This window comes from Lucilia sericata, unplaced genomic scaffold, assembly GCF_015586225.1.
Source record: "Lucilia sericata isolate MDLA Ls3-8-SP2 unplaced genomic scaffold, ASM1558622v1 Contig000923F_arrow, whole genome shotgun sequence".
Lineage (NCBI taxonomy): Eukaryota > Metazoa > Arthropoda > Insecta > Diptera > Calliphoridae > Lucilia > Lucilia sericata.
In genome coordinates, this window is record NW_023994910.1 from 125,001 (window position 1) to 196,294 (window position 71,294).

Consider the following 71,294-nt stretch of genomic DNA (forward strand, 5'->3'; position numbering starts at 1 on the left):
ATAATTTTAACCAAAATGAAATGAAAAAGTTTGTATAAAAACCATTCAAATTGTGGTCCTTCGAGCCTTAAGATGATTTTACTTATTATATATCTCTTAATTATTTCCTAATATTAAAATATATTTTCTTTTATCAAAATTTTCAGCAAAGAAATATTAAAAACAAATTTATTCAAAAATGGTCCTTCGAAAATTTACAAAATTTTTAGATATTTTTGAATTTAAAACTCTATATTAAAATTTATTTTCTTAGTTTTTAAAAACATTTTCTTTAGAAAAAATTTCATTTTCCTTTTGATAACACTAACTAGCCTCTTGTTTTAAGAAAATTTCCTCTTAAATGATTTATTTACAAAGGAAAATATTTCACTCCATATTTAACACCATTTAAAGTGGGACAATTTATTGACAGTTTGCCTTTTGTTTAAAAAACATTCTAAAGAAATCCATACAAAGACGCACACACGCATTTCAGATGAGTTTAATTATTTATTATTGTGTCCTGCAGCCTTTTGTTAAATTCCTTGACCATAGAAATTAGCCGGACTACCTAATTTATTTCTCCACATTTCATGTTTACTGGCCTCGTTTAAGTTGCTTTCATGTGTGTGTGTCTTCTATCATCTTTCACTTTCAATTTCTCTATTTAAATTTTCTAGTTTGTCTTTTAATATCCTGTCACCTATATTAAAAATGTCCTGTTTTTTTCTTTCTTTTATTTTGCAGCTACTAGTGTTTGTAGTTTTTGTCTACAAAATCTAGTTATTTACTATTTGGTGAAAAGGATACTAATTTTTGTTTGATTAAGTCGTCTTTCCTTTTAGAGTCTTTTTCCATTATAAATTTTACTTTCATTTAAGTGAAATGGATTTTTTTTATATTTTTTCAACTATGTGTTGAAAAAATCATGTCATGTAAATGTCCTTAGGATATTTGTTGTTGTTTTTGGTGTGTGAAACTATGGCTATTTGAATATATATATATTTCAAAATGTAATAGATTTTCTGTTTAGTTACTCATATAACATTAATTTCCTTTGGGACAAATGGTGTGTAAATTGCAAACAAGAAAAATGGGGGGTAAATTTGTTTTTTAATAAAAAAAAAAATACTAAGACGATATCTCTGCATGATCTGATAGTTAACACCTTAGACTATCAAAAATGGGAGTCCTAACAAAATCGGTTAATATATTTTGTTGTAATACTTTATCAAGTTTTAGTATATTTTCTATTTTTCCCAAAAAAAAGTTAAATTTTCTTTAGCTTCAAAAATCCTAAAAAAGTCAATATCTCACAATTTTTCAACATGATCTGATAGTTAACACCATAAGCTATCAAAAGACGCCAATTCTAAAAAAATCGGTCAATATATATTTTTGTAATACTTTATCAAGTTTTAGTATTTTTTCGTTTTTTCAACAAAAAAAGTGAAATTTTCTTTAGCTTAAAAAATCTTAAAAAAGCCGATATCTCACAATTTTTCAACATGATATGATAGTTAACACCATAGGCTTTCAGAAAATGGGGATTCTAACAAAATCGGTCAATCTGTAGTTTTGTTATACTTTTTCAGGTTTTAGTATTTTTTTCAGCTTTTGTAAACAATTTTTCCCAATAAAAGTGAAATTTTCTTTAGCTTCTAAATTCGATCAGGAGACGATATCTCACAAATTTTCAACATGATCTGATAGTTAACACCATAAATTATCAAAAAACGCCAATTCTAACAAAATCGGTCAATATATATTTTAGTAATACTCTTTCAAGTTTTAGTATTTTATCTGTTTTTTCAACAAAAAAGTGAAATTTTCTTTAGCTTAAAAAATCTTAAAAAAGCCGATATCTCACAATTTTTCAACATGATCTGATAGTTAACACCATAGGCTTTCAGAAATTGGGGAATCTAACAAAATCGGTCAATATGTAGTTTTGTTATACTCTTTCAAGTTTTAGTATTTTTTTCTGTTTTTCTCAACAATTTTTCCCAATAAAAGTGAAATTTTCTTTAGCTTCTAAATTCGATCAGGAGACGATATCTCACAAATTTTCAACATGATCTAATAGTTAACATCATAGACTATCAAATTATGGCGATTCTAACAAAATCGGTCAATATGTGTTTTTGTAATACTCTTTCAAGTTTTAGTATTTTTACTGGTTTTCTCAACAATTTTTCCCAATAAAAGTGAAATTTTCTTTAGCTTCTAAATTCGATCATTAGACGATATCTTGCAATTTTTCAACATGATCTGATAGTTAACACCATAGACTATCAAATTATGGCGATTCTAACAAAATCGATCAATATGTAGTTTTGTTATACTCATTCAAGTTTTAGTATTTTTTCTATTTTTCTCAACAATTTTTCCCAAAAAAGTTAAATTTTCTTTTGCTTCTAAAATCTATAAGGAGACGATATCTCGCAATTTTTCAACATGATCTGATAGTTAACACCATAAGCTATCAAAAAATGCCGATTCTAACAAAATCGGTCAATATATATTTTTGTAATACTCTTTCAAGTTTTAGCATTTTTCAGCATTTCTTAACAAATTATCCAAAAAAAGTCAAATTTTCTTTTGCTTCAAACATCGAAAATTAGCCCATATTTCAAAATGTTTCTTCTTACATCCCCCTCCCCATATATTTTGTATATTTTAAAAGTAATTAATCATAATTTTTACATAAGATCCTGCTACAAAAGGATCATTTCTCTCTTCATCACAAACCGCAATTCTTTTCAAGGCTATTTAACTATAAAAACAACAACATTTTGTAACAAAACCGCAAAATTTTTTATATGATTTATTAATTTCTTTAAGAAATCTCAAAAATCCCATTTGTCATTTTCCAGAAAAGAAAAGATATTTAATGATCTTTCTAGAGGAAAAATTTTGTAAAGTCTTTTAAAACCTTTATATTACTACCATTACAAGTCTAAATTGATCTTAAACAATTTAATGTAACTTCGCTATCTCTTTAATAAAGTCTTTTGTTTAAGTTTTTTTTTTTTTTTTTGTAAAATGATTGATCGTATCAAAGAAGATCTAAAAATCTTTACTTTTACTGTAATGGTCATCAAGTGTAAGTAATTTGTTTAAATCATTCATTACATTTTTCTTTTGATATCAACTTTTGTCTGAGCCGCAAGAAGTTTGAAGATCATCTCATCTCGCTCTTATTGAAATTGATCGTAATTTGATGACATTTATTTTATTTTACAATAAAAGATTTTTTTTGTATCTTTTTATTGTTATTTTTAAATGTTTTACAATTGTAAGAATGTATGAATGAATGAATGGTAAGTTTTTTTTTTATAGTTTTCTTATCTTGTAACTCCTTTGTAACTTGATCAGTAACTTTTTTCTACTGAAGTGTGTGTTTTTTGTCTGCTGCTGTTATTGAATTCTTTTTTTATAACTTTTTTTATATATAAAATAAAAACTGTAATTGTTTGACTAATTGCCTGGGGTTTATTTTTATGATCGTTTGAAGTGTTTCGTTTCTTTTTTTTGTTGAAATAGATCAATTACAATGAGAATACAGTTAAATTTTCATTAAAGATGACAGATGACAGGAATTTTCAGGGAAAAATAATGGAAAATTAGTACAGATTGATGTGAATTTCATAGATATAGATTTCATATCTATCTATCTATCTATCTATCTATCTATCTATCTATCTATCTATCTATCTATCTATCTATCTATCTTCTATCTATCTATCTATCTATCTATCTATCTATCTATCTATCTATCTATCTATCTATCTATCTATCTATCTATCTATCTATCTATCTATCTATCTATCTATCTATCTATCTATCTATCTATCTATCTATCTATCTATCTATCTATCTATCTATCTATCTATCTATCTATCTATCTATCTATCTATCTATCTATCTATCTATCTATCTATCTATCTATCTATCTATCTATCTATCTATCTATCTATCTATCTATCTATCTATCTATCTATCTATCTATCTATCTATCTATCTATCTATCTATCCGTGTATCTATCTATCTATCTATCTATCTATCTATCTATCTATCTATCTATCTATCTATCTATCTATCTATCTATCTATCTATCTATCTATCTATCTATCTATCTATCTATCTATCTATCTATCTATCTATCTATCTATCTATCTATCTATCTATCTATCTATCTATCTATCTATCTGTCTGTCTGTCTGTCTGGCTGTCTGCCTCTCTGTCCATTTATCTATCTGTCTGCCTACATGTCTGTCTGTCTACATGTCTGTCTGTCTGTCTACATGCCTGTCTATCTGCCTTTATCAAGAAATCTGAATTTCTGTAGTCAAATAATCAAGTGTCTCTACAACATCTTAAAAATCTCCGTCTTATCACACATCATCCTTAAAAACACAAGCCATATCCTGTCCAACCTCTTAAAAAAACATAAAAAATTTCATTCACAACTTCCTAACATCTCAAAAAACTTCCCTGAACAAATTTTAATTACTCAAGCATGACTGACATTCCATCAAACAATGACATAAATTTGTTACATATCTATCTATCTATCTATCTATCTATCTATCTATCTATCTATCTATCTATCTATCTATCTATCTATCTATCTATCTATCTATCTATCTATCTATCTATCCGTGTATCTATCTATCTATCTATCTATCTATCTATCTATCTATCTATCTATCTATCTATCTATCTATCTATCTATCTATCTATCTATCTATCTATCTATCTATCTATCTATCTATCTATCTATCTATCTATCTATCTATCTATCTGTCTGTCTGTCTGTCTGGCTGTCTGCCTCTCTGTCTGCCTCTGTCTGCCTACATGTCTGTCTGTCTACATGTCTGTCTGTCTGTCTGTCTGTCTGTCTGTCTGTCTGTCTACATGCCTGTCTATCTGCCTTTATTAAGAAATCTGAATTTCTGTAGTCAAATAATCAAGTGTCTCTACAACATCTTAAAAATCTCCGTCTTATCACACATCATCCTTAAAAACACAAGCCATATCCTGTCCAACCTCTTAAAAAAACATAAAAAATTTCATTCACAACTTCCTAACATCTCAAAAAACTTCCCTGAACAAATTTTAATTACTCAAGCATGACTGACATTCCATCAAACAATGACATAAATTTGTTACATAACTAATCGTAATAAACAATAAATAACAAAAAAAAATTCTCTAAATTTCGAAAAACAAAATCTCATGTAATCCCATAAAACCTCAACAATAACTCACAAATGAAAATATTACTGAGTCATTCATAAATTCCAAAAAAAAAAGATTTTAATGTACTTGAGAGTATAAAAACATGATCTACATGATCATTTGTATCCTTATGAGATTAAAAATGCAAATCAAGCTAAAAGAAAGGACACTTCACATCAAAATCAAAAAAAGGAAAACATGTCAGTTTTAATATACAATTTTTGATGTCATGTTTTTCTTTCAAGATGCTGTGTTTGGTTCTGATATTTTGGTGGTAAATTTAACAGCTGTTGAGAAAAATATTCAAAGGATTTTGTAAGAAATAAAAAAATTGTAATGAAAAGACATGATTTTACAAATTTTTTTTTGTGTTTGTATTTTTAAAGCTAATAGAATGTGTTTTAAGTCAAATTTTGTTGTTCTTTTTGGGGGATTTTTTAAAGATCAAAATTTTAATTAGGTAAATTTTTGTAACAGTTTAGAAGAAAATAGATTTTTTTAAAGAAAAATTAACATAAATAATTGAGTTTATTAAAATGATGAAGAAATTTTCTTTTGGGTATTATATAACAGTTTGGTTTTTGGGCAAAATATAAATTAAAATATATTATCAAGTTTAAGCGACTATATAAAAACTATATATTAACCGATTTTGTTGGAATTTATTTTTTTGAATAGCTTATAGTGTTGTCTACTAGATAACAGAAAAATATTTAACATTTTCTTGTTTTAAAAAAATTTTTTGCAATAAAGAAAATTTCTTCAAATTTTGGATTTTTCTTTTAATTTTGCAAATATTACTAAAGTTTGAGGGACTATATAGAAAATATATACTGACCGATTTTGTTGGAATTTATCTTTTTGAATAGCTTATGGTGTTGTCTTCTCGATAACAAAAAAATATTTTGCGTTTTCTTGTTTAAACTAAATTTTTTGCAATTTAGAAAATTTCTTAAAATTTTGAAATTTTATTTTTATTTTGCAAATATTACTAAAATTTGAGAGACTATATAGAAAACACATATTAACCGATTTTGTTTGAATTGATTTTTTCTAATAGCTTATAGTGTTATCTATTCGATAACAAAAAAATATTTTCGATTTTCTTGTTTTTACTAAATTTTTGGCATTAAAGAAAATTTCTTAAAATTTTGGAAATATTATCAAAGTTTGAGGTACTACATAGAAAATATATATTAATAGAATAGGTCAAATAGAAACTATATATCAACCGATTTTGTTAAAATTTACTTTTTTTTTAAAGCTTATAGTATTGTCTACTTGATTACTAAAAATTATTTGGCGGTTTCTTTTTTAAAATAATTTTTTTACAATTTAGAAAATTTCTTAAAATTTTGGAATTTTCATTTAATTTTGCAAATATTACTAAAGTTTGAGGGACTATATAGAAAATATATATTGACCGATTTTATTGGAATTTATTTTTTTGAATAACTTATAGTGTTGTCTAATGGTTACTAAAAAATATATATTATTTTTATAAAATTTTTGTAATTAAAGAAAATTTCTTAAAATTTTGGAATTTTCTCTCAATTTTGGAAATATTACTAAAGTTTGAGGGACTATATAGAAAATGTATATTAACCGATTTTGTTAGAATTCATTTTCTTTATTAGCCTATAGTGTCGTCTACTCGATAGCAGAACAATATTTTGCGTTTTCTTATTTTAACAAAATTTTTTGCAATTTAGAAAATTTCTTAAAATTTTGGAATTTTCTTTTAATTTTGCAAATATTACTAAAGTTTGAGGGACTATATAAGAAATATATATTAACCGATTTTGTTGGAATTTATTTTTTTGAATAGCTTATAGTGTTGTCTACTGGATAACAGAAAAATATTTAGCGTTTTCTTGTTTTAACAAAATTTTTTTGCAATAAAGAAAATCTATTCAAATTTTGGATTTTTCTTTTAATTTTGCAAATATTATCTAACTTTGAGGGACTATGTAGAAAATATATATTGACCGATTTTGTAGGAATTTATATTTTTGAATAGCTTATAGTGTTGTCTACTCGATAACAAAAGAATATTTTGCGTTTTCTTATTTAACCAAATTTTTGGCATTAAAGAAAATTTCTTAAAATTTTAGAATTTTCTTTTAATTTTTCCAATATTACTAAAGTTTGAGTGACTATATAGAATATATATATTAACCGATTTTCTTGGATTTGATTTTTATTAATAGCTTATAATGTTGTCTACTCGATAACATTAAAACATTTCGCGTTTTCTTGTTTAAAGTGATTTTTTTGCAATTAAGAAAATTTCTTAAAATTTTGGAATTTACTTTTTATTTTGCCAACATCAGCAAAGTTTGATGGGTCAAATAGAAACTATATATCAACCGATTTTGTTAAAATTTACTTTTTTTAAAAGCTTATAGTATTGTCTACTTGATTACAAAAAATTATTTTGTGTTTTCTTTTATAAAATAATTTTTTTGCAATTTAGAAAATTTCTTAAAATTGTGGAATTTTCATTTTATTTTGCAAATTTTATGAAAGTTTGAGGAACTATATAGAAAATATATATTAACCGATTTTGTTGGAATTTATTTTTTTGAATAGCTTATAGTGTTGTCTAATGGATAACAAAAAAATATTTTACATTTTCTTGTTTTTACTAAATTTTTGGCATTAAAGAAAATTTCTTAAAATTTTAGAATTTTCTTTTAATTTTGCAAATATTATCTAAGTTTGAAGGACTATATAGAAACTATATATTAACCGATTTTGTTCTATTTTCTCTAATAGCTTAAAGTGTTATCTACGCGATAAGAGAAAAATATTTTGCTTTTTCTTGTTTTAACTAAATTTTTTGCAATTTAAAAAATTTCTTAAAATTTTGAAATTTTCTTTTAGTCTTGCCAATATTATCGAAGTTTGAGGGGCCATATAGAAACTATATATCAACCGATTTTGTTAAAATTTTATTTTTTTTAAAGTTTATAGTGTTATCTCCTCGATAACAAAAAAATATTTTGCATTTTCTTGTTTTAACGAAATTTTTTGCATTAAAGAAAATTTCACAAATTTCCACAATTTCGAGTTTTGTTCTTCAAATATTACTAAAGTTTGAAGGACCATTACAAAACTATATATTAACCGATTTAGTTGATGTGACATATCTTTAAAAGTTCATGGTGTATTCTAGCCTATTGTGTAACAATATTTAGCTATTTCTGCTTTAAACGTTTTAATATGCTAAAATAAAAACTTTATTAAATATTTTAAGATAACTTTTTGTGTATGTTTCAGGTAACATGTGTTTAAAATTTCCCCAAAACTTAAGTTGTCTTTAACATGGTCCTCAAAAGTTATTAAACTGCTTAAACATTTAACTAGAGTTCATTGTATTCTTTTTCTCCATTACATGAACAAATACCACTCAATATATTTTTTCTTACATTCTTTCCTTGAAGAAAAAATCGTTATCAAACACAGGTGTTACAACCTTTTTCTTCCAAAAGTTTATTAAACCTTTTCCCCAAGAAATCTCTTAATACATTTTCTGTTGTCTTTCTTGTCATAAAATTTACTTCCTTTATTTCCTTTAAACATTTCAAAACTTCCCTTCAGCAAAAAATTTCCTTAAAAAAGATAAAACCAAAAACTCCTCAAAAACATGTAAAAGAGGGAGGGGTGACACCGTGTGAAATCTATACCAATCTATAAAAGTAAACCATATAACAAAAACAACAACAATAATAATAATTTTATGCTTGTTGTTATTTAAAACTATATAGCAAAGGACTACTCCTGTTGCGGGCTCTCTACCAACTTAACACACTGACATGATTTTCAACTTAGATAGGATTGTAAAAAAAACATACACCTACATTCTTCTTCCTTAAAAATTCCTTTAGTAACAGAACAAAAACCCTCTATATTCCTGCATATTAATATATTTACAAGTATTTTAGATAAAATCGTGTTATTTGTATTTGAATATTGATACTAATAGCAGATTGACAGGGGCTGTTTTCTGTTTTTTTGTGAAGAAAAAGGGGGAGGACTATTGTTAAAAGTGGTTTTTGGTTGTTTTGTTATAAAGACAGGTTGACAACCCTCAAAAAGGTAGCATGGAATTTACTATTATTGCTTTAAATAGCTTTGAAATGAATAAGAATATATAGCAATGGGGAAAAAGATATTTGTTGACAATATTATTGACATAATTATGATGAAAAGGATATTGAAAAAAATATTAAAAAAATTAGTTTAAAGAAGAAATCGGTGAATGATTTTCTAATAACCAGACGATATCTTTCCTACTACCTTTCTTTATTTCTTTCCATACATCCATCTATCTATCTATCTATCTATCTATCTATCTATCTATCTATCTATCTATCTATCTATCTATCTATCTATCTATCTATCTATCTATCTATCTATCTATCTATCTATCTATCTATCTATCTATCTATCTATCTATCTATCTATCTATCTATCTATCTATCTATCTATCTATCTATCTATCTATCTATCTATCTATCTATCTATCTATCTATCTATCTATCTATCTATCTATCTATCTATCTATCTATCTATCTATCTATCTATCTATCTATCTATCTATCTATCTATCTATCTATCTATCTATCTATCTATCTATCTATCTATCTATCTATCTATCTATCTATCTATCTATCTATCTATCTATCTATCTATCTATCTATCTATCTATCTATCTATCTATCTATTTTTTTCCTTTTTGTCCTAGGGCCTTCCGTTTAGCCAGAAAATGGACTTTTATGTTTTCACTCTAAAATCGAATTTTAGTGGGAACTATAAATGATCACAGATTTTAATCCTTTTTGTCCTAGGGCCTTCCATTTAGCCAGAAAATGGACTTTGTTGTTTTCACTAAAAAATCGATTTTTGGTGGGAATTATAAATAATCACAGATTTTAATCCTTTTTGTCCTACTGCCTTCCGTTTAGCCAGAAAATGGACTTTTATGTTTTCACTCAAAAATCGATTTTTGGTGGGAAGTAAGAGTGATCACAGATTTTAATCCTTTTTGTCCTAGGGCCTTCCGTTTAGCCAGAAAATGGACTTTTTTGTTTTCACTAAAAAATTGAATTTTAGTGGGAAATATAAGTGATCCCAGATTTTAATCCTTTTTGTCCTAGGGCCTTCCGTTTAGCCAGAAAATGGACTTTTATGTTTTCACTCAAAAATCGATTTTTGGTGGGAAATAAAAGTGATCACAGATTTTAATTCTTTTTGTACTAGGGCCTTCCGTCTAGCCAGAAAATGGGCTTTTAAATTTTTACTAAAAAATCGAATTTTAGTGGAAATATAAGTGATCACAGATTGTAATTCTTTTTGTCCTAGGGCCTTCCCTTTAGCCAGAAAATGGACTTTTAAGTTTTCACTAAAAAATAGATTTTTGGTGGGAAATAAAAGTGATCACAGATTTTAATCCTTTTTGTCCTAGGGCCTTCCGTTTAGCCAGAAAATATATCTATCTATCTATCTATCTATCTATCTATCTATCTATCTATCTATCTATCTATCTATCTATCTATCTATCTATCTATCTATCTATCTATCTATCTATCTATCTATCTATCTATCTATCTATCTATCTATCTATCTATCTATCTATCTATCTATCTATCTATCTATCTATCTATCTATCTATCTATCTATCTATCTATCTATCTATCTATCTATCTATCTATCTATCTATCTATCTATCTATCTATCTATCTATCTACTTATCTATCTATCTATCTATCTATCTATCTATCTATCTATCTATCTATCTATCTATCTATCTATCTATCTATCTATCTATCTATCTATCTATCTATCTATCTATCTATCTATCTATCTATCTATCTATCTATCTATCTATCTATCTATCTATCTATCTATCTATCTATCTATCTATCTATCTATCTATCTATCTATCTATCTATCTATCTATCTATCTATCTATCTATCTATCTATCTATCTATCTATCTATCTATCTATCTATCTATCTATCTATCTATCTATCTATCTATCTATCTATCTATCTATCTATCTATCTATCTATCTATCTATCTATCTATCTATCTATCTATCTATCTATCTATCTATCTATAAAATTACCGATTTATTAATGATCTATTTTAGTTAAGTTGGCAGTCTACTTCTACTTTAACTGTAGTTTAATTGATCAAGAAAATTTCACTACTTTCCCAAACCGTTACAAAATTTTTGATTACATTAAAAATTTTTCTTATCTAATCAAAAACAATAACATTTTAACGCCTCTATGCCACAACCAAACATCGATCGATCCGTTTAGCTTCCAGATCTTTGTGACGCGACTCTTATTTGTTTAACCAACAAACAAATCATAAAATCACAAGAAAATTTAAATAAATAATTGTCTTCAATGATTGTTTGAGCGCGATCACTGAAACTGAAACCAAAATACAAATAAACAAACAAATTTAAATTGTCTAGAGGGGGTATAACAAAATGTGACACAGGAAACTACACAAATGCAGCTAATTAAATAGGAACAACAACAATAACAACAAATCATTTCCTAACTCATTACCCAGTGTCTATACAACAGATAGGCCTTCAGGGGTCAATGGTAAAGGATTTAGTTGAAGAGACAAGATAAGAAAAGGGGTTGTTGCTTGTTTTCTTTTTAACAGACAATTGTCTTAAGATAAAATTTGTAAAATTGTAACAATTTTATTTGATTAAAGGGAAATTTGGAAAAAAACAGAAATTGAGTAACAGGGATTAGAAAAAAAAACAAAGGTGAAAACATTTTGTGAATTTCATGTTTTTATAAAATGTTTGTTGTGTGTTAAGTAAGACAAATGAAAACATATTGTTGATAAAAACAAACTGTTAGTTAAGTATTTTATAAATATAGACTTAAAATTTCTAGAAATTGTTGAACTAGAACTTAACTAGAACTGAACTCGAACTGAACTAGAGCTGAACTAGAACTGAACTAGAACTGAACTAGAACTGAACTAGAACTGAACTAGAACTGAACTAGAACTGAACTAGAACTGAACTAGAACAGAACTAGAACTGAACTAGAACTGAAATAGAACTGAACTAGAACTGAACTAGAACTGAACTAGAACTGAACTAGAACTAGAACTGAACTAGAACTGAACTAGAACTGAACTAGAACTGAACTAGAACTGAACTAGAACTGAACTAGAGCTGAACTAGAACTGAACTAGAACTGAACTAGAACTGAACTAGAACTGAACTAGAACTGAACTAAAACTGAACTAGGACTGAACTAGAACAGAACTAGAACTGAACTAGAACTGAACTAGAACTGAACTAGAACTGAACTAGAACTGAACTAGAACTGAACTAGAACTGAACTAGAACTGAACTAGAACTGAACTAGAATTGAACTAGAACTGAACTAGAACTGAACTGAACTAGAACTGAACTAGAACTGAACTAGAACTGAACTAGAACTAAAATAGAACTGAACTAGAACCGAACTGGAATTGAACTAGAACTGAACTAGAACTGAACTAGAACTGAACTAGAACTGAACTAGAACTGAACTAGAACTGAACTAGAACTGAACTAGAACTGAACTAACTGAACTAGAACTGAACTAGACTGAACTAGAACTGAACTAGAACTGAACTAGAACTGAACTAGAACTGAACTAGAACTGAAATAGAACTGAACTAGAACTGAACTAGAACTGAACTAGAACTGAACTAGAACTGAACTAGAACTGAACTAGAACTGAACTAGAACCAGACCTGGGATAAATGCATTAAATGTGTTAATGCATTAACAATTTTTTCTACATTAAAAAAAATTAATGTTAATGCAAGTTTATTGCATTAACATTAACATGGGTACATTTAATGCATTAAATTTGCATTAACATTAAATATTTTTAAATTTAATGCATTAATTTTACATTAACATTAAATATTTGTGAAATTAATGCATTAATTTTGCATTAACATTAAATATTTTTGAATTTAATGCATTAATTTTTCATTAACATTAAATAATAAATAATAAAATTAATGCATTAATTTTCCATTAACATTAATGTATAAAATAATTTATAAAAATAAGAATACAGCGCTAAAGACCTGTATTAATGCACTAAATTCAGATATATTTAATGTTAATGCAAAATTAATGCATTAATTTCAAAAATATTTAATGTTAATGTAAAATTAATGCATTAAATTCAAAAATATTTAATGTTAATGGAAATTTAATGCATTAAATTTTACAAATTTAATGTTAATGCAATATTTTTTACATTAAATTAATTTTTTTTAAATTTAATGTTAATGCAAAATTAATGGAAATCGCCCAGGTCTGACTAGAACTGAACTAGAACTGAACTAGAACTGAACTAGAACTGAACTAGAACTGAACTAGAACTGAACTAGAATTGAACTAGAATTGAACTAGAACTGAACTAGAACTGAACTAGAATTGAACTAGAACTGAACTAGAACTAAACCTTATTTAAAACTAAAGTTTCTCGTTATGGTTTCTTTTTCAACAATAGAGAATCACTGTCTTATATTTTATAAAGGAAAAGATTTTGACAAAATCCATTTTTAAAAGATGTTTAAATTATTAACGGTTTTCTATATATTTCTGAACAAATTGAAAAAATGATTGATGTAAAAGTAAAAAATTCTTACGAATTTGCATAACTTTCAAATTGAAATGTTAAAAAAATATTAATTAAAATTAAAACATGACAATGCAAAATTTAAAAAAAAATAAAAAATTCCCAGGTTTGCAAAAAAACAAGACAATAACTGCTGAAATCCTTAACCATAGAAAAAAAGTATCAAATATGCAAAAACCACCAAATCGAATTTTCTATGCAAATTCCATTTCAAGTTACAATTTTTAACCAAAAAGAATGATCTTTGCTTTCAAAATAAAAAACGTAGTAATCAATCAATACTAAAGAGAGGGAAACCCAGGAAAATTGATTTTGTTAAAAAAAAAAACAAAAATCAATAAATAATCATCAATGATGTGAGAAACATGCTGGCTGTTTGTTGGTGGTTAAAAAGCTGTCGAACCTCAAAACACACACACAAGGAACCACAACACACACACACAAGCCAAGGCGATGTTCTTGCTTATTATGATTGACAGCTGTCAAAGGTTAATCAGTCATTATTAAGGATTTCAAAAACACTGCAACACAACACATTTAAATATGACTTGGCGAAAGGATTGTGAAGAAAAAGTTGAAAGGGTTACATACAACTTTGACTTTTACAAGGGTGTATGTAAAAATGTTTAATTTCTCTAAAGAGTAAACGAAATATAATTGAACATAGATTTGTAATTTGCATTTTTGGAAAGACAGTTGAAGATTTAAGGATAATAGAGATAAATTAAAGGATTTGTCTTTAGACATTTTTGCTGCAGATGCTAAGAGTTTTATAATTTCTAAATAATTTGAAAAATACAAACATTTCTATCCACATATAATTGCTTTTGTAACCCGCATTTTTTTAGAATATTTGAAAAAAATACTTGCTGTTTACAAAACGTACACAATATTTAGAGAACTATTATTTGTTTCGTACCTAAACCACCTTTTTCCTGTCGCGGTTAACCGTTTAAATCTATAACATATATCTATAAATAAAAATGCTAAAATAAGGTTATGTACGATGTACTTATTTTGGTCGACAAGGACCTACACCAATCAGAAAAACAATTTAAAAACTAGAACGGAACTAGGACAGAATTGGAAAGAACTAGAATAGAATTCGAACTGAACTAGAACATAACTAAAACCGAACTAGAACACAACTAGAATATAACTAGAACAGAACTAGAACAGAACAAGAACAGAACAAGAACAGAACTAGAACAGAACTAGAACAGAACTAGAACAGAACTAGAACAGAACTAGAACAGAACTAGAACAGAACTAGAACAGAACTAGAACAGAACTAGAACTGAACTAGAACAGAACTAGAACAGAACTAGAACAGAACTAGAACAGAACTAGAACAGAACTAGATCAGAACTAGAACAGAACTAGAACAGAACTAGAACAGAACTAGAACAGAACTAGAACAGAACTAGAACAGAACTAGAACAGAACTAGAACAGAACTAGAACAGAACTAACAGAACAAGAACAGAACTAGAACAGAACTAGAACAGAACTAGAACAGAACTAGAACAGAACTAGAACAGAACTAGAACAGAACTAGAACAGAACTAGAACAGAATTAGAACAGAACTAGAACAGAATTAGAACAGAACTAGAACAGAACTAGAACAGAACTAGAACAGAACTAGAACAGAACTAGAACAGAACTAGAACAGAACTAGAACAGAACTAGAACAGACTAGAACAGAACTAGAACAGAACTAGAACAGAACTAGAACAGAACTAGAACAGAACTAGAACAGAACTAGAACAGAACTAGAACAGAACTAGAACAGAACTAGAACAGAACTAGAACAGAACTAGAACAGAACTAGAACAGAACTAGAACAGAACTAGAACAGAACTAGAACAGAACTAGAACAGAACTAGAACAGAACTAGAACAAAGCTAGCACAGAACTAGAACAGAACTAGAACAGAACTAGAACATAACTAGAACAGAACTAGAACAGAACTAGAACAGAACTAGAACAGAACTAGAACAGAACTAGAACAGACTAGAACAGAACTAGAACAGAACTAGAACAGAACTAGAACAGAACTAGAACAGAACTAGAACAGAACTAGAACAGAACTAGAACAGAACTAGAACAGAACTAGAACAGAACTAGAACAGAACTAGAACAGAACTAGAACAGAACTAGAACAGAACTAGAACAGAACTAGAACAAGTAGAACAGAAGTAGAACAGAACTAGAACAGAACTAGAACAGAACTAGAACAGAACTAGAACAGAACAAGAACAGAACTAGAACAGAACTAGAACAGAACTAGAACAGAACTAGAACAGAACTAGAACAGAACTAGAACAGAACTAGAACAGAACTAGAACAGAACTAGAACAGAACTAGAACAGAACTAGAACAGAACTAGAACAGAACTAGAACAGAACTAGAACAGAACTAGAACAGAACTAGAACAGAACTAGAACAGAACTAGAACAGAACTAGAACAGAACTAGAACAGAACTAGAACAGAACTAGAACAGAACTAGAACACAACTAGAACAGAACTAGAACAGAACTAAAACAGAACTAAAACAGAACTAAAACAGAACTAGAACAGAACTAGAACAGAACTAGAACAGAACTAGAACAGAACTAGAACAGAACTAGAACAGAACTAGAACAGAACTAGAACAGAACTAGAACAGAACTAGAACAGAACTAGAACAGAACTAGAACAGAACTAGAACAGAACTAGAACAGAACTAGAACAGAACTAGAACAGAACTAGAACAGAAGTAGAACAGAACTAGAACAGAACTAGAACAGAACTAGAACAGAACTAGAAGAGAACTAGAACAGAACTAGAACAGAACTAGAACAGAACTAGATCAGAACTAGAACAGAACTAGAACAGAACTAGAACAGAACTAGAACAGAACTAGAACAGAACTAGAACAGAACTAGAACAGAACTAGAACTAAACTAGAATTAAACTAGGTCTAAACTAGAACTAAACTAGAACTAAATTAGAATTAAACTAGAACTAAACTAAAACTACACTATATCTAAACTAGAACCAAAGTAGAACTAAACTAGAATTAAACTAGAATTAACTAGAACTGAATTAGAACTAAACTAGAACTGAATTATAACTGAGCTAGAACTTAACTATAACTTAGCTATAAATGACTAAAATAGAACTAGAACTGTATGAGAACTCACCTAGTGTTTATAGCATTCGTTGCTTGACGGATCTACCATGCTCCTAAATGTAGTTAATATTTACCTCACAGGTTTTCTAACGCTCCAATGACCTTTCTACTCTCCTATCGTAAACGACAACTATTCCCCTATACTTCCGTATATATCACGAAATCGAAGTCATGTCACGACTCACAACACAACTGATGCCAAGTTGCGGCTGCACTCTTAATGTGTGGTGTGAATTTTTAATGATGACGTTGATGACGACATAATGATGATGACGATGAGGAGGATGTCATTGCAAGTGGTGCTGTTGATGGTGGTTGAAATCTCGGCATTGCCGTTTTTGTTGTTGTTGGTAGTTTATTGTGTGCTAAATATTTTATAGTTTATTGTGCTAAAAATGTTTCAACATTTTCGCTAATGATTTCAATTATGTTTTTCATTTCATTAATTTAGAGGAATTTTTTTTTTTCTATTTTATTGAAATTCATTTAACAAACGACTACTGTTGACACTAATCACTGAAGTGTTTTGCTATAAACATCATTAATCATTGGACAAATCGATAAAAGAATGAAATAGGAATAGAAATAAAACGCAAAAGAAATTTAATTGTTTTAACAGATTTCTGAAATGAATTGATTTAACGGAATGCTGAAGACTTTAGGCGCGTGTTTAATGATTTTTTGGACATTAAACATTAAAATGCTGGTATCGAGAATTTATTGATCATTAATCTTGTTTCTTTGGTTTTGCGATAACCAGGAATTGTTTTAGAAATGACGTAACAAACTCTTTTCAAAAATTTTAGCAAATTTTGCACATGTTATGATTTTATTTAAAAAAAAAAAAAATGATTTTATAAATAATTTATAAAAAATCCCATTTTTAAGTTTAAACTAAATTCCCACCAAACATCACTTATAAAAACCTATAAGAATTTTTTAAATTCTTTTTCGACATCACTTCCCAAGAACATAAATTTCTCTACAAACCGTAAATAATTAATATTTTCATAATTTTTCTCTACCTCTGAGTAATTTGTGCAAAAAGACATAAAAAGTATTTTTGCGCAAAAAGTCATAAAACTATAATTTTAATTAGTGTAAAATTTGCTTGGGGTTTTCGAAAGTAATAAAATTTCTTGCACACTATTCGAATAACATTAAGGACCTTTCCAGACTATTTACCCCTTTTAATGGACACATTTTGTTGTACTGTTCAAAATTATAAATCAAAATTTATGACATTAAATGGAGAAAATTTTTGTGGTTTCGCCAAGTGGTGAACACAAGAGATAAACAGGAAAATTAACAAACTGAGATTACAAACAATGAACAAGGATATTAATAGCGCACAAAAGGATAATAAATTAATAAACACAATAACAGGCAATAAAATGAACATTTTCACACATTAGCCTTTTACAATAAAGGTCATCATAAATCATAAATGAAAATTTCTAAAAATAGAAAAATGTAATTTTAGTTCTAGTTCTGTTCTAGTACTGTTCTAGTTCTGTTCTAGTTCTATTCTAGTTCTGTTCTAGTTCTGTTCTAGTTCTGTTCTAGTTCTGTTCTGTTCTGTTCTAGTTCTAGTTCTGTTCTAGTCTGTTCTAGTTCTGTTCTGTTCTAGTTCTGTTCTAGTTCTGTTCTAGTTCTGTTCTAGTTCTGTTCTAGTTCTGTTCTAGTTCTGTTCTAGTTCTGTTCTATTCTAGTTCTGTTCTATTCTAGTTCTGTTCTAGTTCTAGTTCTGTTCTAGTTCTGTTCTAGTTCTGTTCTAGTTCTGTTCTAGTTCTGTTCTAGTTCTGTTCTGTTCTAGTTCTGTTCTAGTTCTGTTCTAGTTCTGTTCTAGTTCTGTTCTAGTTCTGTTCTAGTTCTGTTCTAGTTCTGTTCTAGTTCTGTTCTAGTTCTGTTCTAGTTCTGTTCTAGTTCTGTTCTAGTTCTGTTCTAGTTCTGTTCTAGTTCTGTTCTAGTTCTGTTCTAGTTCTGTTCTAGTTCTGTTTTGTTCTGTTCTAGTTCTGTTCTAGTTCTGTTCTAGTTCTGTTCTAGTTCTGTTCTAGTTCTGTTCTAGTTCTGTCTAGTTCTGTTCTAGTTCTGTTCTAGTTCTGTTCTAGTTTCTGTTCTAGTTCTGTTCTAGTTCTGTTCTAGTTCTGTTCTAGTTCTGTTCTAGTTCTTCTAGTTCTGTTCTAGTTCTGTTCTAGTTCTGTTCTAGTTCTGTTCTAGTTCTGTTCTAGTTCTGTTCTAGTTCTAGTTCTGTTCTAGTTCTGTTCTAGTTCTGTTCTAGTTCTGTTCTAGTTCTGTTCTAGTTCTGTTCTAGTTCTGTTCTAGTTCTGTTCTAGTTCTGTTCTAGTTCTGTTCTAGTTCTGTTCTAGTTCTGTTCTAGTTCTGTTCTAGTTCTGTTCTAGTTCTGTTCTAGTTCTGTTCTAGATCTGTTCTAGTTCTGTTCTAGTTCTGTTCTAGTTCTGTTCTAGTTCTGTTCTAGTTCTGTTCTAGTTCTGTTCTAGTTTTGTTCTAGTTATGTTCTAGTTCTGTTCTAGTTCTGTTCTGGTTCTGTTCTAGTTCTGTTCTAGTTCTGTTCTAGTTCTGTTCTAGTTCTGTTCTGTTCTAGTTCCGTTCTAGTTCTGTTCTAGTTCTGTTCTAGTTCTGTTCTAGTTCTGTTCTAGTTCTGTTCTAGTTCTGTTCTAGTTCTGTTCTAGTTCTGTTCTAGTTCTGTTCTAGTTCTGTTCTAGTTCTGTTCTAGTTCTGTTCTAGTTCTGTTCTAGTTCTGTTCTAGTTCTGTTCTAGTTCTGTTCTAGTTCTGTTCTAGTTCTGTTCTAGTTCTGTTCTAGTTCTGTTCTAGTTCTGTTCTAGTTCTGTTCTAGTTCTGTTCTAGTTTCTGTTCTAGTTCTGTTCTAGTTCTGTTCTAGTTCTGTTCTAGTTCTGTTCTAGTTCTGTTCTAGTTCTGTTCTAGTTTCTGTTCTAGTTCTGTTCTAGTTCTGTTCTAGTTCTGTTCTAGTTCTGTTCTAGTTTCTGTTCTAGTTTCTGTTCTAGTTCTGTTCTAGTTCTGTTCTAGTTCTGTTCTAGTTCTGTTCTAGTTCTGTTCTAGTTCTGTTCTAGTTCTGTTCTAGTTCTGTTCTAGTTCTGTTCTAGTTCTGTTCTAGTTCTGTTCTAGTTCTGTTCTAGTTCTGTTCTAGTTCTGTTTCTAGTTCTGTTCTAGTTCTGTTTCTAGTTCTGTTCTAGTTCTGTTCTAGTTCTGTTCTAGTTCTGTTCTAGTTCTGTTCTAGTTCTGTTCTAGTTCTGTTCTAGTTCTGTTCTAGTTCTGTTCTAGTTCTGTTCTAGTTCTGTTCTAGTTCTGTTCTAGTTCTGTTCTAGTTCTGTTCTAGTTCTGTTCTAGATTCTGTTCTAGTTCTGTTCTAGTTCTGTTTCTAGTTCTGTTCTAGTTCTGTTCTAGTTCTGTTCTAGTTCTGTTCTAGTTCTGTTCTAGTTCTGTTCTAGTTCTGTTCTAGTTCTGTTCTAGTTCTGTTCTAGTTCTGTTCTAGTTCTGTTCTAGTTCTGTTCTAGTTCGTTTCAGTTCTGTTCTAGTTCTGTTCTAGTTCTGTTCTAGTTCTGTTCTAGTTCTGTTCTAGTTCTGTTTCTAGTTCTGTTCTAGTTCTGTTCTAGTTCTGTTCTAGTTCTGTTCTAGTTCTGTTCTAGTTCTGTTCTAGTTTCGTTCTAGTTCTGTTCTAGTTCTGTTCTAGTTCTGTTCTAGTTCTGTTCTAGTCTGTTCTAGTTCTGCTTCTAGTTCTGTTCTAGTTCTGTTCTAGTTCTGTTCTAGTTGTTCTAGTTTCTGTTCTAGTTCTGTTCTAGTTCTGGTTTGTTCTGTTCAGTTCAGTTCTGGTTCTGTTCTAGTTCCATCCTATTTTGAATTACTGCTTAAACAGCCTTTAATTTTCAGAATTTATTACATATTATGCCACGTCTTATGTGAAAATATTAATTCGTTGTTGCGCTTTTCTTTGCAACAGAAAATGAACAGCATGCGCAATTTTCTCAATTTTCTACATCACTGAATAAATGCATCTTAATTTGTTAAGAATAAAGGAACTACGTTTTACAGCATTCTAACGTTTTTTCTATCTAATATTTTCCGTAAAAGGATAAACAATAGCACACATGTGTGTTTTGCAAAAAAAGAAACAAAAAAGGTTGCGTAGTTTTGTTTTTGTTATTATTTAAGAAATTACGCATCAATTTGAATCCTTTTACATTATTTGCGCTCTATTTATTAAAGACGGTTCTCAAGGGTACACAATTTCTTAAAGAAGAAAAAAACGAAAGTTTTAATTTGTTCATTTACAGTTTCTTCTAAAACATTTTCTTCAATGAATTCATTGCAAAGATTCAACAAAAACTGTCAAATCAAATCTTATCAAAGAAAAAGTGAAAAATGAAAAGAACTAATTTGTATCAATTACAGTTTAGCGTATGTTAGGCAAAAAGGTTTTTTATTTTAATAGTAAGTTTCAATTAGAGGGAAGACTGTTTCTCTCAGATGATTATTTCTATTTGACTAGTTTTAAACAATTACAAAATTACGTTGCTCTTTTCCTTATAATTTTCGTTTTTATAATATGTTAGAAATTAAAATATTGTTTTTGTATTTAATTTTACTTTGGCATTGTAAAAGTTTTCAGCCTTTTAATAGCAGGATTTAATTGTAGATGTAATAGAAAATCAAACCCTTCTTTAAACATTAGTAGGTCATACAAACTTTTGAATTTTTTTTTTGGGAAAAACACCCAACTAATCATAGTAGTTAATTATTGATAAACATTAGGGTGGCTCAGTAGCAAGATAAGTACATACGAAGAAGACGTTTCCAGCAACTATTTATGTTCTTGTTTTGTTCTAGATCTGTTTTTAGTTCCGTTCTAGTTCTGTTTAGTTGTGTTCTAGTTGTGTTCTAGTTCTGTTCTACTTCAATTCCTAGTTAAGTTTAAGTTCAGTTCTAGTTCAGTTTTAGTTCAGTTCTAGTTCTGTTCTAGTTCTGTTCTAGTTCTGTTCTAGTTCAGTTCTAGTTCAGTTCTAGTTCTGCTCTAGTTCTGTTCTAGTTCTGTTCTAGTTCTGTTCTAGTTCTGTTCTAGTTCTGTTCTAGTTCTGTTCTAGATCTGTCTAGTTCTGTTCTAGTTCTGTTCTAGTTCTGTTCTAGTTCTGTTCTAGTTCTGTTCTAGTTCTGTTCTAGTTCTGTTCTAGTTCTGTTCTAGTTCTGTTCTAGTGTCTGTTCTAGTTCTGTTCTAGTTCTGTTCTAGTTCTGTTCTAGTTCTGTTCTAGTTCGTTCTAGTTCTGTTCTAGTTCTGTTCTGTTCTAGTTCTGTTCTAGTTCTGTTCTAGTTCTGTTCTAGTTCTGTTCTAGTTCATGTTCTAGTTCTGCTCTAGTTCTGTTCTAGTTCTGTTCTAGTTCTGTTCTAGTTCTGTTCTAGTTCTGTTCTAGTTCTGTTCTAGTTCTGTTCTAGTTCTGTTCTAGTTCTGTTCTAGTTCTGTTCTAGTTCTGTTCTAGTTCTGTTCTAGTTCTGTTCTAGTTCTGTTCTAGTTCTGTTCTAGTTCTGTTCTAGTTCTGTTCTAGTTCTGTTCTAGTTCTGTTCTAGTTCTGTTCTAGTTCTGTTCTAGTTCTGTTCTAGTTCTGTTCTAGTTCTAGTTCTAGTTCTTCAGTTCTGTTCTGATTTATTCTAGTTCTAGTTCTAGTTCTGTTCGGTTCTAGTTCTATTCTAGTTCTGTTCTAGTTCTGTTCTATTTCTGTTCTAGTTCTAGTTCTGTTCTGAGTTATTCTAGTTCTAGTTCTGTTCGGTTCGAGTTCTGTTCTAGTTCTGTTCTAGTTCTGTTCTATTTCTGTTCTATTTCTGTTCTAGTTCTGTTCTAGTTCTGTTCTAGTTCTGTTCTAGTTCTGTTCTAGTTCTGTTCTAGTTCTGTTCTAGTTCTGTTCTAGTTCTGTTCTAGTTCTGTTCTAGTTCTGTTCTAGTTCTGTTCTAGTTCTGTTCTAGTTCTGTTCTTAGTTCTGTTCTAGTTCTGTTCTAGTTCTGTTTCTAGTTCTGTTCTAGTTCTGTTCTAGTTCTGTTCTAGTTCTGTTCTAGTTCTGTTCTAGTTCTGTTCTAGTTCTGTTCTAGTTCTGTTTCTAGTTCTGTTCAAGTTCTGTTCTAGTTCTGTTCTAGTTCTGTTCTAGTTCTGTTCTAGTTCTGTTCTAGTTCTGTTCTAGTTCTGTTCTAGTTTCTGTTCTAGTTCTGTTCTAGTTCTGTTCTAGTTCTGTTCTATGTCTGTTCTAGTTCTGTTCTAGTTCTGTTTCTAGTTCTGTTCTAGTTCTGTTCTAGTTCTGTTCTAGTCTGTTCTGTTCTGTTCTAGTTCTGTTCTAGTTCTGTTCTAGTTCTGTTCTGTTCTAGTTTCTGTTCTAGTTCTGTTCTAGTTCTGTTCTAGTCCTGTTCTAGTTCTGTTCTAGTTCTGTTCTAGTTCTGTTCTAGTTCTGTTCTAGTTCTGTTCTAGTTCTGTTCTAGTTCTGTTCTAGTTCTGTTCTAGTTCTGTTCTAGTTCTGTTCTAGTTCTGTTCTAGTCTGTTCTAGTTCTGCTCTAGTTCTGTTCTAGTTCTGCTCTAGTTCTGTTCTAGTTCTGTTCTAGTTCTGTTCTAGTTCTGTTCTAGTTCTGTTTTAGTTCTGTTCTAGTTCTGTTCTACTTCTGTTCTAGCTCTGTTCTAGTTCTGTTTCATTTCTGTTCAACCCTACTGTTGTCTGCAAAGATGTTGCTTATAAAAAGTGCAAAATTTTTCTAATAAAATCTTCCATTAAAGGGGTGGGCAAAAAAATGAGGTTAAACAAAGCGGGTCATATAAACAAGATACAAAAAGAAACTTTAACTAAGAAAATTGGAAAATAATTTCCAAGAAAATATTAAAAAGTAAAAGATGTTGTTGAATAATGTAAATCTAAAACACTGATTGCTTACTTTATACTTTGTATTAAAACTTAAGAAATTATTTATGATGACTTTTATGAGTTTTTGTATTAATATTGATTATTTTTCTTTTATAAACTAATCTTGAGAACTATTTAAATTTCTTTAGAATTTATTATATTATTGGGTAAATATTGTGGTTATAGGTAATAGTTTAAATTTAAGGAAAAATATGCATAAATTTTATTGCAGCGAATAAAATGAAAACAAAACAAAACAAATAAATTTATACAAAATTAATGAACTAAAACCATTTTACAGCGTAAGAAACAAGCATGAGAATTGAATAGAAAATGTATTTGAAAATGAAAAAGTCATAAATTTTAATTTTGAAAATTGACACTAATGGCTCATAAAATTTAAATACACAAAAACATTTGAGAGCGATTGTGTGTGTGTGTAGGAAAACACAAAAAGGACTCTTTAGAAATGTCCTTGATAGCAATTGTTTACAATAAAACTAATAAAAATTAAAGCAATTTTTAACAAAACCGCATGTGAATGTTCTTTATAGTTGGAGTTTGAGAAGTTTTTCCTTAGTTTTCTTTTAAATTCAATATTTTTGAAATGAAAATGAAAATCAAACAACATACTTGTCGTTTTGACACATCATAAAAGTCAAAGGAAACAAAACCCAACACCATGGGACATATTTTTCTCAAAGTAAAAAAATTTTCAAAACAAAAAAAAATTGCAAGGTGTTTTTAACAGAAAAATAAAAATTCAATGGTCTTTCTTACAAAATACCAAAAATCACAAGAATACAATTATTAGTCATAAATTGCAAATGAAATGAGCCAAAACGAATCCTTTTGCTATTCAATTTAAAAATTATAAAAAATTTCTTTCGTTACACATTTTTAGCAAAAGACTAACTAGAAATTTAAAACAAAAACATATTTCAATATAAAGATCAGTCAATATGTTTTAGTAGATCAGTCCATTGAGTAATATATATAAAGAAACAAGACAAAAAAAATTCTTAAAAATTTGTGGCTCATAAGTTATCAGGTTCTATTGTTTGAGGTTTTCTAGCAAATTTTTGAGATTTTTTCATTGTATCTTATTTTTTTTTTTTGCTCAGGACTGAATAAGTAATAAATTTTTACAACTATTTGTGAGGTCTTTAATTATTAAAGAAATATTGTCTTAACAATTGCAATAATTTTTTTTGAATAAGAGTCCAGCCGAATCTGGAAATGTTAAGCCGAATCAAAAGCTTCTATATTTCTGTTTTAGAGCTGTTTAGACCGGTTTAGTTCTATTCTAGTTCTCTTCTAGTTATGTTCTAATTCTGTTCTAGTTCTGTTTTAGTTCTGTTTCTGTTCTAGTTCTGTTCTAGTTCTGTTCTAGTTCTGTTCTAGTTCTGTTCTAGTTCTGTTCTAGTTCTGTTCTAGTTCTGTTCTAGTTCTGTTCTAGTTCTGTTCTAGTTCTGTTCTAGTTCTGTTCTAGTTCTGTTCTAGTTCTGTTCTTTTTGTTCTAGTTCTGTTCTAGTTCTGTTCTAGTTCTGTTCTAGTTCTGTTCTAATTCTGTTCTAGTTCTGTTAGTTCTGTTCTAGTTCTGTTCAAGTTCTGTTCTAGTTCTGTTTAGTTCTGTTCTAGTTCTTTTCTAGTTCCGTTCTAGTTCTGTTCTAGTTCTGTTCAAGTTCTGTTCTAGTTCTGTTCTAGTTCTGTTCTAGTTCTGTTCTAGTTCTGTTCTAGTTCTGTTCTAGTTCTGTTCTAGTTCTGTTCTAGTTCTGTTCTAGTTCTGTTCTAGTTCTGTTCTAGTTCTGTTCTAGTTCTGTTCTAGTTTCTGTTCTAGTTCTGTTCTAGTCCTGTTCTAGTCCTGTTCTAGTTCTGCTCTAGTTCTGTTCTAGTTCTGTTCTAGTTTCTGTTCTAGTTCTGTTCTAGTTCTGTTCTAGTTCTGTGTTAGTTCTGTTCTAGTTCTGTTCTAGTTCTGTTCTAGTTCTGTTCTAGTTCTGTTCTAGTTCTGTTCTAGTTCTGTTCTAGTTCTGTTCTAGTTCTGTTCTAGTTCTGTTCTAGTTCTGTTCTAGTTCTGTTCTAGTTCTGTTCTAGTTCTGTTCTAGTTCTGTTCTAGTTCTGTTCTAGTTCTGTTCTAGTTCTGTTCTAGTTCTGTTCTAGTTCTGTTCTAGTTCTGTTCTAGTTCTGTTCTAGTTCTGTTCTAGTTCTGTTCTAGTTCTGTTCTAGTTCTGTTCTAGTTCTGTTCTAGTTCTGTTCTAGTTTGTTCTAGTTCTGTTCTAGTTTGTTCTAGTTCTGTTCTAGTTCTGTTCTAGTTCTGTTCTAGTTCTGTTCTAGTTCTGTTCTAGTTCTGTTCTAGTTCTGTTCTAGTTCTGTTCTAGTTCTGTTCTAATTCTGTTCTAGTTCAGTTCTCTTCAGTTCTAGTTCAGTTCTAGTTCAGTTCTAGTTTAGTTCTAGTTCAGTTCTAGTTCAGTTCTAGTTCTGTTCTAGTTCTGTTCTAGTTCTGTTCTAGTTCTGTTCTAGTTCTGTTCTAGTTCTGTTCAAGTTCTGTTCTAGTTCTGTTCTAGTTCTGTTCTAGTTCTTTCTAGTTCTGTTCTAGTTCTGTTCTAGTTCTGTTCTAGTTCTGTTCTAGTTCTGTTCTAGTTCTGTTCTAGTTCTGTTCTAGTTCTGTTCTAGTTCTGTTCTTGTTCTGTTCTAGTTCTGTTCTAGTTCTGTTCTAGTTCTAGTTCTGTTCTTGTTCTGTTCTAGTTCTGTTCTAGTTCTGTTCTAGTTCTGTTCTAGTTCTGTTCTAGTTCTGTTCTAGTTCTGTTCTAGTTCTGTTCTAGTTCTGTTCTAGTTCTGTTCTAGTTCTGTTCTAGTTCTGTTCTAGTTCTGTTCTAGTTCTGTTCTAGTTCTGTTCTAGTTCTGTTCTAGTTCTGTTCTAGTTCTGTTCTAGTTCTGTTCTAGTTCTGTTCTAGTTCTTTTAGTTCTGTTCTAGTTCTGTTCTAGTTCTGTTCTTGTTTCTGTTCTAGTTCTGTTCTAGTTCTGTTCTAGTTCTGTTCTAGTTCTGTTCTAGTTCTGTTCTAGTTCTGTTCTAGTTCTGTTCTAGTTCTGTTCTAGTTCTGTTCTAGTTCTGTTCTAGTTCTGTTCTAGTTCTGTTCTAGTTCTGTTGTAGTTCCGTTGTAGTTCTGTTCTAGTTCTGTTCTAGTTCTGTTCTAGTTCTGTTCTAGTTCTGTTCTAGTTCTGTTCTAGTTCTGTTCTAGTTCTGTTCTAGTTCTGTTCTAGTTCTGTTCTAGTTCTGTTCTAGTTCTGTTCTAGTTCTGTTCTAGTTCTGTTCTAGTTCTGTTCTAGTTCTGTTCTAGTTCTGTTCTAGTTCTGTTCTAGTTCTGTTCTAGTTGTTCTAGTTCTTTTATAGTTCTGTTCTAGTTCTGTTCTAGTTCTGTTCTAGTTCTGTTCTAGTTCTGTTCTAGTTCTGTTCTTGTTCTGTTCTAGTTCTGTTCTAGTTCTGTTCTAGTTCTGTTCTAGTTCTGTTCTAGTTCTGTTCTAGTTCTGTTCTAGTTCTGTTCTAGTTCTGTTCTATTTCTGTTCTAGTTCTGTTCTAGTTCTGTTCTAGTTCTGTTCTAGTTCTGTTCTAGTTCTGTTCTAGTTCTGTTCTAGTTCTTTTATAGTTCTGTTCTAGTTCTGTTCTAGTTCTGTTCTTGTTCTGTTCTAGTTCTGTTCTAGTTCTGTTCTAGTTCTGTTCTAGTTCTGTTCTAGTTCTGTTCTAGTTCTGTTCTAGTTCTGTTCTAGTTCTGTTCTAGTTCTGTTCTAGTTCTGTTCTAGTTCTGTTCTAGTTCTGTTCTAGTTCTGTTCTAGTTCTGTTCTAGTTCTGTTGTAGTTCCGTTGTAGTTCTGTTCTAGTTCTGTTCTAGTTCTGTTCTAGTTCTGTTCTAGTTCTGTTCTAGTTCTGTTCTAGTTCTGTTCTAGTTCTGTTCTAGTTCTGTTCTAGTTCTGTTCTAGTTCTGTTCTAGTTCTGTTCTAGTTCTGTTCTAGATCTGGTCTTTCCGTTTTAGTTCTATTCTATTTCTGTTCTAGTTTTGTTCTGGTTCTGTACTAGTTCTAGTTCCTTTCTAGTTCCCTTTTAGCGTATAAATTCTTTGCTCTGGCCAGTTCACCCAAAAATATTTTGTTTTGCAATTTTACAACTTTAAACAGCTGTTGATAAAAAAAACGAAATTTGCAGAAAACAAAAGGTTTAAACTCCATGTTATTAAAGAATTTAAAGTTCTTCACAGTTTTACAAACTGTGTGAGTAAAAATGAATATTTTAAAAAAGAGAAGTGTTGCATGCTGCATAACAATGCAACACTAAACAAAACACAGAATAAAAATTAACTGCATACTTTTCGGTATTAATGGTGCCACTGATGCTGTTGGTTGTCGTTGATATTGTTGTTGTCATGTCTAACAAACTAACCTACGACTGAATGTCAAACATAGTGGAAGAAGTGAACAAAAAAGAAGTAAGTTATGCTGGAGAGGACTGAAAGCAAATACAATCTGTTCAAAACACAACAGACCAAAGGACCCCCGTAGATGTCCTGCTGTGACTAAAAAGGCTCGTGTTAAAGAAGTTTAGTTAGGTTAGTGTCTAACACAAGCACACACACTCTCACATTTACTCCTTTTGTCTACTGGTATTGATTGAAATGAAACCATGGACGAGCTAAACTGAATTTGAACTGAATCGAGTCGTTTTGAGTTGAAATAATGTTTGGTTTTGAAGAGTGTTAAAATTAAGATATATCCTGCTGTCTGTCGTCCTTTTTATGAGGTTTTGTGTGTTGCTGCTGCTGTAAATTTAATCTTAGGACGATTATGCGGATGAGAATTACGTTGATGATGACGATGATGATGAGGACTACTTTTTTTAAATGGTTTTTGTTGCCTCTAAAACTACTCAGATTTGTTTTGATGGTTACAAGTCAGTTTGGCCAAATAGAGATAGTTTTTGCTTTTTTATTTGTTTTTAAGCCGATTAGGACTTTTTAATTATGATTTATTGTTTTTTTCGGGGAAGAGATTTAGCAGGAATGACAACTTTTTTATAGAAATCGAAATAAATAGTTTTTTTTTTTTGAACTGTTAAAATATTGTGATTTGGCGTATGGGTTCTAAATAATAAAATATGGTAAAACTTACAGGAATTTTAAGGCAGAAATTGTAAAACCGTGTAAACATACCTGAAAAGAAAAATTAAGAAAATTTTAAATTAAAAATTTGTGAAAAAATTTTGAAAACTTCAAAAAAACTAAATGCATATTTCGATTGAAAAAGTTGCCTTACATTTATGTTCTAGTTATGTTCTGTTTTAGTTCTGTTCTTGTTCTGTTCTAATTCTGTTCTAGTTCAGTTCTAGTTCATTTCTAGTTCAGTTCTAGTTAAGTTCTAGTTCTGTTCTGTTCTAGTTCTGTTCTAGTTTGTTTTTCTGTTCTAGTTTCTGTTCTAGTTCTGTTCTAGTTCTGTTCTAGTTCTGTTCTAGTTCTGTTCTAGTTCTGTTCTAGTTCTGTTCTAGTTCTGTTCTAGTTCTGTTCTAGTTCTGTTCTAGTTCTGTTCTAGTTCTGTTCTAGTTCTGTTCTTCTAGTTCTGTTCTAGTTCTGTTCTAGTTCTGTTCTAGTTCTGTTCTAGTTCTGTTCTAGTTCTGTTCTAGTTCTGTTCTAGTTCTGTTCTAGTTCTGTTCTAGTTCTGTTCTAGTTCTGTTCTAGTTCTGTTCTAGTTCTGTTCTAGTTCTGTTCTAGTTCTGTTCTAGTTCTGTTCTAGTTCTGTTCTAGTTCTGTTCTAGTTCTGTTCTAGTTCTGTTTTAGTTCAGTTCTAGTTCAGTTCTAGTTCAGTTCTAGTTCAGTTCTAGTTCAGTTCTAGTTCAGTTCTAGTTCAGTTCTAGTTCAGTTCTAGTTCTGTTCTAGTTCTAGTTCAGTTCTAGTTCAGTTCTAGTTCTGTTCTAGTTCAGTTCTGGTTCAGTTCAGTTCTAGTTCAGTTGTAGTTCAGTTCTAGTTCTGTTCTAGTTCTGTTCTAGTTCAGTTCTAGTTCTGTTCTAGTTCTGTTCTAGTTCTGTTCTAGTTCTGTTCTAGTTCAGTTCTAGTTCTGTTCTAGTTCAGTTCTAGTTCTGTTCTAGTTCAGTTCTAGTTCTGTTCTAGTTCTGTTCTAGTTCTGTTCTAGTTCTGTTCTAGTTCTGTTCTAGTTCTGTTCTAGTTCTGTTCTAGTTCTGTTCTAGTTCTGTTCTAGTTCTGTTCTAGTTCTGTTCTAGTTCTGTTCTAGTTCTGTTCTAGTTCTGTTCTAGTTCAGTTCTAGTTCTGTTCTAGTTCAGTTTCTAGTTCTGTTCTAGTTCTGTTCTAGTTCTGTTCTAGTTCTGTTCTAGTTCTGTTCTAGTTCTGTTCTAGTTCTGTTCTAGTTCTGTTCTAGTTCAGTTCTAGTTCTGTTCTAGTTCTGTTCTAGTTCTGTTCTAGTTCTGTTCTAGTTCTGTTCTAGTTCTGTTCTAGTTCTGTTCTAGTTCTGTTCTAGTTCTGTTCTAGTTCTGTTCTAGTTCTGTTCTAGTTCTGTTCTAGTTCTGTTCTAGTTCTGTTCTAGTTCTGTTCTAGTTCTGTTCTAGTTCTGTTCTAGTTCTGTTCTAGTTCTGTTCTAGTTCTGTTCTGGTTCTGTTCTAGTTTTCTGTTCTAGTTCTGTTCTAGTTCTGTTCTAGTTCTGTTCTAGTTCTGTTCTAGTTCTGTTCTAGTTCTGTTCTAGTTCTGTTCTAGTTCTGTTCTAGTTCTGTTCTAGTTCTGTTCTAGTTCTGTTCTAGTTCTGTTCTAGTTCTGTTCTAGTTCTGTTCTAGTTCTGTTCTAGTTCTGTTCTAGTTCTGTTTTAGTTCTGTTCTAGTACTGTTCTAGTTCTGTTCTAGTTCTGTTCTAGTTCTGTTCTAGTTCTGTTCTAGTTCTGTTCTATTCTGTTTCTAGTTTCTGTTCTAAGTTCTGTTCTTCCAGTTCTGTTCTACTGCTTTCAAGTTCTTTCTAGTTCTGTTCTAGTTCTGTTTAGTCTGTTCTAGTTCTGTAGTGGAATAGTCAAACAACAACTTGCTTTATTAGACAACTCTTCTATAAAAAGGTTGCTTAACTAAGGACATGTTTTATTCAGAAATAGCTGCTTTAATAGACTACATTTCATATAAATAAATTTGTCATAATATATTCAAACATATTCCTAAAAATAATTTATATTTATCAAAAGTTCCTTATAATATTTAAATATACATTTGATTTATAGAAAGTTATGAGTCTTATGTTACTAATTAATTTGTGGTTTAAAACTCAACAAAGTTTGTGATTTCATTTAAGTAAAAAATAAGAGGTTTATTACTAATATACATATAACGAATTACCACTAGAACAAATCCCTTTAAATAACTCCAACAAATCATTTTACTTACAGTTTATATCAACTAATGAACGAGGAAAACATGGGAAAAGCTTAAATCTTGTTAAATTTTGGGCTGCTATTTTCGGTTCTAAGCTCAGGACTAGCTGCTGTCATAAATGCTAAGGGATTACTAATAAAACAAATGTTGATCTCAAAGATGTTGGAGAATATATGAAATCGAAAATGCAATGCATGAATTTGGCACCTTTTCGCAAAGATTTCCAGAAATTTGAAATGGATCAAGACACCTGGAGGTATTTTGCAAACATATAGTTTGAAATGAAATTTTTATTAATTGTTATCTTTACTAATAGTGCTAAAGGCAACGTTAGCAATTTAATGCTGGAAGGTCTCAATAAATTCGATATTATTGACTTGACTTGGAATACTACTAATAACCAGTTTAAATTTGAGTTTAATTTTCCCAAACTTAAAATTTTAAGTTCGTATAAGATAAATGGCGTCTACAACAAAACTGCTACACCGAAAACAATCTTTGGTAATGGTCTTTTCCGTTTAGAACTTATCGATCTTAATATAAAAGGCAATTTCATATTGGTACCAGTGCTAGAGGGCAAGCTTTAACTGTAGCCAATTTTACCACCAAAATGAAGCTAAAAGAATCCCATTCTACAAGTACTGGTTTTATGAATAGTAGCAAAGCAACGGAAGTAGTATTAATTATTCGGTAGAGGAAAATTGTTAATTTATTAATTGTTGAACAGCAATTCAGTAACTTACTAAAGTCGGCTGTGGAATTAACTACGAAAAACGGGCCTATTAACGCAACTCTGTCAGACTTGAAATCTTATGTAGAATTTGTAAAGACAAAGACAGTGCCAAAAGAACAATTGTGTAATACTAATGGAAATGACAATAAAACTGGAGTTCTATGGCAACAGAACTGGAGTTCTAGCATAAATATGGACAAAGAAAGAGACCAAAAAACAACTCAAAATACTTAGTAATTTTATTAAATAATCTGGATGTTTAAAATCTATATAATTAAATCTTATTTAAAAAATGTAAATAAATTGTGTTTAATGAACTAGAACAGAACTAGAACAGAATTAGAATAGAACTAGAACAGAACTAGAACAGAACTAGAACAGAACTAGAACAGAACTAGAACAGAACTAGAACATAACTAGAACAGAAACTGGAACAAAACTAGAACATAATTCTAACAGAAATAGAATAGAACTGAACTAGAACATAACTAGAACATAACTAGAACAGAACTAGAACAGAACAAGAAGAGAACAAGAACAGAACTAGAACAGAACTAGAACAGAACTAGAACAGAACAAGAACAGAACTAGAACAGAACTAGGACAGAACTAGAACAGAACTAAAACAGAACTAGAACAGAACTAGAACAGAACTAGAACAGAACTAGAACAGAACTAGAACAGAACTAGAACAGAACTAGACAGAACCAGAACAGAACTAGAACAGAACTAGAACAGAACTAGAACAGAACTAGAACAGACTAGAACAGAACTAGAACAGAACTAGAACAGAACTAGAACAGAACTAGAACAGAACTAGAACAGAACTAGAAAGAACCGAACTAGAACAGAACTAGAACAGAACTAGAACAGAACTAGAACAGAACTAGACAGAACTAGGACAGAACTAGAACAGAACTAGAACAGAACTAGAACAGAACTAGAACAGAACTAGAACAGAACTAGAACAGAACTAGAACAAAACTAGAACAGAACTAGAACAGAACTAGAACAGAACTAGAACAGAACTAGAACAGAACTAGAACAGAACTAGAACAGAACTAGAACAGAACTAGAACAGAACTAGAACAGAACTAGAACAGAACTAGAACAGAACTAGAACAGAACTAGAACAGAACTAGAACAGAACTAGAACAGAACTAGAACAGAACTAGAACAGAACTAGAACAGAACTAGAACAGAACTAGAACAGAACTAGAACAGAACTAGAACAGAACTAGAACAGAACTAGAACAGAACTAGAACAGAACTAGAACAGAACTAGAACAGAACTAGAACAGAACTAGAACAGAACTAGAACAGAGCTAGATCAGAACTAGAACAGAATTAGGACAGAACTAGAACAGAACTAGAACAGAACTAGAACAGAACTAGAACAGAACTAGAACAAAACGAGAACAAAACTAGAACAGAACTAGAACAGAACTAGAACAGAACTAGAACAGAACTAGAACAGAACTAGAACAGAACTAGAACAGAACTAGAACAGAATTAGAATAGAAATATGCTTTAATTTATTAAACAAAAAAGAATTATTCGCGAATTATCTTCCAAACATTTTATTTAAAATTTTTCATTAACAAATCACTTCTGTGGGTAAACCCACATCCACCAAGCCTGTTATTAAGGCCACCAATTCCACTAAGGAAATATTCTTTAAAGCTTTATTCATTAGCGGTACCACAAAATACTCCACTGTTTTGCTAACCTCTGCCTGTTCGGCAAAAGTCAAATTAATAAATTCCTCTATCCAAGAGTTGAAAAGTTTAGTATATAACAAACTATTCATAAAACCGGTACTTTTCGAATGAGACGACTCCAATGTTAATTGGGTTTTAAAATCCTCCACAGCCAAGCCACCTGATAGCAAGAGAGGTTTTAATTTAAAGCTGCCTTTAGCTTTTAAATTAACAAGTTCCAAACGGAAAAGACCATTGCCAAAGAAATGGACGGGGGAAGGAAACATGTGGTTAACAGCATTTAATTTATAAGAACTTTTAGCTTCTATTGAGGGAAAATTGAATTCAAAAGTTATTTTTGCGTAAAATATTATTCCAATGCAAAACCACAACATCGAATTCATTGAGACCGGTTATCACCATATCGCTAAAGTTGCCTTTGACACTGAAAGATAAATCATAATTAATATTTTATAAAAAATTATTTACAACCAAATACCTCCAGCTAGATTTTTGAAAATCAAATTGTACAAAATCGCTACGATAAGGAGCTAAAGGTGGCACTCCGTAGGCAGGAAAACCACAATGCATTTGTAATTTAAAATATTCCACTACTTCTCTTAGATCATCATCAAATTTAGTGCGGCTTTCGATATCAAACTCTTCTCGTTGTAAGACCAAACCATGGCCAAAGTCTATAAAGGCCAAAAAGAGGCCAAGATATATGAATAATGCAAATTTTTGCATGTTTCTTTAATGAGTAATTAAAACAAACTGTTTTGGAGTAACGGATTAGTTTTCCATTTAAAATCAACAATTATTCAATGATAATATTAATTTTAGATTAGATTTATTTAAACAAATGTTTATAGCAAGATAAAGGGAATTAATCATTTTACTAAAAGTAACTGAGCCTAAAAATAGGCACTAGATTTTGAAAATGTTCAAAAAGAGACAATTAGAAAAAAAAAACAAAAATCCAATTGGAATTAAATTTCTTATCCTATAGGAAATGTTGCCTTAATAAGAAAACAGAACTAGAAAGGAACTAAGACAGAACAGAACTAGAACATAACTTGAACAGAACTAGAACAGTACTAGAACAGAAACTAGAACAGAACTAGAACTAAACAGAACTAGAACAGAACTAGAACAGAACTAGAACAGAACTAGAACAGAACTAGAACAGAACTAGAACAGAACTAGAACAGAACTAGAACAGAACTAGAACAGAACTAGAACAGAACTAGAACAGAACTAGAACAGAACTGGAACAGAACTAGAACTAGAACAGAACTAGAACAGAACTAGAACAGAACTAGAACAGAACTAGAACAGAACTAGAACAGAACTAGAACAGAAGTAGAACGGAACTAGAACAGAACTAGAACAGAACTAGAACAGTACTAGAACAGAACTAGAACAGAACTAGAGCAGAACTAGAACAGAACTAGAACTCGAACAGAACTAGAACTCGAACAGAACTAGAACAGAACTAGAACAGAACTAGAACAGAACTAGAACAGTACTAGAACAGAACTAGAACAGAACTAGAACAGAACTAGAACAGAACTAGAACAGAACTAGAACAGAACTAGAACAGAACTAGAACAGAACTAGAACAGAACTAGAACAGAACTGAACAGAACTGGAACAGAACTGGAACAGAACTAGAACTAGAACAGAACTAGAACAGAACTAGAACAGAACTAGAACAGAACTAGAACAGAACTAGAACAGAACTAGAACTAGAATAGAACTAGAACAGAACTAGAACAGAACTAGAACAGTACTAGAACAGAACTGGAACAGAACTAGTACAGAACTAGAACAGAACTAGAACAGAACTAGAACAGAACTAGAACAGAACTAGAACAGAACTAGAACAGAACTAGAACAGAACTAGAACAGAACTAGAACAGAACTAGAACAGAACTAGAACAGAACTAGAACAGAACTAGAACAGAACTAGAACAGAACTAGAACAGAACTAGAACAGAACTAGAACAGAACTAGAACAGAACTAGAACAGAACTAGAACAGAACTAGAACAGAACTAGAACAGAACTAGAACAGAACTAGAACAGAACTAGAACAGAACTAGAACAGAACTAGAACAGAACTAGAACAGAACTAGAACAGAACTAGAACAGAACTAGAACCAGACAGAACTAGAACAGAACTAGAACAGAACTAGAACAGAATAGAACAGAACTAGAACAGAACTAGAACAGAAAGAACAGAACTAGAAGACTAAGAACAGACTAGAACAGAACTAGAACAGAACTAGAACAGAACTAGAACAGAACTAGAACTGAACTAGAACTGAACTAGAACTGAACTAGAACAGAACAGAACTAGAACAGAACTAGAACAGAACTAGATCAGAACTAGAACAGAACTAGAACAGAACTAGAACAGAACTAGAACAGAACTAGAACAGAACTAGAACAGAACTAGAACAGAACTAGAACAGAACTAGAAAAGAACTAGAATAGAACTAGAACAGAACTAGAACAGAACTAGAACAGAACTAGAACAGAACTAGAACAGAACTAGAACAGAACTAGATCAGAACTAGAACAGAACTAGAACAGAACTAGAACAGAACTAGAACAGAACTAGAACAGAACTAGAACAGAACTAGAACAGATATATGTATATAATACATATATACAAATATATTTTTTCTATAGAAAATATTACTTCAGTAAAGCAACATTTGCTATAGAAAATTGGCGATAATAGTAAAAATTCCTGTTTCAGTTTTTTTAAATCACATTTCTATTTGATATTTTAAATCGCAAAAATCCTTAAACAAATACCATCTTAAACTTAAGCCCATGGATCAGCTGGTGGCACACAGGTAGTAACAATAGGATCATCTTCACCCTCACCCTCAGTGCTGGAGAAAATATAATCGATAATGGTCCAGAAATCATTACCCTTCAACATCTTATTGACCTTGGGTACCAAGTTGTTTTCAATGAAATCGGAAATCTCTTGAGTACTGCCATTAATGCCCATTTCAACAAAGTTTTCAATTTGACGATTGATCATGCGATTAATGGAACCATCACCCATAAAACCAGTAATATCGGAAGTACATTTTTCCAAAGTGATTTCAGTCTTCAAGGAGGTAATCTTAATGGAGCCCCACAAAATGGGAATTTTATACTTCAAGGTACCAGCAATGCGCAAATTCTTAAGGCCGAATTCCAAGGAACCATCACCTTCGTATTCGACGGACAAACCTAATTGACGCATGGCATCGAGAATGGTATCGGTTTCGTATTTTTCAGCAGAGGCCTTAACGTTGCGGAAGAGGAAATCGAATTTGACCTTGGAGGTGAACATGTTGAGTTTGAAACGATTGATTTTGAAGTCATCTAAACCGTCAACGCGGAAACGGAAAACTTTGTCGATGGTTCTGGAGAGTAAAGATAAAAGAAATCCGTTAAAATTTGGTCCATAATAATGAATCTTTAAAAGCTTTCAAAGGAGCTTTAAGCAATAAAAGCTTTTAAAGCTTTCTGAAAGCTTAAGTGAATTTAAAGCTTTTTTTCGAGTATTTCAATTTCAATCACACTTACTCCAAAATACCCTTCTTCAAAGACACTTCAGCTTCACGAACCTTCAAGGGAGCCAATGGAGGAATGCCATACTGGGGCCAGCCACAGGGCATTTGCTTTTGCATTTTACGAATAAAACGACGCACCTGCCAAGACAAAATGAATTGAGGAGCCACTGAAATTCAAGAAACAAATTATTAAATCCATTAACCATACAAGAGTTACTTCCAACTTACCCTCCATGGTACCATCTTCATTATCAATCACTACCTCCAATTCACCATCATTATTTTCGACTAAATCCAAAACGTAGGCATCAATCTTATTGCTCATGGGACTACCAATTCTACCCTGACTGGGTAAAACGGTGCCGGCCAAGGCTACACTGGCAAAAGCCAAAACTAATAAAAAGCGCATTTTCTGTTAAAACTAAAGTAACTTTTCGTGGGAAATGCTACCTATAAACTGTTTAAAATATTGCTAAATATTAGCTTTTTATATGGTTAATATCGGCAAAAATGTATGTTCATTTTAAAGTGATTTATATGGTGGTTGTTATCTCTTTTTTGCCAGGGGTCTTTGGCGAAATTTTGTTTTAACTTCTTATCTTATAAGGGGGCAAAAATAAGTTTGCTATTTTATTTTCTAGTTGACAATCTATTGGCCAATTAAGATTTAATAAATATTTTATAGATTTATATGCAAAACTAAAGAAAATATTTTCAAGAAGCCTTATCACAAATCATTCACAAATTAAACTTTTTAAATAAAAAAAATTAATAAATTAGTTAAATTGTATTTAAAATAAGTATAAAAGTTAAAAACTATTAATTTCTTTAAATTGTTATTGAAACGGATTTTTCTAACCGAACTAGAACTGAAATTTACCGGGAACTAGAAAGGAATTAGAAAGGAACTAGAACAGAACTAGAAAAGAACTAGAACAGAACTAGAACAGAACAAGAACAGAGCTAGAACAGAACTAGAACAGAGCTAGAACAGAACTAGAGCAGAACTAGAACAGAACTAGAACAGAACAGAACTAGAACAGAACTAGAACAGAACTAGAACAGAACTAGAACAGAACTAGAACAGAACTAGAACAGAACTAGAACAGAACTAGAACAGAACTAGAAAAGAACTAGAACAGAACTAGAACAGAACTAGAACAGAACTAGAACAGAACTAGAACAGAACTAGAACAGAACTAGAACAGAACTAGAACAGAACTAGAACAGAACTAGAACAGAACTAGAACAGAACTAGAACAGAACTAGAACAGAACTAGAACTGAAATGAACTAGACCTGAACTAGAACAGAACTAGAACTCGAAAGAACTCGAACAGAACTAGAACAGAACTAGAACAGAACTAGAACAGAACTAGAACAGAACTAGAACAGAACTAGAACAGAACTAGAACAGAACTAGAATAGAACTAGAACAGAACTAGAACAGAACTAGAACAGAACTAGAACAGAACTAGAACTGAACTAGAACAGAATAAGTACAGAACTAGAACTAAACTAGAACTGAAATAGAACTGAACTAGAACAGAACTACAACAGAACTAGAACAGAACTAGAACAGAACTAGAACAGAACTAGAACAGAACTAGAACAGAACTAGAACAGAACTAGAACAGAACTAGAACAGAACTAGAACAGAACTAGAACAGAACTAGAACAGAACTAGAACAGAACTAGAACAGAACTAGAACAGAACTAGAACAGAACTAGAACAGAACTAGAACAGAACTAGAACAGAACTAGTACAGAACTAGAACAGAACTAGAACAGAACTAGAACAGAACTAGAATAGAAGTAGAATAGAAGTAGAATAGAAGTAGAACAGAACTAGAACAGAACTAGAAAAAACTAGAACAGAACTAGAACAGAACTATAACAGAACTAGAACAGAACTAGAACAGAACTATAACAGAACTAGAACAGAACTAGAATAGAACTAGAATAGAACTAGAACAGAACTAGAACAGAACTAGAACAAACTAGCACAGAACTAGAACAGAACTAGAACAGAACTAGAATAGAACTAGAATAGAACTAGAACAGAACTAGAACAGAACTAGAACAAACTAGAACAGAACTAGAACAGAACTAGAACAGAACTAGAACAGAACAGAACAGAACTAGAACAGAACTAGAACAGAACTAGAACAGAACTAGAACAGAACTAGAACAGAACTAGAACAGAACTAGAACAGAACTAGAACAGAACTAGAACAGAACTAGAATAGAACTAGAACAAAACTAGAACAGAACTAGAATAGAACTAGAACAGAACTAGAATAGAACTAGAACAGAACTAGAACATAACTAGAACAGAACTAGAACAGAACTAGAACAGAACTAGAACAGAACTAGAACAGAACTAGAACAGAACTAGAACAGAACTAGAACAGAACTAGAACACAACTAGAACAGAACTAGAACAGAACTAGAACAAAACTAGAACAGAACTAGATCAAAACTAGAGCTGGACTAGAACTGAACTAGAAACTGAACTAGAACTGAACTAGAACTGAACTAGAACTGAACTAGAACTGAACTAGAACTGAACTAGGAACTGAACTAGAACTGAACTAGAACTGAACTAGAACTGAACTAGAACTGAACTAGAACTGAACTAGAACTGAACTAGAACTGAACTAGAACTGAACTAGAACTGAACTAGAACTGAACTAGAACTGAACTAGAACTGAACTAGAACTGAACTAGAACTGAACTAGAACTGAACTAGAACTGAACTAGAACTGAACTAGAACTGAACTAGAACTGAACTAGAACTGAACTAGAACTGAACTAGAACTGAACTAGAACTGAACTAGAACTGAACTAGAACTGAACTAGAACTGAACTAGAACTGAACTAGAACTGAACTAGAACTGAACTAGAACTGAACTAGAACTAGAACTGAACTAGAACTGAACTAGAACTAGAACTAGAACTAGAACTAGAACTGAACTAGAACTGAACTAGAACAGAACTAGAACAGAACTAGAACAGAACTAGAACAGAACTAGAACTGAACTAGAACTGAACTAGAACTGAACTAACTGAACTAACTGAACTAGAACTGAACTAGAACTGAACTAGAACTAGAACTGAACTAGAACAGATCTAGAACAGTACTAGAACAGAACTAGAACAGAACTAGATACGAACTAGAACGGAACTTAATTAGTTTTAACTGAAACAACATTATAAATTTAAATGTTAACAAATTCCTTTATTTCATATCACATTAGAAAGCCGTTTCAAATCTCATTCGACCAGGGAGCTGGAGGAGCATCACACTTACTAGTCGAACCACCCAATTGACCTAACATATACCAAATCTTTTTACCCTTCATCATGGCATTAACACGAGGCACAAAGTTCTCCTCAATCATGGCACTTATCTCAGCCTGATGACCATTAATGAACGAAGGCACCAAATCCTCAATTTGATCGTTAACCAATTTATTCAGTTTGCCATTACCCAAAATGCCACCAATATTAGAGGTAACCGAACCCAAAGTAACAACAGCTTGGAATTTATAGATCTTAATGGAACCGAAAATGAAGGGCATTTTATATTTGAATTGACCCTCAATGGAGAGATTTTGCAAAGAGAACTCAAAAGGACCACTGCCCTCATAGCGTACGGACAAGCCCAATTGTTTCATGGTATCCAAAAAGGTATCGGTGTTCATGAGGGAAGCGGTGGCCTTCAAAACGGGGAAATTGAAATGGAATTTAACTTTCTTGTTGAAAGTATAGGAGACTTTCAATTTCTTGATTTCCATTTTATCCAAACCATCGAAACGGAAACGGATCATTTGAACGAGGGCACTATGGAAGGTAGAAGAGAGAGAGAGAGAGCGATGTTAGAGAAGTTCCTTTAGGGAGAAAGGGTATTTGTTTTGAATACTTACTCTACTACAGATTTGGCTAAATGGACTTCCAAATCGGGATTGGTATAGGGAGCCAAAGGAGGAATACCATATTCAGGCCAACCGCAGGGCATTTGTTGTAGAGCATTTTTAACAGCCTTCTTGGCTTGGGAGTTTAAAATCAAACCTCTGGTTTCGGGGGTCAACCTCTAAAATTTATGGGTTTGAATTAGAAATGAACTAATTTCTGAGTTTTTTGTATAAAACTTACTCTCATCCTGCATAAATTGCTCCCATTGTTGTTCGGTCAACAACTCCACCTCATAGGCCGCCACGCAGGCCAATAAAGCCGCAAATACCACAAATAATTTCATTTTAAAATTTTTTAACAAATTTCTTTTGTGTTCTTCTCACCAGCTTCAAAAAACTAATAAATTTTATTTTATGAGACATTTACACAAGCTTTTATACTCTTGTCGAAAACACTTGATTATTACGATGATTATTTCGGACACTAATCGGCCAATTTTACACTTAATTTACGATGTTTTTCAATACAAATTATTTATAGAAACGATCAAATCGTAAAGGCGATTTAAGAGATAATTAAAGTATTTTGACGAACACAAAAATATATAATCTAATCGTTCAATTAAAATATAAATCAATAAAATAAAAATAATAATTTAAAAATGTTTTCGAACTAGAAAAATTGAACAAGGAAAAGTTGGATGGATTACGCACTTCAAAATCATTTTATAAGCCGAACGGGTCAGATAATCTTAAAAAAAAGAAATAAATCAAATAATCAAGTGCAAAACACTTGTTTAATTGCAGTTATATATAATGAACGAATCGGCGATTTGATATGAACAGACAAATTAGAGGAAATGAAAAGAGAAAACCGAAAATGTTAAAAAAAATTATTGATTTTTTGGTTTTTTATTTATAATAAACTAAATTTTCCGTCTTATGTTTGAAAATTTAGTTGCCCTTACAAAATTTAGTTACAGCAAACATGATCAACACAACAGCTGATTTAAATTACTCTCTGTTTAAGCAAATTGTTGTTTCTCAGTTGCATTAGTGTAGTATTCTCTACGTTTATTTAGTAGCTCTAACCAAACATTGTTATAGCATAAAACTTTCAGCAATGTTTTTAATCACGTAAATTTTTTAATAAATGCAAATCAAGGAAAATTTTTAATCAAAATTTAACCCAGAAAAAAATCAAGTATTTATTTCCTTTTATAGAAATTTATTTTTTCCGCTTCAAAACTTTTAATTTAAATTCTAGATTCTCTTTCAAGTACAATCTGAGTACAATGCATTATCAGATTTTAATATATTAGAGTCACTTTTGGCTAGATATTAATCAAATGTTATCAACATTTTTAAATTAAAACGCTTTTGGGGGGAAACAAGAATTTTATTTATAAAAAATATTTATTTAAAATAAAATAAGAAACATTTTCTATGATTTCAAGAAGTGAACCAAAACTAGAGCAGAACTAGAACATAACTAAAACTGAACTAGAACAAAACTAGAACAGAACTAGAACTGGACTAGAAAAGAACTAGAACAGAACTAGAACAGAAGTAGAACAGAACTAGAACAGAACTAGAACAGAACTAGAACAGAACTAGAACAGAACTAGAACAGAACTAGAACAGAACTAGAACAGAACTAGAACAGAACTAGAGCAGAACTAGAACAGAACTAGAACAGAACTAGAACAGAACTAGAACAGAACTAGAACAGAACTAGAACAGAACTAGAACCGACCTGGAACAGAACTAGAACAGAACTAGAACAGAACTAGAACAGAACTAAAACAGAACTAAAACAGAACTAAAACAGAACTAGAACAGAACTAGAACAGAACTAGAACAGATCTAGAACAGAACTAGAACAGAACAGAACTAGAACAGAATTAGAACAGAACTAGAACAGAACTAGAACAGAACTAGAACAGAACTAGAACAGAACTAGAACAGAACTAGAACAGAACTAGAACAGAACTAGAACAGAACTAGAACAGAACTAGAACTGAACTAGAACAGAACTAGAACAGAACTAGAACAGAACTAGAACGGAACTAGAACGGAACTAGAACAGAACTAGAACAGAACTAGAACTGAACTAGAACTGAACTAGAACAGAACTAGAACAGAACTAGAACAGAACTAGAACGGAACTAGAACAGAACTAGAACAGAACTAGAACAGAACTAGAACAGAACTAGAACAGAACTAGAACAGAACTAGAACAGAACTAGAACAGAACTAGAACAGAACTAGAACAGAACTAGAACAGAACTAGAACAGAACTAGAACAGAACTAGAACAGAACTAGAACAGAATTAGAACTAGAACTAGAACAGAACTAGAACAGGACTAGAACAGAACTAGAACAGAACTAGAACAGAACTAGAACAGAACTAGAACTGAACTAGAACTGAACTAGAACTGAACTAGAACTGAACTAGAACTGAACTAGAACTGAACTAGAACTGAACTAGAACTGAACTAGAACTGAACTAGAACTGAACTAGAACTGAACTAGAACTGAACTAGAACTGAACTAGAACTGAACTAGAACTGAACTAGAACTGAACTAGAACTGAACTAGAACTGAACTAGAACTGAACTAGAACTGAACTAGAACAGAACTAGAACAGAATTAGAACTAGAACTAGAACAGAACTAGAACAGGACTAGAACAGAACTAGAACAGAACTAGAACAGAACTAGAACAGAACTAGAACTGAACTAGAACTGAACTAGAACTGAACTAGAACTGAACTAGAACTGAACTAGAACTGAACTAGAACTGAACTAGAACTGAACTAGAACTGAACTAGAACTGAACTAGAACTGAACTAGAACTGAACTAGAACAGAACTAGAACAGAACTAGAACAGAACTAGAACAGAACTAGAACAGAACTAGAACAGAACTAGAACAGAACTAGAACAGAACTAGAACAGAACTAGAACAGAACTAGAACAGAACTAGAACAGAACTAGAACAGAACTAGAACAGAACTAGAACAGAACTAGAACAGAACCAGAACAGAACTAGAACAGAATTAAAACAGAACTAGAACTAGAACAGAATTAGAACAGAACTACAACAGAACTAGAACAGAATTAAAACAGAACTAGAACTAGAACAGAACTAGAACAGAACTAGAACAGAACTAGAACAGAACTAGAGCAGAACTAGAACAGAACTAGAACAGAACTAGAACAGAACTAGAACAGAACTAGAACAGAACTAGAACAGAACTAGAACAGAACTAGAACAGAACTAGAACAGAACTAGATCAGAACTAGAACAGAACTAGAACAGAACTAGAACAGAACTAGAACAGAACTAGAACAGAACTAGAACAGAACTAGAACAGAACTAGAACAGAACTAGAACAGAACTAGAACAGAACTAGAACAGAACTAGAACAGAACTAGAACAGAACTAGAACAGAACTAGAACAGAACTAGAACAGAACTAGAACAGAACTAGAACAGAACTAGAACAGAACTAGAACTGATTTGATTTGTGCAACAATTTTCTAGAAGTAGTTGCTGTGATTTCAGCAACTTTTCTATATAATGTCTTCTAAGGGAAAAGTGGCTTCAATGCATATCACGAGTTTTATCTAAATTTTAGAAATTAAAACTGTTCATTGATATCCGGCTAATATGCGAAATTTGCATACAATTTTGCTACTGCCAAATAATTGCTTTTTTTTATATCTAAAATATTCTCTTAAGAACTTTTTTCGGCACATGATATGGCACAATTAACATCCAGAAAAACTATTAATAAATCAAAGTTTTTTAATGAAAACAAATTTCCCAAGTTGCAACAGATAACACTAAACATTTGAACACCTGTTGGAAAATTTTATTTGATAATTTCTACACAGAAAGCTTTAATAAAATCTGCAGGTGTAACGGAAATCTAAAATAAATAAAAATTCTAGAACAAATGATAACAATAGCTAAAAAACTAATTTTAAAATTTCTAAAATATATATATCTTTAAATAAATCAAAATCGTAAGAGATATATAGATAATATAAAAAAGAAAAACTATTAAAAAAAGTAATATAATAAATCTAACAACAAATTTTACTAAATATAACAAGTTTTAAGTGGTCCCACTATAAATCGTTTCAAAAACAATATTCTTCAGTTAGAGACCCCCCTTTGATTGTGCCAATATCTTTTACGAGTTTAATAATCAATTTATTTGATTTCTTTCAAGTGCTAGCAAATGATTTATGAAACAATTAAAATCGATATCTATCTATAATCGCTTTTAATTTTAAATGGTAAAAACAAAAATAATACCTCCGTAATAAAAATATGAAGAGATAAGACAGTTTAATAAGGAGTTGGACCTGAACTGAAAATTATATATTTTTTTTTTGCGTTTTCTCGGTCACGGTAGCTCGTAGTTAAATTTCTAAATCTTATCGTTTATTGATTGTTGCGAGTTTTATTAGAATTCTTAGGGGTCTGTTATAAAAGCTCTGCTATATGGATTTTAGAAAGTAGTATTCTAACTGTAACATTAACGAGCAGTTCTTGTATACAAAATAAAAAAAACATGAAAATCTTTATTTGTTTATTGGCTTTGGTGGCCATTGCTGCCGGCACCCAAAATGTGGATCCATTTGGTAAGTTTCTCAACAGAACAGAGTAACTTTTTCTATAGAAAAGTTGTCTTGAACAGAGCAACTTTTTGTATAAAAAAGTTGTCTTGAACCGAGCAACATTTCGTATAGAAAAGTCGTCTTGAACAAAGCATCTTTTTCTATAGAAAAGTAGTCTTGAACAGAGCAATTTTCTCCATAGAAAATTAGTCTTGAACAGAGCCACTTTCTCTATAGAAAAGTAGTTTTGAACAGAGCAACTTTCTCTATAGAAAAGTAGTCTTGAACAGAGCAACTTTCTCTATAGAAAAGTAGTCTTGAACAGAGCAACTTTCTCTATAGAAAAGTAGTCTTGAACAGAGCAACTTTCTCTATAGAAAAGTAGTCTTGAACAGAGCAACTTTCTCTATAGAAAAGTAGTCTTGAACAGAGCAACTTTTTCTATAGAAAAGTTGTCCTGAACAGAGCAACTTTTTCTATAGAAAAGTTGTCCTGAACAGAGCAACTTTTTCTATAGAAAAGTTGTCCTGAACAGAGCAACTTTTTCTATAGAAAAGTTGTCCTGAACAGAGCAACTTTTTCTATAGAAAAGTTGTCCTGAACAGAGCAACTTTTTCTATAGAAAAGTTGTCCTGAACAGAGCAACTTTTTCTATAGAAAAGTTGTCCTGAACAGAGCAACTTTTTCTATAGAAAAGTTGTCCTGAACAGAGCAACTTTTTCTATAGAAAAGTTGTCCTGAACAGAGCAACTTTTTCTATAGAAAAGTTGTCCTGAACAGAGCAACTTTTTCTGTAGAAAAGTTGTCCTGAACAGAGCAACTTTTTCTATAGAAAAGTTGTCCTGAACAGAGCAACTTTTTCTATAGAAAAGTTGTCCTGAACAGAGCAACTTTTTCTATAGAAAAGTGGTTCCGGAACAGAGCGACTTTTTCTATAGAAAAGTTGTCCTGAACAGAGCGACTTTTTCTATAGAAAAGTTGTCCTGAACAGAGCGACTTTTTCTATAGAAAAGTTGTCCTGAACAGAGAGACTTTTTCTATAGAAAAGTTGTCCTGAACAGAGCGACTTTTTCTATAGAAAAGTTGTCCTGAACAGAGCGACTTTTTCTATAGAAAAGTTGTCCTGAACAGAGCGACTTTTTCTATAGAAAAGTTGTCCTGAACAGAGCGACTTTTTCTATAGAAAAGTTGTCCTGAACAGAGCGACTTTTTCTATAGAAAAGTTGTCTTGAACAGAGCAACTTTTTCTATAGAAAAGTTGTCCTGAACAGAGCGACTTTTTCTATAGAAAAGTTGTCTTGAACAGAGCAACTTTTTCTATAGAAAAGTTGTCTTGAACAGAGCAACTTTTTCTATAGAAAAGTTGTCTTGAACAGAGCAACTTTTTCTATAGAAAAGTTGTCTTGAACAGTGCAACTTTTTGTATAGAAAAGTTGTCTTGTACAAAGTAACTTTTTCTATAGAAAAGTTGTCTTGAACAGAACAACTTTTTCTATAGAAAAGTTGTCTTGTACAAAGCAACTTTTTCTATAGAAAAGTTGTCTTGTACAAAGCAACTTTTTCTATAGAAAAGTTGTCTTGTACAAAGCAACTTTTTCTAAAGAAAACTTTCCTTAACCAAAGCAAATTTTTCTATAGAAAAGTTGCCTTAACCAAAGCAATTTTTTCTATTAAAAGCTTGTCTTATCCAAAGCAACTTTTTCTATAGAAAAGTTGTCTCAAACAAAGTTACATTTTCTATAGAAAACTTGTCTTAAACAAAGCAACTTTTTCTAAAGACAATTTGTCTTTACCCAAGCAACTTATTCTGTAGAAAAGTTGTCTTGTACAAAGCAACTTTTTCTATAGAAAAGTTGTCTTGAACAAAACTTCTCAGTATATTGAAAAATTTACTACTTTCCCAATTTCTAGCCTCCCGTTCCATCTCCAGTACTGTGGTCGATGCCATCGAAGATATGCGCGATCAAATGCCCTGCGGTTTTCCCGGCATGGGTATTCCACCATTGGCTCCTCTCCGTATCGCCCACAAGGATGTTAACATCGATACCCCTGCTCTCCGTCTATCCGGCACTATCGACAACTTCCGTTTGAATGGTTTAAACGATTTCGAAGTTGCCGAAATGAAAGTTAATGCCATTACCAGCAAAGTTACCTTCCGTTTCATTTTCAACAATGTCAACGTTGACACTTTATATGACTTGAAATTGATGTTGAAGAAGGCAGGTTTCACCATTAACATGGTCGGTGCTGGTCCCGCTAAATTCGCCATTAAGGATATGCACATCTGGGGTACTATTAAATATTCTTTGGGTGTTATTTCCGGTAAATTGAAGTTGAAGAAATTGGATGTTCGTGCTCGTATTGGTGATGTTGATTCCGATATTGAGGGTATTTTGGGTGAAGGAGCTATTAACCACAAGATGAATGAAGTTTTGGAAGAAGCTGTTGAGATGGCTATCAATGAAAATGAAGATTTGATTTCCGAAACCATTGAAAGTATGGCTTTGCCCATGGTTAATGGTGTTTTGGATGAAGTCAAATTGAGTGATTTGGTTGGTGGTAGCGGTAGTGAAGGTGAAAAGATTAAGTGTGTGCCCCCAGTAGAAGCTTAAGTTTTGGATTTGGAAAAGAAATGATTGTAATAAATAAATGAACCGAAAACTTTTTTTAGACTGATAAAATTGAAATTTTGAAAATTTACATAAGAGAAATATTAGTAAGTATTTTTATTTGTTTGCCGCCTGTGGTTAGAATTGTGTTTTACTGTTTACACTTATCTTTAATTTTTGTTCTCTTCTTAGTTTTATTTCCTATTTTAAAGAGCTCTTTTTTCTCTGTTTAAACTTTAAAGTTAAATTTAATATTTAGTAACTTTAAGAGATTAGCTATTGATTTTGCTCTTTTTATCACGAAATTTATTGGGTTGGTTAAAGTGTAATTTCTGTTTACTTAATCTTCCGTAAACAGAAAGGAATTATAAACAAAATTTATATAAAATGTATTATCACAAATACCATTAAGGATTTCATTATTTTCTGTACTAGTTCGGTTCTAGTTGTCTTCTAGTTCTATTCTTGTTTTGTTCCAGTTTTGTTTTAGTTCATTTCTAATTCTGTTCTAGTTCTGTTCTAGTTCTGTTCTTGTTCTGTTCTAGTTCTGTTCTAGTTCTGTTTTAATTCTGTTCTAGTTCTAGTTCTGTTCTAGTTCTGTTTTAGTTCTGTTCTAGTTTCTGTTCCGGTTCTGTTTTAGTTCTTTCCTAGTTCTGTTCTGGTTCTGTTTGCATTCTGTTCTAGTTCTGTTCTAGTTCTGTTCTAGTTCTGTTCTAGTTCTGTTCTAGTTCTGTTCTATCTAGTTCTGTTCTAGTTCTGTCTAGTTCATGGTTCTAGTTCTGTTCGGAGTTTTCTGTTCTAGTTCTGTGTCTAGTTTCTGTTCTAGTTCTGTTCTAGTTCTGTTCTAGTTCGTTCTAGTTCTGTTCGAGTTTCTAGTTGTTCTAGTTCTGGTTCTAGTTCTGTTCTAGTTCTGTTCTAGTTCGGTTCTAGTTCTGTTCTAGTTTCTGTTTCTAGTTTTCGTGTCTAGTTTTCTGTTCAAGTTCTGTTGCTAGTTTCTTTCTAGTTCTGTTCCTAGTCTGTTGAGTTCTGTTCTAGTTCTGTTCTAGTTCTGGTTCTAGTTCTGTTCTAGTTCTGTTCTAGTTCTGTTCTAGTTCTGTTCTAGTTCTGTTCTAGTTCTGTTCTAGTTCTGTTCTAGTTCTGTTCTAGTTCTGTTCTAGTTCTGTTCTAGTTCTGTTCTAGTTCTGTTCTAGTTCTGTTCTAGTTCTGTTCTAGTTCTGTTCTAGTTCTGTTCTAGTTCTGTTCTAGTTCTGTTCTAGTTCTGTTCTAGTTCTGTTCTAGTTCTGTTCTAGTTCTGTTCTAGTTCTGTTCTTTATGTTCTAGTTCTGTGTTCTAGTTCTGTTCTAGTTCTGTTCTAGTTCTGTTCTAGTTCTGTTCTAGTACTGTTTTAGTTCTGTTCTAGTTCTGTTCTAGTTCTGTTCTAGTTCTGTTCTAGTTCTGTTCTAGTTCTGTTCTAGTTCTGTTCTAGTTCTGTTCTAGTTCTGTTCTAGTTCTCTTCTGTTCTAGTTCTGTTTTAATTCTAGTTCTGTTCTAGTTCTGTTCGAGTTATAATCTAGTTCTGTTCTAGTTCTTTTCTAGTTCTGTTCTAGTTCTGTTCTAGTTCTGTTCTAGTTCTTTTCTAGTTCTGTGTTCTGTTCTGTTCTGTTCTAGTTCTGTTCTAGTTCTGTTCTAGTTCTGTTCTAGTTCTGTTCTAGTTCTGTTCTAGTTCTGTTCTAGTTCTGTTCTAGTTCTGTTCTAGTTCTGTTCTAGTTCTGTTCTAGTTCTGTTCTAGTTCTGTTCTAGTTCTGTTCTAGTTCTGTTCTAGTTCTGTTCTAGTTCTGTTCTAGTTCTGTTCTAGTTCTGTTCTAGTTCTGTTCTAGTTCTGTTCTAGTTCTGTTCTAGTTCTGTTCTAGTTCTGTTCTAGTTCTGTTCTAGTTCTGTTCTAGTTCTGTTCTAGTTCTGTTCTAGTTCTGTTCTAGTTCTGTTCTAGTTCTGTTCTAGTTCTGTTCTAGTTCTGTTCTAGTTCTGTTCTAGTTCTGTTCTAGTTCTGTTCTAGTTCTGTTCTAGTTCTGTTCTAGTTCTGTTCTAGTTCTGTTCTAGTTCTGTTCTAGTTCTGTTCTAGTTCTGTTCTAGTTCTGTTCTAGTTCTAGTTCTGTTCTAGTTCTGTTCTAGTTCTGTTCTAGTTCTGTTCTAGTTCTGTTCTAGTTCTGTTTCTAGTTCTGTTCTAGTTCTAGTTCTGTTCTAGTTCTGTTCTAGTTCTGTTCTAGTTCTGTTCTAGTTCTGTTCTAGTTCTGTTCTAGTTCTGTTCTAGTTCTGTTCTAGTTCTGTTCTAGTTCTGTTCTAGTTCTGTTCTAGTTCTGTTCTAGTTCTGTTCTAGTTCTGTTCTAGTTCTGTTCTAGTTCTGTTCTAGTTCTGTTCTAGTTCTGTTCTAGTTCTGTTCTAGTTCTGTTCTAGTTCTGTTCTAGTTCTGTTCTAGTTCTGTTCTAGTTCTGTTCTAGTTCTGTTCTAGTTCTATTCTAGTTCTGTTCTAGTTCTGTTCTAGTTCTGTTCTAGTTCTGTTCTAGTTCTGTTCTAGTTCTGTTCTAGTTCTGTTCTAGTTCTGTTCTAGTTCTGTTCTAGTTGTTCTAGTTCTGTTCTAGTTCTGTTCAGGTTCTGTTCGGGTTCTGTTCTAGTTCTGTTCTAGTTCTGTTCTAATTCTGTTCTATTCTTTTTTAGGTTATTTTCTAGTTCTGTTCTAGTTCTTTTTAAAAATTCTATTAAATTTATTTTGGTATCTCCCATATAGAATTGATAACATATATTTATAACACTTATAATTATTACCCGATTAGAATTATCGTACATTGTTTTGCATTTATAACCGCAAAAAGATTATCAGGGATTTTCTTAAGTTCCATTAGATTAAAGTTAAATATTTCGCATTTGCATAAAACTGAACAAATAATCAGTACAATAGTTTAGTTTAGTTGCTAAATTCGTTAAGTAAACTTTGGACACACAAAGAAGAAAAAAACCATGAAATTCTTATTAATTTTGTTGGCTTTAATGCCTTTGGCTTTGGGTGGAGAATATGAGGAAATAGCAGAAGGTGAGTAGGATATAAAAAATTGAAGAAGTGATGTGAAGAGTTAATTGTTGCTATTACATTCTAGCTCAATCACGTTCCATTTCCAGTCAAATTGTTGATGCTATTGAAGCGGCCAAGGAACAAATGCCCTGCGGTTTCCCCGGCTTGGGTATTCCTCCATTGGCCCCCTTGAAAATTGCTCACCAAGAAATTGCCATTGATAATTCAGCCGTTCAAGCTTTTGGTGAAATCAACAACTTCCGTTTGGATGGTTTAAATGATTTTGATATTGTTGAGTTCAAAGTCAGTCCCATTTTCAGTCGTGTCAATTTCAAATTCAACTGGAATCATGTTTACTTCAATACCGACTATGAACTGTCCACAGCTAGAGATAATAAGGGTATTAAACGTTCTGGACCTGCTAAGTTTGCCCTCAAGAACCTTACTGTTTGGGGTGTGATTAAATATAATTTGGGTCTAATCAGCGGTAAATTGAGTTTGAAGGAATTGAGTGTTTATGTTTCTTTGGGTGAAGTTAAATCGGAAATTGGTGGTCTGTCTAAGATCCCTATTATTAACCGCAAATTGAACCGTATCATTGAGGAATGGTTTATGTTGGCTGTAAATGACAACACCAACAAAGTGGCAGAACTAACCAACAGCATGGTGGTTCCTGTTGTCAATGATATATTGAGTGATATGAGCCTTTCGGACCTGTTGGGTATGTTGGGTGGTGGCGGTAGTGGTGAAACTGAACCTGTACCTTGTGTACCACCAGAGGATTCAGATTATATGAAATATTTTTATTAGAAAATCCAATAATGTGATAAAGCAATTAAATAAAGTTAAGCTGTTTAAATAGATTTACATAAATATTTTCTAATATTTTTTGTTCAAAAATACTGTTTAAAATAATTTATAAGGCTTTGTTAAATAGCTATAAATAGCTTAACAGGTGATTTGTATTATCAGGCTTTTTTCAAGTGTTTGATAAAGTTTTTTTTAACAATTTCCTTTAGCCAAAGATTTGACAAAAACGTAATCGTTTATAACACTTGTTTTGTTAAATAAACTTAATCTTATTTTACATAATTTTAGTGCAATAAACCGTCAAGTGGTAACACGTGAATAGATTTATTTACAACTATTTTTAGTTGATAATCTGTAACTAATTTTAAATATGCTAGCGCCATCTAATATACATATTTTCATTAAGTTAGTTCAAGCGCCCTCTATGGTTGTTCATAAGAACTAACACATTATGTGGGCATTGTTAATTTACTTAGCTAAATCACAAACCTCTACAACAATAGTTGTAATGTCTTTACTAACAGGGTGATTGAAAGAATGATTTAAAATATGAACAGTGTGACACACAATAACAAAAACTCTTTAAAAAATGGGGCATTAATGAAATGTTTGAAGAAAAGTTCTATTTTAATTGTCTTTAAGTTCAAATCTAATTCAGTTCTAGCACAGTTCTAGCTCACTTCTAGTTCTGTTCTAGTTCTGTTCTAATTCTGTTCTAGTTCTGCTCTAGTTCTGTTCTAGTTCTATTCAAGTTCTGTTCTAGTTCTGTTCTAGTTCAGTTGTAGTTCAGTTGTAGTTCAGTTCTAGTTCTGTTCTAGTCCTGTTCTAGTTCTGTTCTAGTTCTGTTCTAGTTCTGTTCTAGTTCTGTTCTAGTTCTGTTCTAGTTCTGTTCTAGTTCTGTTCTAGTTCTGTTCTAGTTCTGTTCTAGTTCTGTTCTAGTTCTGTTCTAGTTCTGTTCTAGTTCTGTTCTAGTTCTGTTCTAGTTCTGTTCTAGTTCTGTTTCTAGTTCTGTTCTAGTTCTGTTCTAGTTCTGTTCTAGTTCTGTTCTAGTTCTGTTCTAGTTCTGTTCTAGTTCTGTTCTAGTTCTGTTCTAGTTCTGTTCTAGTTCTGTTCTAGTTCTGTTCTAGTTCTGTTCTAGTTCTGTTCTAGTTCTGTTCTAGTTCTGTTCTAGTTTCTGTTCTAGTTCTGTCTGTTCTAGTTCTGTTCTAGTTCTAGTTCTAGTTCTGTTCTAGTTCTGTTCTACTTCTGTTCTAGTTCTGTTCTAGTTCTGTTCTAGTTCTGTTCTAGTTCTGTTCTAGTTCTGTTCTAGTTCTGTTCTAGTTCTGTTCTAGTTCTGTTCTAGTTCTGTTCTAGTTCTGTTCTAGTTCTGTTCTAGTTCTGTTCTAGTTCTGTTCTAGTTCTGTTCTAGTTCTGTTCTAGTTCTGTTCTAGTTCTGTTCTAGTTCTGTTCTAGTTCTGTTCTAGTTCTGTTCTAGTTCTGTTCTAGTTCTGTTCTAGTTCTGTTCTAGTTCTGTTCTAGTTCTGTTCTAGTTCTGTTCTAGTTATGTTCTAGTTCTGTTCTAGTTATGTTCTAGTTCTGTTCTAGTTCTGTTCTAGTTCTGTTCTAGTTCTGTTCTAGTTCTGTTCTAGTTCTGTTCTAGTTCTGTTCTAGTTCTGTTCTAGTTCTGTTCTAGTTCTGTTCTAGTTCTGTTCTAGTTCTGTTTTAGTTCTGTTCTAGTTCTGTTCTAGTTCTGTTCTAGTTCTGTTCTAGTTCTGTTCTAGTTCTGTTCTAGTTCTATTCTAGTTCTGTTCTAGTTCTGTTCTAGTTCTAGTTCTGTTCTAGTTCTGTTCTAGTTCTGTTCTAGTTCTGTTCTAGTTCTGTTCTAGTTCTGTTCTAGTTCTGTTCTAGTTCTGTTCTAGTTCTGTTCTAGTTCTGTTCTAGTTCTGTTCTAGTTCTGTTCTAGTTCTGTTCTAGTTCTGTTCTAGTTCTGTTTCTAGTTCTGTTCTAGTTCTGTTCTAGTTCTGTTCTAGTTCTGTTCTAGTTCTGTTCTAGTTCTGTTCTAGTTCTGTTCTAGTTCTGTTCTAGTTCTGTTCTAGTTCTGTTCTAGTTCTGTTCTAGTTCTGTTCTAGTTCTGTTCTAGTTCTGTTCTAGTTCTGTTCTAGTTCTGTTCTAGTTCTGTTCTAGTTCTGTTCTAGTTCTATTCTAGTGCTGTTCTAGTTCTGTTCTAGTTCTGTTCTAGTGCTGTTCTAGTTCTAGTTCTGTTCTAGTTCTGTTCTAGTTCTGTTCTAGTTCTGTTCTAGTTCTGTTCTAGTTCTGTTCCAGGTTTCATCTTTCTTTACAATTTATAATTTCTTTTGTAAAAAATTCGTTACATTTCCTTTTCAAAAAGATACCAATTAAACCTCTTACATTTTCTTTAACAAGCTTTATTGTCACAGAGTAAGTAGCAACTAGATACTTCAGTAAGTAATTCTATACTGACCAGCCAAAAAAAATCAAATACGTTGCCTTAGTTACCAAAAAAAGAAAATAAAGATGAAATTTAAATTGAAATAAACTAGAAAAGGTCATAGTAATCATACAAACAAACAGACAGTCATCTACTTGAGGAAACAATAAAGGAAAGAAAATGAAGGAAAGCAAGATGTTACCAAAAAAAGTATATTTAGCCAGCTGTAAAAATTTAATGATGATGCCAAGTAAGAAGGAGACAAAAACTAAAGAAGAGATAATAAAGAAGAAATTTATTTAACTTTAGTTCTAATTCATTTCTATTAACATTCTTAATTTAAATATTTCCTTAAGGGGTGGCGTATGATTAATATTAATTTCTGAGCATTCACATATTTACCTTCATAACTTTGTTTGTAGAAAAGATTTTTAATGTTTTTAAATTGATATTGAAAGCTTATTAATGTAGCTTTTAGGCTAAAAAACAAGTCTATCATTATGTCAAGTTAAAAAAGTAAAAATTTAAAAAACAAGTATGCCGCCAAATGAAAAATTTGTTGTTCACAACAAGTTCAAAGTTAACACCATAAATTTCAATTTGAACGATGTAAAGGTTTTTTACTTTTTAAAATATTTGTTAAAAAACAACAACATGATCTTTGCATCTCTGCTGTTTTTTTTTTTTTTTTTTTTTTTGGTTATAAATATTCATTTTATATACATTTCCCTTGAACTGTTTCAGTTTTTTTTTTTCATTTTTTCCTTTTCATCATTTCATTTTGTTAAAACTCCTGCTTCTCACTTTAGAAATATCCTTGAATCAGACAGTTTTAAGCGCCGGAAATCTGTCTGACTCATATACAAACAATTTCTTATATATTTTCTTTTGTAACATTTGTAGAAATCTGACTATGTTTTCTACATTTTCTTTAATTTGAAATAAAATGAAAAAGAATTGAATTCCTAGAAGAAAAAAACACACACACATCTGCTTAAAAGCATAAAAAACTGTTTAAGATTTCTGCTACATAAGTTGCTACTTATGTTGGGAAAATGCTATGGAATACTACTAACTATCTGATTTTATTATAAGACGAAGGATTATATTTTCTTTATAAAATAAAAAGTGTGTGTTTGAAAAGAGAGAAATGTTGAAATCAAGAAGGACATTTAACGGAAGTACAAAAAGCAATATATTAAAATGCATTTGCTAAGAGAAAAATGGGAATAATTTATTAAAAATTGTTTAATGTTAAAGTTTTTTTTTTAAAAGATATTATTCCAGAAATTTTTGTAAAATATTAAAAGTTTGCTTTAATCTTCAAACATTATTCCCTTTTTACAGAAAACTTCACTTAAACTTTCTATACCTTTTCATTTTGTCTTCGTTTGTTGTCAATTTCCGTTGAAGCACTTCCACTTCCGTTTGCTTCCATATTTACTTTAGTCTATTTTTATTACAAATTTGAGCACTTCCTTAGTCTCTCTCCTAAGTTCTTATAACTTTCACTTTTCAATTTTTTCATTCAGTTCAGTTTCTCTGCTATTTTCTTATTAAACCTTTTCGGCCAATTAAATTTAAATTGAAACAAAATTAATGTTTTTGTTTGGTAGATTTTGTTAAAGTTTGCAAGTTAATTATGTTTTTTCTTAATTAACAATAAAAGAGCAAAATTATAAAGAATGTTATATGATTTTTTAAACAAGCAAAGATTTAAAATGGTCCGTCAATCTGTGGGAAATTTCTACAGATATGTTCTGGTTTTACCAAATTTTCTCATATTTTTACCCAAGAAAGTATATCATATATTGTTATCATCAGAAAGCTATTGGAAATACCTACATTACTCCTTCTTCAAAAGCCTTGAACTCGGCCCAATAAACTGTCAGCACTGTCCGTCTGTCTGTACATTACTGATAGTTAAGCAAACTCTGTGCTATAACATCTTTCTGAATCTGTCTTATATTTCTACCAAAGAATATATATAAAATTTTGACATCATTGGAAAGCTATTATAAAGAACTATAAAATATCTTTTTTAGAAATTGCTAAATTCTTTTAAATATAAATTTTATCATGTCTGTCTGTCAGTGCTTTTAAAAAAATATTGGAAAAAATATTTTTTTTTTTCGTTTTAAACAATTTTTTTTCTATATTTATCAAGGAGAGTATACAAAATTTTGTTACCATATGAAAGCTAGTCAAAAACGCTATATTATTATATTTTTAGAAATCTTAAACTCGGTCAAATAAAGTATCAAAACTGTCCGTCTGTCTGTGAGTGCCAGGAAGTTAGGCAATACTATCTAGTAAAACCTTTTTCTGGATTTAATGATATTTTTTCAAAGGATATATATAAAATTTTATCATCGTTAGAGAGGTCTTATAAAGGCCTATAAATCCCCTTTTAAGAAATTGCAAAATTCTTCAAAATACCTAGTGTATAATGTCTGTCTGTTAGTTCATTTAAATAAATATAGCAAAATTCTATTTAAGCATTTATCTAAAATTTTTCTCAATTTTCTGATATATTTTCCAAAGAAGTTATATAAAATTTTATCATCGTTGGAAATGTCTCCTAAAGACCTATAAAACACCCTTTAAGAAATTGCAAAATTCTTTAAAATATCTAATGTATAACGTCCGTCTGTCAGTTCATCTAAATAAATATTGCAAAATTCCATTTACGTATTTATCTAAAATTTTTCTCAATTTTCTGATATTTTTTCCAAAGAATTAATATAAAAATTTAACATCGTTGGAGAGCTCATATAAAGATCTATAAAACAGCATTTTAAGAAATGAAAAATTCTTCAAAATACCTGATAAATAATGTCTGTCTGTCAGTTCATTAAAGAATATATTACAAAATTCCATTTACATATTCGCCTTAATTTTTTTCTCATATTTTTTCCAAAGAATGTATATAAAATTTTATCATCGTTGTAGAGGTCTTATAAAGACCTATAAAATAACTTTTTAAGAAATAATAAAATTCTTCAAAATACCTAGTGTGTAATGTTTGTCTTTCCGTTCATTAAAAAATTAACGCAAAATTCCATTTATGAATTTGTGTAAAATTTTACAGAATTTTGTCATATATTTTCCAAAGAATGTATATAAAATTTTGTTATCGTTGGAGAGGTCTTAGAAAGATCTATGAAATACATTTTTAAAAAATTAAAAAAAATTTAAAATACGTAGTATATAACGTCCGTCTATCAGTTCAATACAAAATTTTATTTAAGCATTTGTCTCACATATCAAACTGTGAATAAAGACCGATCATTGTCAAACTATGAATAAAGACCGATCTTGGATTGCTACCAATACAAGATCATAAAACGATCCTTGTTTAGTGTGAATTCGTGATCTTATAATGATCTCCCATTGGTTGCATTTAAAGACTATATAATAATCTACGATTAGTGTCATCTAATCAATAACAATTTGTCTTAACTAAGAACTTCTTAAAACCTTTCTTTGGCACCAAACTACTGAAGTACCTCCTTTTCTCTGACTTAAAAATGTATATTTATTATATTTACTATACATTCTTACTATTTTCTATTTATTTAACTTCTTAATACTTCATCTGGGTAATAATTCTTGTACATTATGTTTTTAAAAGAAAAATGTTTATTTGAACAAGTCTATACAAAAGTTAAGAGCAAAAACTTACTTCAAAGGATATACAAACTGTATGTATATTTAAGGATCGAAACACAATTTACTTCCATAAACAAACTATTTTAAGCTAAGACATGTTAAACAACAAAAATAATATAAAAACTGACACAAAGACCATAAATTCAAGTATTTTATTTTCAAAAATTTACTATAAATTATGTACATGTTCTGGTATTACTATTTGTTTGTTTGTTTTTAAGGACCCCCTTAAAAAGTCTCGTAATGTTTTTTTTTTGTGGAATTGACAACAAACTACAATTTATTAGGAGAAAGAAACAAATATGATTTGTTACTAACAAACGTGTAGAAATGTTTAAGGAAAAGCTAAGAAATTTATAGAATATAATAAAATTTCTTAGAAAACTTAAATATAAATTTGAAATACGTCCTTAAAAACTTTAATAAGGACTTCAAATGTAATAAAAGAAAAGCGAATCAAATAGGAAAGAAAACTTTAAGGAGCAATGTTTTCAAAAAAAGTTAATTCTAACAGGATTTTGACTTCATGCTGATTAGAACTGAGCTAGAACTGAGCTAGAACTAAGCTAGAACTGAACTAGAACTGAACTAGAACTGAACTACAACTGAACTAGAACTGAACTAGAACTGAACTAGAACTGAACTAGAACTGAACTAGAACTGAACTAGAACTGAACTAGAACTGAACTAGAACTGAACTAGAACTGAACTAGAACTGAACTAGAACTAGAACTGAACTAGAACTGAACTAGAACTGAACTAGAACTGAACTAGAACTGAACTAGAACTGACCTAGAACTGAACTAGAACAGAACTACAACTGAACTAGAACAGAACTAGAACTGAACTAGAACAACACTAGAACAGAAATAGAAATAGAACAGAACTAGAACAGAACTAGATCAGAACTAGAACAGAACTAGAACAGAACTAGAACTGAAATAGAACTGAACTAGAACTGAACTAGAACTGAACTAGAACTGAACTAAAACTGAACTAGAACTGAACTAGAACTGAACTAGAACTGAACTAGAACTAAACTAGAACTGGACTAGAACTGAACTAGAACTGAACTAGAACTGAACTAGAACAGAACTAGAACAGAACTAGATCAGAACTAGAACAGAACTATAACAGAACTAGAACTGAAATAGAACTGAACTAGAACTGAACTAGAACTGAACTAAAACTGAACTAGAACTGAACTAGAACTGAACTAGAACTGAACTAGAACTGAACTAGAACTAAACTAGAACTGGACTAGAACTGAACTAGAACTGAACTAGAACTAGAACTGAACTAGAACTGAACTAGAACTAGAACTGAACTAGAACTGAACTAGAACTAAACTAGAACTGAACTAAAACTGAACTAGAACTCAACTAGAACTGAACTAGAACTGAACTAGAACTGAACTAGAACTGAACTAGAACTGAAGTAGAACTGAACTAGAACTGAACTAGAACTGAACTAGAACTGAACTAGAACTGAACTAGAACTGAACTAGAATGAACTAGAACTAGAACTAGAACTAGAACTAGAACTGAACTAGAACTGAACTAGAACTGAACTAGAACTGAACTAGAACTGAACTAGAACTGAACTAGAACTGAACTAGAACTGAACTAGAACTGAACTAGAACTGAACTAGAACTGAACTAGAACTGAACTAGAACTGAACTAGAACTGAACTAGAACTGAACTAGACTAGAACTGAACTAGAACTGAACTAGAACTGAACTAGAACTGAACTAGAACTGAACTAGAACTGAACTAGAACTGAACTAGAACTGAACTAGAACTGAACTAGAACTGAACTAGAACTGAACTAGAACTGAACTAGAACTGAACTAGAACTGAACTAGAACTGAACTAGAACTGAACTAGAACTGAACTAGAACTGAACTAGAACTGAACTAGAACTGAACTAGAACTGAACTAGAACTGAACTAGAACAGAACTAGAACAGAACTAGAACAGAACTAGAACAGAACTAGAACAGAACTAGAACAGAACTAGAACAGAACTAGAACAGAACTAGAACAGAACTAGAACAGAACTAGAACAGAACTAGAACAGAACTAGAACAGAACTAGAACAGAACTAGAACAGAACTAGAACAGAACTAGAACAGAACTAGAACAGAACTAGAACAGAATCTAGAACAGAACAGAACTAGAACAGAACTAGAACAGAACTAGAACAGAACTAGAACAGAACTAGAACAGAACTAGAACAGAACTAGAACAGAACTAGAACAGAACTAGAACAGAACTAGAACAGAACTAGAACAGAACTAGAACAGAACTAGAACAGAACTAGAACAGAACTAGAACAGAACTAGAACAGAACTAGAACAGAACTAGAACAGAACTAGAACAGAACTAGAACAGAACTAGAACAGAACTAGAACAGAACTAGAACAGAACTAGAACAGAACTAGAACAGAACTAGAACAGAACTAGAACAGAACTAGAACAGAACTAGAACAGAACTAGAACAGAACTAGAACAGAACTAGAACAGAACTAGAACAGAACTAGAACAGAACTAGAACAGAACTAGAACAGAACTAGAACAGAACTAGAACAGAACTAGAACAGAACTAGAACAGAACTAGAACAGAACTAGAACAGAACTAGAACAGAACTAGAACAGAACTAGAACAGAACAGAACTAGAACAGAACTAGAACAGAACTAGAACAGAACTAGAACAGAACTAGAACAGAACTAGAACAGAACTAGAACAGAACTAGAACAGAACTAGAACAGAACTAGAACAGAACTAGAACAGAACTAGAACAGAACAGAACTAGAACAGAACTAGAAATGAACTAGAACTATTATTTATTCCAGTCTATAGTTTGGTCTATGTTATTGTCTATATTCTAGTATTTAGTCTATAGACTAGACTAAAGAAATAAGTCACAAAATGTAAATTTTATTATTTAGTGTTAAATTTTTGATTAAAATTTATTTTAAAATTTTAAATTCCATTAAAAATCATCAATTTAAACAAATATTTAACAATTAATAACACTCATACGTCACGTATGTTTTTCAACATTTTTATTGCTTCTTTTGCCATTTGCTATTAATTATTTGCAATTTTTTACATGATTTTTTTTTATTTTTTAAATATTTTTGTATTTTATAAAAAAAAAACTTCATTATTTTTATAACAAACTGCCTGCCAGCTATAAAAACTTATACAACAGACCTGGCACCTGCTTCAGAATATTTTTCACTAGGAATGAATTAAAGTAAAATAATAGCACGTTTATGAGGAGAAGAGTAGAAGCTCACATGTAAAAGTTCCTCTTGCTAGTGGCAAAATAAATAACTAAATATTTGAGTTGTATAGTAGGCAGTAAGTTTTTTTTTACCGGTAATAGAAGGTTTGAGTAATTATTGACTATTAAAGAGAAAACATAAAAAACTTTAATAATATTTCAGAGAAATTTAATTTAAGTTAATCATACGCCCCGTACCACTTAAAACAAACATTTTTGCTTTTTATAACCATAACTAGGCAATATTAATTATTGAATTTTTTACTTAATCCTTTAAGTATTAAATCCTACTAATATTCTCATTTTTAAAATTGCTTCGCATAATTTATTTTTCCTTTTTTTCTATTTTTTTTTAATTTAAATTTCTTTCTGCTTGCTTTGGCTATAATTTTAATAGCAGATTATGTGTCCGTTTTTTTTAAGATGATTTATATTTGAAATTCTTATCAGCAGCAGATTCTTCTTTAAATATTGCTGCAGCATATTTCCGTTTTGGTTAGCCAGACGTATGTGTGTTTTTAATAGAGTTTTCATTTTTATCTGGCCAATAAATTACTTAAAGAAAAAACATGAACTTGATAATATTTATGGCCGTTTCCAAGAGAGTTTTCTTTTAAGAAGTGCAAGCACATTTGCATTGAAGGAGCAATAGAAAGGAGTGGAATTAAAAAGTGTAAAAATAATTTAAATAAAATGAGATAAAACTAATTAAGAGCTGAAATTTGTTAAAAGCTAGAACTGAACTAGAACTGCTGGAACTGAACTAGAACTAAACTGGAACTGAACTAGAACAGAACTAGAACTGAAGTAGAACAGAACTATAACTGAACTAGAACTGAACTAGAACTAGAACTGAACTAGAACTAAACTAGAACTGAATAGAACTGAACTAGAACTGAACTAGAACTGAACTAGAACTGAACTAGAACTGAACTAGAACTGAACTAGAACTGAACTAGAACTAAACTAGAACTGAACTAGAACTGAACTAGAACTGAACTAGAACTGAACTAGAACTGAACTAGAACTGAACTAGAACTGAACTAGAACTGAACTAGAACTGAACTAGAACTGAACTAGAACTGAACTAGAACTGAACTAGAACTGAACTAGAACTGAACTAGAACTGAACTAGAACTGAACTAGAACTGAACTAGAACTGAACTAGAACTGAACTAGAACTGAACTAGAACTGAACTAGAACTGAACTAGAACTGAACTAGAACTGAACTAGAACTGAACTAGAACTGAACTAGAACTGAACTAGAACTGAACTAGAACTGAACTAGAACTGAACTAGAACTGAACTAGAACTGAACTAGAACTGAACTAGAACTGAACTAGAACTGAACTAGAACTGAACTAGAACTGAACTAGAACTAAACTAGAACTGAACTAGAACTGAACTAGAACTGAACTAGAACTGAACTAGAACTGAACTAGAACTGAACTAGAACTGAACTAGAACTGAACTAGAAACTGAACTAGAACTGAACTAGAACTGAACTAGACTGAACTAGAACTGAACTAGAACTGAACTAGAACTGAACTAGAACTGAACTAGAACTGAACTAGAACTGAACTAGAACTGAACTAGAACTGAACTAGAACTGAACTAGAACTGAACTAGAACTGAACTAGAACTGAACTAGAACTGAACTAGAACTGAACTAGAACTGAACTAGAACTGAACTAGAACTGAACTAGAACTGAACTAGAACTGAACTAGAACTGAACTAGAACTGAACTAGAACTGAACTAGAACTGAACTAGAACTGAACTAGAAACTGAACTAGAACTGAACTAGAACTGAACTAGAACTGAACTAGAACTGAACTAGAACTGAACTAGAACTGAACTAGAACTGAACTAGAACTGAACTAGAACTGAACTAGAACTGAACTAGAAACTGAACTAGACTGAACTAGAACTGAACTAGAACTGAACTAGACTACTAGAACTGACCTGAACTGACTAACTGACTCAACTGAACTACACTGAACTAGAACTGACTAGAAACTGAACTAGAACTGAACTAGAACTGAACTAGAACTGAAACTAGAACTGAACTAGAAACTGAACTAGAACTGAACTAGAACTGAACTAGAACTGAATTAGAACCGAAACAAGAACTGAACTGATTAGTCTAACAGAATAGACTATAATATAGAATAGACTATAGACAACCCTAGACTACACCATAGACTAGTCTATAGCCTAGGACTAATATATAGACTGTGTTTCAGTCTATGGACTGGACTATTGACTGGATTATAGACTAGACTATAGACTGGCTCAACACTTTATAACTCTTGAATTATATTTGGATAAGAAATTAGTCCTTTTACTAATATTTTAATAAAAAATTTAATATTATTTCTTATTATTTTTGCTCAACCCTGTTTTTCCCGTTTTTTGCTTTGGCCATTTGTTCTTTTACATTCTTCACTTAAACTATTTATTATTCTAACCACTTGGACTCTTTAGCCAATTTAGCACGTTTTGGCCATTCTCTTAGTTTGTAATAAAAAAACACCTATTGCCATCAAATTGATTGAATAAGTTTTTTGCGTTGGCTTAGGCCAACTTACTGCTGCTAGCATAGGGATTCTCTTTAGGTCTATTTAGTTTAGAGAAAGAAATAAATAAAAAAAGTTTGTAATTTTAACACAGTTCAATAAATGTTCATTACGCCTGGTTAATAGTTTGTAAAAATTTCAATTAAAATCAAGTGAGGCGTATGAGTGTTAGTTTTTTTTTTACAAGTAGAGAGAATTTTTTAAAATTTCCCTTAAACTTTATTAAGGTTTATGTTTAACTTAAAGCTTGATATGTTGTGATTCTAAAACAATAAGATTTTTATATAAAATGTTTATTTAAAGCCATGCTATAGAGTATTTTGTGTGGCAGTAACTGTGAATTAATATCAATCATACGTCATGTAGCACAATTACTTTATGTTAGAAAATGAAAGCATTTTGTATTATGTTGGAAGTTTTATTTAGTTTTTGTTTTTTACATTCCATTTCAATTAATTTTTATGAACAAAAATTATAAATAATAAATAAAACAACATGTCATGTCATGTTTCTCATGCTAAAAACAGCTTAACATTTAAACATATTTATCTTGTTTTAATAATGACATTAACTAAAATGTCATGTTTAATATAAAAACAAAATAAAAATCTTTGTAAAATTTAATTCTATCCCCTAAAGTTTGAACGTTTTTGCTCATTTACTAGTTAAAGCCATACAATTTTGTTACATCCACCCTCTCCCTGCTCTAGTCTTGTAACAGCAGCCAGCTGCTGTTGGAAAAAATATAAAAGTCTTGTATTAACTTTTAATACAAAGTAAAACATTAACTCTTTTTTGATTATTCTTAAAGGAAAAATAACTAAATGAAATGTTGTTTTGAGCTATAAAAATTTAAGAAAATTTCATTATTTTTTTTTTTTTTTAAACTCCTGTAAAGGGAGTTGTAGTATCAAATGTTAAATATTAAATTGAAGTATACATTTACATTTCTTTTAATCTTTTGATTAAAATTGTTTCTGTTAGGTTTGTTGCCCTGAAAATTTAATGATATTATACTTGATTAAACTTTTTGGTGTCTTCTGCTGTTGATTTAACAAAAAAAAAAAAAAAAAAAAAAGAAGTTAAAAAGAAAACACTGAAATGAAATCATTTCATTTCTTATTTATTTTGTTGCAAATATTTTTTCTTTCTTTTAGAAATTTGCAAAGTTTTGTATTACAATATAAACAGTAATACAATATAAATTTCCAGCAATTACGATTTAAACTAAAAAAAATTGCAGTTGAAGATAGCAAACAAGAAATGCAAAGTTCTCAATTACTTTTAGAAAGAAAGAAAGATTTTCAAAATGCAAGTAAATAAACTTAAGAATTAAAAAGGGTAAAAGAGAAGTTTTAGGAATAAATCCAAAAAAACTATTTAACAAAACTAGAAAAAAATTTAACAAAACTCATTTTTTTAATTCAAAAATAAATTTTCAATACAGTTTTTCTAACTTTCATTAATCCTTAACAACTTTTAATTATATTTTTGTGACAGCTTAATATCTTATTATTCAAAATCAAAAACAATTTTTAAAATATCTTTACTGCAACGAAAGTTATAAGTAAATAAACTACTACAACCTCTGAATTAATATCAATCATACGCCCTCAGTAATAAATTTTAAAAAATTAAAAAAATTCAACAATATCGTATTAAATTGAAATTTTTAAAAACCGAAACTTATTTAATAATATGAAGTAATATCAGAGAAAAAAATTTATATTTCTCATAAATTTTGGACACAACTTTGTTCCAAACTTTCCATACCCACCTCGTTTAACAACAGGATTTATTTTATTTTCTTACTTCTTAAAATATAAATAGTTTATTCTTTAATTTTGTTTACTTTTCCCTGAAATCCACATTTCACTCAAAACTTTTTCACTTATAACTTTTTAAACGTTTTAATTAAATAGATTTAAATACAGTTTAATTGATTGCTTAAGTTTGTCTTAATGCTTGTAAAGTTTGAACTTTGATTTCCACAATTTAATCTGCATTAAATAGGGCGTATGATTTTATATTAATTACAATTTGCTTTATAATTATAAAAACAATGAAGACATTTAAAGAATTGTAACGATTTTGAATGGTCTAGTCTATAGTCTAGTCTACAGTCTAGTCTATAGTCTAGTTCACAGTCCTAGTCTACAGTCTAGTCTACAGTCCATTCTATAGTCTACTCTATAGTCTAGTCTATAGTCTAGTCTATAGTCTAGTCTAATAGTCTCGTCTATAGTCTAGTCTATAGTCTAGTCTATAGTCTAGTCTATAGTCTAGTCTATAGTAGTCTAGTCTAGTATAGTCTAGTCTAGTATAGTCTAGTCTATAGTCTAGTCTATAGTCTAGTCTATAGTCTAGTCTATAGTCTAGTCTATAGTCTAGTCTATAGTCTAGTCTATAGTCTAGTCTATAGTCTAGTCTATAGTCTAGTCTATAGTCTAGTCTATAGTCTAGTCTATAGTCTAGTCTATAGTCTAGTCTATAGTCTAGTCTATAGTCTAGTCTATAGTCTAGTCTATAGTCTAGTCTATAGTCTAGTCTATAGTCTAGTCTATAGTCTAGTCTATAGTCTAGTCTATAGTCTAGTCTATAGTCTAGTCTATAGTCTAGTCTATAGTCTAGTCTATAGTCTAGTCTATAGTCTAGTCTATAGTCTAGTCTATAGTCTAGTCTATAGTCTAGTCTATAGTCTAGTCTATAGTCTAGTCTATAGTCTAGTCTATAGTCTAGTCTATAGTCTAGTCTATAGTCTAGTCTATAGTCTAGTCTATAGTCTAGTCTATAGTCTAGTCTATAGTCTAGTCTATAGTCTAGTCTATAGTCTAGTCTATAGTCTAGTCTATAGTCTAGTCTATAGTCTAGTCTATAGTCTAGTCTATAGTCTAGTCTATTCTAGTCTATAGTCTAGTCTATAGTCTAGTCTATAGTCTAGTCTATAGTCTAGTCTATAGTCTAGTCTATAGTCTAGTCTATAGTCTAGTGTATAGTCTAGTCTATAGTCTAGTCTATAGTCTAGTCTATAGTCTAGTCTATAGTCTAGTCTATAGTCTAGTCTATAATCTAGTCTATAATCTAGTCTATAGTCTAGTCTATAGTCTAGTCTATAGTCTAGTCTATAGTCTAGTCTATAGTGTAGTCTATAGTCTAGTCTATAGTGTAGTCTATAGTCTAGTCTATAGTCTAGTCTATAGTCTAGTCTATAGTCTAGTCTATAGTCTAGTCTATAGTGTAGTCTATAGTCTAGTCTATAGTCTAGTCTATAGTCTAGTCTATAGTCTAGTCTATAGTCTAGTCTATAGTCTAGCCTATAGTCTAGTCTATAGTCTAGTCTATAGTCTAGTCTATAGTCTAGTCTATAGTCTAGTCTATAGTCTAGTCTATAGTCTAGTCTATAGTCTAGTTTAGTCTAGTCTATAGTCTAGTCTATAGTCTAGTCTATAGTCTAGTCTATAATCTTCTATAGTCTAGTCTATAGTCTAGTCTATAGTCTAGTCTATAGTCTAGTCTATAGTCTAGTCTATAGTCTAGTCTATAGTCTAGTCTATAGTCTAGTCTATAGTCTAGTCTATAGTCTAGTCTATAGTCTAGTCTATAGTCTAGTCTATACTCTAGTCTATAGTCTAGTCTATAGTCTAGTCTATAGTCTAGTCTATAGTCTAGTCTATAGTCTAGTCTATAGTCTAGTCTATAGTCTAGTCTATAGTCTAGTCTATAGTCTAGTCTATCGTCTCTACAGTCTAGTCTATAGTCTAGTCTATAGTCTAGTCTATAGTCTAGTCTATAGTCTAGTCTATAGTCTAGTCTCTAGTTTAGTCTATAGTCTAGTCTATAGTCTAGTCTATAGTCTAGTCTATAGTCTAGTCTATAGTCTAGTCTATAGTCTAGTCTATAGTCTAGTCTATAGTCTAGTCTATAGTCTAGTCTATAGTCTAGTCTATAGTCTAGTCTATAGTCTAGTCTATAGTCTAGTCTATAGTCTAGTCTATAGTCTAGTCTATAGTCTAGTCTATAGTCTAGTCTATAGTCTAGTCTATAGTCTAGTCTATAGTCTAGTCTATAGTCTAGTCTATAGTCTAGTCTATATTCAAGTCTATTATGTAGTCCACACTCTGTTCTATAGTCTAGTTTATAGTCTAGTCTATAGTGTAGTTTATAGTCTAGTATAATCTGTTTTTTTTGTTTTTTTTGTCAATTAGAACAGATTTTCCTAACTTACATCTAATTAATAATACTCATACGTTCTGATGAACCTAAAATACATTTTTAACAATTTCTTATAATTGCTGAGGAAATTGTTGTAATTTGCTAATGGTTTTTATATGTTTCAACCATAAATAATTGACTATTTTTTATAAATTGCAATAGCAACTGATAGGAACCCTTTTAATAACAAAAAAAAAAAATATAAATGAACAAAGTCAACATTTTCTGCATTTTTTTAATTGATATGTAAATTTAGCTCTTAATTGCAGAAATTATAAAGATATTAATACATTTTTAGCTTTATTAAAAGGGTGACAGCCGTTGTAACAAGTCTAAAGGTTTAAACGTTTTTTTCTAAGCCAAGGAGAAACAAAGTAAGTGAACCATTTAATTAAATCTCATGGAATATTTTGCTTTGTTTCTATTTTCTGCAATTTGTAATTGAAATGGAAATGTCTTGGTATATTTTCATGTTTTAATTTGTCTTGTGATTTCTTTTGTCCAGTTATTGTATAATTGGGTCTAAGTAATAAATTAATAAATATATTGAAAAACAAAACTCCTAAAAAAATCTGTACACCATTACTCTAGGGCCTAAAAGGCTTTGCCATTAAATTCAATTGAATTGCTGATTAGTATTAAATATTTCGTAAGCTTTAGAAAAGGAAGGGAATTATATAAATGTACTTTATTTTGTTTTCTAATACCTACTCGTTTCCCCAACCACTGTATTGTAACTAATGATACCGGAAATTGTTTTGGGCAGGATATTGAAAAGACCAAAACAATAATAATAAAAACGCTTAGTCAGTAGGAAGGAAGTAAGTAAGGAAAATAATAGAATACGAAGCGTTAAAGTAAGAGCAAATAACTAAATAAATATAAATGGATTTTAATAATGAAAATAAATGCTTAAAGATTTAGCAAAATTTACATTTGCAGCTGAAGAAATCGTAAAAATATTCCAAAGAGACTCTTTAAAGATCTAAGAAGATTACATATACTAAAACACCAAATAGACTATAGTATAGAATATTGACTAGACTATAGACTAGACTATAGACTAGACTATAGACTAGACTATAGACTAGACTATAGACTAGACTAAAGACTAGACTATAGACTATACTATAGACTAGACTAAAGACTAGACTATAGACTAGACTATAGACTAGACTATAGACTAGACTATAGACTAGTCTATAGACTAGACTATAGACTAGACTATAGACTAGACTATAGACTAGACTATAGACTAGACTATAGACTAGACTATAGACTAGACTATAGACTAGACTATAGACTAGACTATAGACTAGACTATAGACTAGACTATAGACTAGACTATAGACTAGACTATAGACTAGACTATAGACTAGACTATAGACTAGACTATAGACTAGACTATAGACTAGACTATAGACTAGACTATAGACTAGACTATAGACTAGACTATAGACTAGACTATAGACTAGACTATAGACTAGACTATAGACTAGACTATAGACTAGACTATAGACTAGACTATAGACTATAGAATAGACTATAGACTAGACTATAGACTAGACTATGGACTAGACTATAGACTAGACTATATACTAGACTATAGATTAGGCTATAGACTAGACTATAGACTAGACAATAGACTAGACTATAGACTAGACTATAGACTAGACTATAGACTAGACTATGGACTAGACTATAGACTAGACTATAGACTAGACTATAGACTAGACTATAGACTAGACTATAGACTAGACTATAGACTAGACTATAGACTAGACTAGACTATAGACTAGACTATAGACTAGACTATAGACTAGACTATAGACTAGACTATTGACTAGACTATAGACTAGACTATAGACTAGACTATAGACTAGACTATAGACTAGACTATAGACTAGACTATAGACTAGACTATAGACTAGACTATCGACTAGACTATAGACTAGACTATAGACTAGACTATAGACTAGACTATAGACTAGACTATAGACTAGACTATAGACTAGACTATAGACTAGACTATAGACTAGACTATAGCCTAAACTATACACGAAACTATTGTGTAGGTTATAGACCAGATTGTCGACTAGACCATTATTTAATCTATAGTCTAAAGTACAATCTTTTATTATATTTCACAAAAATCCTTAAATTCCTTAAACAAGTTTCCTCTTCACTTCCTCAATTACTCACAAAAAGATAACTCTGCTCTGCCATTCTTGAATAATTGATTATTTATGTTAAGTGTTCACTTGTTTCTATCACCTTGTGGTTATTGTTTAACAAAATTTAATTATATTTATCATAGTTTTATTGAAAAGCTTATACATATAAATAACTAATTTCTAAAGTAGAAAGACGAGAGTGTAACGACAAGACAATTGTTCAACTTATAAGATTTTATCAAATTAATTGAAATTTTCTTACGCACACATCCTCTTATGGTAATTAAGTATTAGAAGAGAAATGCTAAAGCAAAGAATTTATCATTTTAATAGAAAATACTTGTAGATAATTAATTAGAAATTTATTGATTTAAAGTAATAAATAATTTAAATGGAAAGATATTTATTAAACAGGAATTTTTTAATTTAGTTTTGAGAATATAGTTTAAGGATAATTTAGGGGGTGGCGTATGAGTATTATTTACTTAAAAGTAAGAGGATAAAAA

The 71,294-nt window shown here is 30.9% G+C and overlaps 6 protein-coding genes across 7 annotated transcripts; 3 read left to right on the plus strand and 3 right to left on the minus strand.

Moving 5' to 3' along the window:
* The first annotated feature begins 31,424 nt into the window (after window positions 1-31,424).
* On the plus strand, window positions 31,425-32,413 carry LOC119609053. Its single transcript, XM_037963729.1, has 2 exons — window positions 31,425-31,662; window positions 31,723-32,413. The coding sequence occupies exons 1-2, from the start codon at window positions 31,580-31,582 to the stop codon at window positions 31,991-31,993; spliced, it is 354 nt and encodes a 117-aa protein (XP_037819657.1). The 5' UTR covers window positions 31,425-31,579; the 3' UTR covers window positions 31,994-32,413.
* A 1,279-nt stretch (window positions 32,414-33,692) lies between these two features.
* Window positions 33,693-34,609, minus strand: LOC119609052. The gene is given in 3 exon segments (XM_037963727.1): window positions 33,693-34,201; window positions 34,203-34,284; window positions 34,339-34,609. Coding segments are annotated over 3 exon segments (795 nt in total). The 5' UTR covers window positions 34,587-34,609; the 3' UTR covers window positions 33,693-33,736.
* A 1,990-nt stretch (window positions 34,610-36,599) lies between these two features.
* On the minus strand, window positions 36,600-37,921 carry LOC119609055. The gene is made up of 3 exons (XM_037963731.1): window positions 37,648-37,921; window positions 37,433-37,586; window positions 36,600-37,269 (listed from the first exon to the last, which is right to left on the minus strand). The coding sequence occupies exons 1-3, from the start codon at window positions 37,826-37,828 to the stop codon at window positions 36,675-36,677; spliced, it is 930 nt and encodes a 309-aa protein (XP_037819659.1). The 5' UTR covers window positions 37,829-37,921; the 3' UTR covers window positions 36,600-36,674.
* Window positions 37,922-40,638: 2,717 nt separating this feature from the next.
* On the minus strand, window positions 40,639-41,759 carry LOC119609056. Of its 2 annotated transcripts, none has more exons than XM_037963733.1 (3): window positions 41,577-41,759; window positions 41,348-41,514; window positions 40,639-41,264 (listed from the first exon to the last, which is right to left on the minus strand). In XM_037963733.1, the coding sequence occupies exons 1-3, from the start codon at window positions 41,580-41,582 to the stop codon at window positions 40,688-40,690; spliced, it is 750 nt and encodes a 249-aa protein (XP_037819661.1). In that variant the 5' UTR covers window positions 41,583-41,759; the 3' UTR covers window positions 40,639-40,687. The 2 variants fall into 2 exon arrangements, with proteins under 2 accessions (XP_037819661.1, XP_037819662.1); XM_037963734.1 differs by having other exon boundaries at window positions 41,348-41,512; window positions 41,573-41,759.
* A 3,926-nt stretch (window positions 41,760-45,685) lies between these two features.
* LOC119609054 lies at window positions 45,686-48,649 on the plus strand. The gene is made up of 2 exons (XM_037963730.1): window positions 45,686-45,992; window positions 47,880-48,649. Exons 1-2 carry the CDS (start codon window positions 45,923-45,925, stop codon window positions 48,578-48,580), a joined length of 771 nt encoding a protein of 256 aa, XP_037819658.1. The 5' UTR covers window positions 45,686-45,922; the 3' UTR covers window positions 48,581-48,649.
* A 2,831-nt stretch (window positions 48,650-51,480) lies between these two features.
* Window positions 51,481-52,493, plus strand: LOC119609057. Its single transcript, XM_037963735.1, has 2 exons — window positions 51,481-51,641; window positions 51,706-52,493. Exons 1-2 carry the CDS (start codon window positions 51,569-51,571, stop codon window positions 52,428-52,430), a joined length of 798 nt encoding a protein of 265 aa, XP_037819663.1. The 5' UTR covers window positions 51,481-51,568; the 3' UTR covers window positions 52,431-52,493.
* Window positions 52,494-71,294: the final 18,801 nt, after the last annotated feature.

Bases quoted from the DNA above. Each gene is read 5' to 3' on its own strand.
- LOC119609053 (XM_037963729.1), top strand. From the start codon at position 31,580: ATGAAATCGAAAATGCAATGCATGAATTTGGCACCTTTTCGCAAAGAT. The intron at 31,663-31,722 runs GTATTTTGCAAA...CTTTACTAATAG, and splicing joins ATGGATCAAGACACCTGGAG to TGCTAAAGGCAACGTTAGCA.
- LOC119609055 (XM_037963731.1), bottom strand. From the start codon at position 37,828: ATGCGCTTTTTATTAGTTTTGGCTTTTGCCAGTGTAGCCTTGGCCGGC. The intron at 37,587-37,647 runs GTAAGTTGGAAG...CTTGAATTTCAG, and splicing joins TGAAGATGGTACCATGGAGG to TGGCTCCTCAATTCATTTTG. The intron at 37,270-37,432 runs GTAAGTGTGATT...TTTACTCTCCAG, and splicing joins TTGAAGAAGGGTATTTTGGA to AACCATCGACAAAGTTTTCC.
- LOC119609056 (XM_037963734.1), bottom strand. From the start codon at position 41,679: ATGAAATTATTTGTGGTATTTGCGGCTTTATTGGCCTGCGTGGCGGCC. The intron at 41,513-41,572 runs GTTTTATACAAA...TAAATTTTAGAG, and splicing joins TTTATGCAGGATGAGAGTAA to GTTGACCCCCGAAACCAGAG. The intron at 41,265-41,347 runs GTAAGTATTCAA...TACCTTCCATAG, and splicing joins TTAGCCAAATCTGTAGTAGA to TGCCCTCGTTCAAATGATCC.
- LOC119609054 (XM_037963730.1), top strand. From the start codon at position 45,923: ATGAAAATCTTTATTTGTTTATTGGCTTTGGTGGCCATTGCTGCCGGC. The intron at 45,993-47,879 runs GTAAGTTTCTCA...CCCAATTTCTAG, and splicing joins CCAAAATGTGGATCCATTTG to CCTCCCGTTCCATCTCCAGT.
- LOC119609057 (XM_037963735.1), top strand. From the start codon at position 51,569: ATGAAATTCTTATTAATTTTGTTGGCTTTAATGCCTTTGGCTTTGGGT. The intron at 51,642-51,705 runs GTGAGTAGGATA...ATTACATTCTAG, and splicing joins ATATGAGGAAATAGCAGAAG to CTCAATCACGTTCCATTTCC.